A 60,948-nucleotide genomic window follows, 5' to 3' on the forward strand; every position below is an offset into this window, starting at 1 on the left:
AGGCATATAAAGAAGCAGCAAAGTAAGGGAAGAAGGTACAATTACTTGGAAAATACATGTCTAAGTGCTAGGGAATAAATTACAATAGCTGATTTCAATTGAGTTTTCTAAATTGTGAACAGCAACCAGCTGGAGCTTGTGTGTCTTGTCAAACTCTCTCTTCTACAGAAGCAACCTCAGGAAAACTAGCAGCTCAAATGTCTGAGCAGTAACTGCATTCAGGCTTTATAGTCCTTCCCACCAGCATAAATCAATCCTTTTACTGTTGTTTACTTATATCTGTTCATGCTAAAAATAAACTGGAGATATTAAAGCCCTGGTTAGAGCAGGCAGGAAAAGTATGTTAAAATCTATCCTTTAAAATATTATTTCACTGACAGGAAATGCTTTGCAGTGATGTGTTAGGAAAAAAAAATAACAACAGCAGCAACAACAACAACAAAAAACAAAACAAAACAAAAAGAAACCTCAAAACCCAACCATATAATGTTTCAAATGAAAGAAAAGTTGGAATGTAACTGAGAAACCAGGTCCCCTGGATTAACTGCACTTGGGATGACTGTCTCTGTGCTGCAGGTGCAGTAAGTGAGGATGTTGGAACTGTAGTGCACAAATTGCACAGCTGATGTATGCATGTGGATATTAAGCATCAGGATTTAATGCCTCCATGCAGATCACTGGCCCGGTGCTTACTCAGATGTGACATATCCAAGTCACATCAGATCTGCTGGGTATTCCAAGACAAGTGGACCACAAAATGCATGGAAACTGTTTAGGAATTCCCTGTTAAAACAGACTGCAGTCAGTAGTTCCATCATTCACAAACAGGGTGAGGCTGGCAGACCCTCATTCAGGTACCCAAGAGTTTATGCAAATGACCTGAGGATGATCCAGTGTTAAAACTAAATAAAAATCAAATGTGCTGTAACAGATGAACCATCCTGGAGTGTTTCACTTACCCTCAAACTAGACAGGACTCGTGGAGTGAATCAGAATATGTGGCTTGCAAAGTGATGGAGGTGAAAAAACTTTGGATTCTCTCACAGTAATGTAAACTGGGACCAACCTCAGTAGACCCATCTCTGTACAAAACTCGGCTAGGAGGAAAGTGAGGAGAAGATCTTAGAAGAAGAATGAAACACCAGCCTTGGGAAAATGTTGTCATTTTCAGACTTGCAAAAGCAGAATTTAACCCTGGAAAAAGGCCTGTCTGTTCCTCTGCAGCTTTGGTATGTCTGTATTTCTGTGGTCTGTCACTGCACAAAGCGCCCCTACACCTTTGTACTCCTGAAGAGTCTGGAGGTGTCTCCTTGCTGCTGCTGCCAGATGTGCCTAAAGCTGAAGGTACTGTAAATAATGTCCCTGTCTTGAGGTGCATGCACACTGATGCTCACACAAATAGGGAGTTTCAGCTTTCGAAATCCATCTGATGAACAAAGTTAAATCTGGCAATATTTTGCCTTACCTTTGTATTAAAACATTGTAGCAGCAACTTGCATCAAGGCTGGAGGGGCGTGTTCACAGAAAGATAAACTGCACAGGAAGACAAAAGCTAACTGCAATTCATCTTTAGACATGACATCTCATAAATGCTCCTGTAGGTATTACATGAAGCTGCTGCAGTGTTACCCTAATAACAGCACGTGATGTTGGATTAATGTGCCAGATTGGTGTTTGCAAAACGCTGCTGCCTGCTGGCCACTGGCATTTGTTCCGTGAGGAGACAAGAACTTTCAGGAATGTTTCTCACTGACTCACACCAAATGTGAGCCACAACCATGGCAGGTTTGAGCACATGATCCTAACACAGCGTTTAATTCTTCTGCTGTGAATGAGGCTGAGGATCGAGCTGTTAATCAGCACTCGCCAGCTTTTTTCTGTTTCTTGTACCTGTAACCAGGAATGAGGGCTCTGGTCTTATAACCAGGATGTTAAGGAATATGATCTCTTTTCTACTGGGATTTCTGTGTAACCTTAATTAACTCAGTCTCTCTTCACTTTAATTTCCACCTGTCAAAATGGTGCAAGGATTGCAATCCACCTCACAAGGCTGTCCAAAGATAAATCTCATGCCTCTCATTACCTAATCACAAGATACATCATCTTTCTAGGAGATGAGATTAATGCAAATCATGATTTCTTTGATGTGATCCTGATCAATGCAATTGGGGTGCAAGGGTTTGTATTTCTCTCTGAAATGTTCTTATCTTAGTACTGGACAGAGCCAGTTGCTGAACGTCCCAGGCTGTAGGAGACACTCAGTCTTACATTCAGGAGCAATGCAAATCACTTGGTGTGCCAGCTCTGAGGCAGGTCCTTACTAGAGAATATCTTTCACAAATTTACAGTGTTTATATAATTATACCCTAGGTAATTTCACATTCAGCAGACTTGGATTATGACTACATGTAGACATCATGTATCCCTTTATCCCTTTAGCACCACCCTTCTCAACAGGCCAGGCAGGAACTTCCAGACAAGATGAGTTTACCATACCACCGGCTTCAACAGAATTAAAAAACATGTGATCACTTTGCATCATATATATTGTGCAAGAAATGAGGGTGGGAACACAAAGAGATGAGTAATGAAAATACACAGCAAGTTGTGGTATGGTTTCAAGGGAAAAAAGCTGGGGATGCACTGATATTTTCAGTGCCTCAAAGGAAAGGTCATGTGAGAGGAAGATGAGCAGCAAATTAGTCAGCACTGCTTTGCTTTTCTGAAAGGTCAAAATGGCAGTCTCTGTAGACCCCCAGCACAAATTGTGCAATGGTAATTCCACTAGACAAAATGGTATGGGATACCTTTGATAGTTTAATATTGAATAGCTGTAAATGTCTCCCCAGTGGGCTTTAGCTACCTGAACACGTGTTTCTGCATTCTATACTCCCATGACATTGAATTTGTGGCTATTTTTAAGTGCAACTGTTATTCAATAAGCAGGTTAATTTTTAATTTGGGATAATTTTTGTAGCATAACTGTTTATGGCTGGGATTGAGCCACAAGGAAAGAAAACTTCTAACTTAATCTGCTCTAGGTTTGATTGGAAATATTCATAATGTGCATAATTGTTAGGATTCAGTGCACTAGGAAAGGCAGATGACTGAGTGACTTTTGAACATGCTAATTTCTTTCTTGCTGCCTAATAAAGGTTGTACAGCTAACTCATGTGGAGCTAGTTTATTTTTGAGGTACCTGATGTGACCAGTAACGATTCGGTACCACACAAAAACCAAACCCAAACCAGTTCTGTGAGAGTTTTGTGGTTGTTATGATTGCAGCACCACAGGAACTGATAGAAGGTGAACTGGATGTGGCTGCCTTACTGCTGTGGGCTGAGAGTTATTTTTCCTTCTGAATTTACCTCTCTCAAAGCAAGCTGCTTTAGAAGTAATGCAAATACAGTTGTCCCTGATGAGAAATAATGAGAAAACACTCATTTGTATTATGCTTCTAAAAGTATATTTTGTTTTAGGTTTGTTTTTAAGACTCATTCTCAAAGGCATTCCCAGGAAGTCTGGTATTGGGAGTTATATCACCTGGGCCTCAAAACACACACCTCGGGAAGTGTGATGGGAAACACTTTACCTAGGTTACTAAGCAAGTCACATGGTTCTTACACCTGCATCTTACTTTTGACTCCTGGAGCAACTCTAGGGTAAACAACTCTTCATTCTGCTTGAGACACGAAGTAGCAATAAGGCACCCTGTCTGTAAGAGAACTTTTACAGGTTACAACTAATGCAAAATCCTCTTTCCTTGTCCTAGGCCATCACCTTTGGAGCAGTTACCTGTGACCTTCAGCCCCCAAAGTGCAGCCATCCAGCACTGTCTTGGGCTGAGCATGTCTCACATTCTCAAGACAAAGCAGGTAGTACCATATATGATTTATCATACAGCTAGACAGCTGCTTTTCCATCTTCAGGAATAATTTTCGTTCTTTGTTGTCTGAGACTGAAAGTTGTCTGCTGAGCTGCTTTCTAGTCACCCATTTCTAGGTGTGTGGTGGAGAAAAAGGAAATATAAGGGACTATTTCCTCTTTTGTAATTGTAGGCAGTCCAGAGTGACAGCCTCTGTTGTGTAAATCTCCTGGATGCCTACCAATTGTTGCTGCTGCTGCAGCTACTCTGAGGAAAAGCAGCTGCAGGATTCTAGCAGGATGCTCAGCAGTGGGAAAGCACAGTGTCTGGAAAAAACTTGAAAAGGGGGAAGAAAGTGTGGTAACAGGTGCTTTGAGGAGGAGGATGGTTACTCAGACATCAAAATGTCATTCCTGCAGCTCACAGAGAGTACAGGTTGCAGTGTGGGCTGTGATATTGCTGCCTGGTGAGCACAGGGCTAAGCAAATCCACCTCACAATTATTGCAGGCACTGGTGCAGTAGCAGGCGTATGCACAATGGGAGGGAGATAATCTTTTGTACATGAGTTTGAGTAACATTTCTATTGGAGAATGGCTAGAGGAGCAGGGACATGGCTCATTGATAGAATTATTGGATCAATAATTCAACTGTACAAGTAAAAAGGCCTGTGTGAGAAAAATTCTACATGAGACAAATCCCTGTGTGAGAAACCCGCCTGGGAACCAGAAGGGAGTTTTTGAGAAGGTGCAGCTGTGCTGATAAGATGGACTATCCCTAAGAAGGGAGGAAGATCTTTGATCTCTCAAGACAAAACATAAATAATAAGAAGCTTGCCAAATGTAGTCTTTTATCTAACCCAATTATGTAGAGGTAAGAATGCACTTTTGTAAGTTTCAACTAATTAAAGAACTGATAAGCTTGTATTCAATACTCTATATAAGTGCCTTTGTATTGCTAATAAACGGAGCTTGCATATATCAATCGTATGGGTTGCCTGCAATGTCTCTCCTCACCGAAGTCATCGATCATTTGCAACACATTTCTTATTATGTGAGTGGATTGCAGACAGGATAGCTGTTAGCACTTGAGAAATTGCAGCCTAGACTTTTCCCTTGTTTTGCTAAGGCTTTTTGGTGGCAGCCACTGTAGTATTTTCAGGACATGTCTTCTTTCCAACCATGCCTGTTGCTCCTTGTGCAAAGTGCACTCCCTGGATGCTTGTGTGGCATGGGAAGGGAGAAGGCAGGCTCTTCCTCTCCTCTTACCTGTGCTTTGTTAGGCTGCAGTGGAGCTGGTTTCCTTCCCAGGGGCTGGAATGGGGCTGTGGTTTGGATCTGTGCTGCACACAGGGCTGATAACACGGAGATGTTGTTATTGCTGAGCAGGGGCTGCACAGAGCCATGGCCTTTCCTGCCCCTCAAGGGCCACGCTGGGGAAGGGCTGGGGGTGCCTGGCTGGTTGGGAGGAGACACAGCCGGGACAGGTGACCCCAACTGACCCAAGGGATGTTCCAGACCCTGTGACATCATGCTCAGTACATTAAGGGGGAGGAAGAAGGAGAAAGGGCGGGGACATTGGAGCGATGGTGTTTGTCTTCCCAAGTCACCCTTCCAGGGTATGGGGCACTGCTCTCCTGGAGGTGCTGAACATCTGCCTGCCCATGGAAAGCAGGGAATCAATTCCTTGTTTTGCTTTGCTTGTGTGGGCAGCCTTTGCTTTACCTATTAAGCTGTCTTTATCTCAACCCATGGATTTTCCAGCTTTACCCTTCTGATTCTCTCCACAATCCCACTGGTGGGGAAGTGAGCGAGCAGCTGCCAGGGGCTTGGGTCTGGCTGGGGTTAAGCCACAACATTACCACAAAAAGTCTGTTCAGTAGGGAGCAGGAAGAGATGTGAGCAATGCCTACAGCATCACCTGCATAAGGATTGCATAAGGCACGGAGGGAACAACAGTCACCCAGGTGTAGCAACAGAAAACCTCCCTGAACCCTCCCTGTGTGTAAGGCACCACAGCTGGTTCTGTGAGAGCAGCAGTGTTACTTCACAGTGGCCTCACTGTGCCCAGGTGTCTGTAAGAGGTTAACAAACCACATTCTACTGTACATTTCTACGTACCAGGCTTCAAGCCCACTCTGCCCTGCAAGTTCTGAAGTGATACACAATGGAAAAGAAGGCTTTTAAACTTGCACTTGCTGTGTTTGGAAATTAGGCAGTTCATCTTTTAGCTGCCAAACCTAAAATCTGACTATTGCAAAGTTAAGAGTTTCTTGGTTCCAGACCACCTCCAGCTCCACGCTGATCCTAATGCTTATAGCTAAGAATATAGTTCTTCAGACAATCAGTCACAAGGGCTGTGGTACAGTATCTGCTGACATGCAGTAGTGTCATGATTGTCCTGGATGCATCATCAGCTGAAAGCACCCAAAAATAGCTCAGTTGTAACATGTCTTCTGCTAAAGGCTGCAGTCATCTCCTGTGGGTGGACCTGGAATGAGGAGAGAGGTCACAGTCTTTCAAGAGTATGTCTTATGTTCAGGTGTCATACAACTTATCTTACCCAGACTCATTAATTAGGCTGACAAATTATGTATGTTTTTCTTTCACCATACATTATAACTTCAGTTTGCCAAATATAATTTGGAGCCTTTGAAATATAGATACTTGTGATTATTTCTAATTGCTTTTATAATCACAATTTAAGTACTGAGTGCTAAGAGAGCACAGGTGCTGGGTTAACAAAAGAAAGGCTACAAAACCATAAGACTGCAAATTAAATGTTCAGTCCTGAGTCTTTTCTCATTCATTTCCATGGGACTGATCATGGGAATTAGGGATGTAAGGTTAGTCTAAAAAGAGGACCAAGACAAATCAGATGTACTCCAGGAGAGCGAGTATTGTTCTCAAGTTTAAGCATGGAGATGGGAAATAGAAGTCTTAGCTTCTAATCCCAGTTTTGCTCTAATTCACTCGATGTTTCCACTCAAGTTCTTAAACCTTCTCTTTCTGTACTTATAAAATGTAGTGAATATCTTAGTGTCTTGGAGTCTTTTTTAAAAACATGTAGATGTGCTTATGGACATGGTTCAGTGGTGGGCTTGGGTGAGAGTGAAGGCCGCCCATGCTTCCTGTGGAAAAGTTTTGGGACCTGGAGTAGGGAAAATTCAGAAGTGCAGCCCAGGAGTATTTGGCTTCCTTGCCCTGGTGCTGGGCGGAGTGCTGGGGTCATTGGCTGGCTTAGTGATATGGTTGTGATCAGCCTGGGATTTAGTATCCAGCTCTAGGGCCCTACAGGTAATGCTTTTTTTATTAAATTTGTGGTCTTCATTCTTCTATTTGTTGTTAAAAAAAACACAGAAGAGTTTCTCAAACTGTCTTGAAATGCACTGAGTACTCATAACAAATACAGCTCAGGTTGTAACTGAAGGTCTGCTACACATAATTGACGATGTTCTTTTAAGCAAAATATCAAATAGCAGACAGAAATCAGGAGAGATTCAGTTCCCACTGAATCTTTGCCAATACTTTGAAATGGGTAGCAAAGGAGATTTCTTTGGATGCCTTTGAGAAATCAACATGAAGTAAGCCAGAAGCCAGTCCTAAAGGAGCTATGTGCAGATGAACATGAGACTTTCAGCTGCTGTTAATACAGAAAAAAGCCTCCTGGTCAGCTTAGCTCCAAGCCAGCAGTTAAATCAGTGCTGTGTGTTCTGAAAGGCTGTGGTAGGAGGGGTTTCTCCACTTTCCTTGTGGAGATACATCATCTGGACAGGGGTTTACTCCAATTGCAAAAGCAGCTCCACACATCTTACGCACTTCGGATCTGTCAGAACCAGAGACACAGAACAGAATTTCCCAATCCCAGTTATTCAAGCTAGCATGGTATGGAGAAATTTGTTCTATCAGTCTCTAAATGCCAAGACAGAGCACCTTAACTTTTCATACTGCTGCTGGGATGTTCATGCTGCTGTTACGTAGTGAGGTACAGCTGGCACTAATGTGCCAAGAGTCTTAGGCTTCACAACAGCTCTGTTGTCATTTTTGAAACAGCCACTAGGAAAAGGAAAATGCACAGGGGCACTCTCTAAACTTTAGCAACAGTGAAATTGTTCAAGTGACAAATGTTCAAGTGACTGACCTATTTTCTTGCTCAGCTATAGTCTTCCAAAGTACAGCTTGATCTTGGTTTTGCTCAAAAGCTCAAGCTGAGGCTGAGTATGAGCTGAGTGTGAGTATAAACTGCATGTTCTTCACTTGTATCAGTGTGAATTTAACTCATCTAATACACATTATTGTCCTTTATGCATTATTTAAGCATTAACTTCCTACCTGCTGTGTGCCCAGAAAGGTGGTGGATGCCCCATCCCTGGAAACATGGGGCTCTGAGCAGCCTGATGTAGTTAAGGTGTCCCTGCTCATTGCAGGGTCATTTGAAGATGACCTTTAAAAGATCCTTTCCAATCCAAGTGGCTCCATGATTCTGTGATGTTCTGGATTGCTGCTGAAAGCAAGGCTTTCCTTTGCCACAAGGGACTTAAAGACTTCAGCTGTGGGGTACCTTTGGGCAGGAAGCATGCTTTGGGTACATCTGATCTGCCTTTCACATGTGCACCCAAATCCATTATCCAGCTTTGCTTCTCATTCATAATGGAGGGCCTTCTGTTCAAAAAACAAGAATGTTTACTAAGCTGCTTAGGTATTTACAGTGTGAATGGCACTGAAACCATGAGGTTCTCCAAAGCACCGCTGTGTGCTCACTACAGGCTTTGCTGAACAAGTAGCCTGCATTATTCTTGTCTAATTTAGTTTTCAAATGGAGCACTATCTTTGGCTGGAGTCACTGCTTACTCCTTCCTGATGTGACCTTTACCTGAAGAAAGAACTATCATTTCCAAGTGATGGGTAAAGATCAGAAAATGGCTCCTGGCAATTAAAAAAAAAGTGTACAGTTTCTTACACTGCAATTTCACATGGTGAAATTTGCATCCACACACTGAAATTGCAGTGACTGATGCAACTTCAGATGCTTCTTTCTCTGTCAAGAGGGTGGTTTCCAATGGAGAGCTACAGCTGTGACTACCAGATGCCATCCCTCAATACTAGGGACATGTTGAGCATAAACTGCATTGCTTTCCGTCTGTCTGTCACAGGGATGAAGTAGGCTTGGGCTGAAATATGGATTTGAATGGATTTGGTTAAAAAGGATACCTCATAGCCTAAGTAAATAACATATGCAAGGAGAAAGCCAACAAACAGAAGAAAGAGTGGCATTTTGACGATAAAAAGGAGTCTGTTTTCCTCCCCAGTTCTAGGTGCTACATGATCGAGCCTTTGTAATTCTTGCTTAAACTATCCTATAATTAGCTAGCATTTATAAAAGCCAGGCACGTGTTGAATGGGGCTGTCAGAATTTAGCAAGAAATTCAGCCTGCCAGATTTTGAAAATTTGACCTGAAAGGGAGTGTTCCTTCTTGCCCAACAAATTAAGTCCATTCCCAGTTCTCTTACACCTGGCGTTGATTTCACTTGATTTATACCAGCATTACATTTCATGCTGTTACATGTAAATGAAGCTGGAAAAAGATTAATAAGCCGGGACAATTTGGCTTAATAAGCCTGGCTTTGCAATTGAGAAACCAGCACCCACATTGCCTGTGTATGTGCCTTCCAGCTACTGAGAATGTAAATTTTCTGTTGGAAATAGGACTGCATTAATCTGTTCCAAACCTGCTTTCCAGATTGCTGCTGCTGTTGGCATCACAAAGGAAAAACTGTAGGATAAAGCAAAACAATATTTACTGGACTACTTGTCACATTTTAATTGAAAATACTGTAACACCATCCACTTTCTGCTCTATGACAATTTATGTCAGCTAAATACTTGAGCAATGTGTTTTTCCTCCTGTAAATGTCTAGTGAGGTGTTGCCCATTAGACTATGACAAAACTTAGTTTTAAGTGCAAAGCCTCAAGCAAAAAAGATCTGTTTACGTAATTCCTTGTGTTTTGCACCAGCTGTTGGGTCTTAGTCTGCTTTTTGTCCCTTCTCTGTAAAGGAAGGCAAAAGAGAATGAGAAAAAGAGAAGCTATATTTTGATGTTGCACTAATAATAATGAACACAGAGGTAACATTCTGTGGTCCTTTGAATCTGCTGTTACATAGAAAAACCAAACTATGGAAATGCAGAAACTGGGCTGCAAGTCAAACAACATTTTGAGATTTTAACTGGATCTTATGAGCTGCAGCAAGGACTTTTTAATTAGTATGTAGATTGTACTTGCAGATTCAAATATGCTTGAGATACACGCCTCAAACAACTCATGAAAATTACATAATTGAATGCAATATTCTCCTCTATAACCTGTTTTCTGGTATTTTAAAGAGTTGTTTCAGGATTTAAAGGTCATCTTATACAGTCTTGCTCTATATTGTACCCTTTTCTAATTATGAAATGTACATTTGACAAGCTTGGTTGCACTGGTTGCTGCTTTGCAGCATTCCTTTGAAGATGTAGCTTACTTTGTCATTCCCGGAAACTACAAATTAATCAAACTTACTTGACATCAGGAATGCTTTTTTTAACAAAAGACAAAATTTTTCAACAGAATTAGGACTGCCTCATAATTTCAGTTAAAGCAGATCTTTTGTGTACATTAAACTTTACCATTTCTGTTCTGAAGCAGTGACAGCACATATCCCAGATCCCACAGAAAGCTAAAGAACATTTCAGATGGCTGTTCCACCATACTTTCTCTTGGTCAGTTATCTCCCCATCTCCTTCTTTGCCCCAACCTCAATTGTTCATTCTTGCTAATTTGCTTCTGTGCCAGCTTCTCAGTTGTGCTGTTTTAGCTGCTTCTGTGGCTCCTCATCCACGTCACAAAACAGACCACGATGAGAGAGGATAACCTGCAGTCTCCTGTAAACTCAGAGGTTTTATTGGAAGGAGGAAACAAAATGTGTTAACAGCAAGGGCTCAGATGAGAATGATTTTCTGTTAGGGAGTCAGGCTTCTGGCAGGCAGAATATCCATGGATGAAATACTGAATATATACAGAACAAGGTTTAAAAAAGCAGAAAAATATCTGTATTAGGAACATTCCCTCATAGAACTGGTCCCTGTTGAAACTGCAGGCACTGTTTCCTTGAGCTAGACTCTGTGCACTACTGATGGGCCACACTTCAGGGAAACCCACAGAAATCTGGTTTTCTTGAAGACAATTTCATGTCCATTCCATTCTGTGAAAATAAAAGGACTTTTAATATAATATTTAATTAGTAGCACATGGTGAGCAGGATGGGAATACTGAACAAATTTCCTAGGTTTAATAGGGAGCAGCCTATTGTGGATTCAGTCAAGAGATTTGGTAAATGTTAAGGACAGCTTTGGTCTGGTTTAATTTCTCAGGAAGGGAAAATGAATTATGTTGTAGGTTTAAGCAGATCAGAAGACTGAGACTGAAGTTCTGGATTCACTAAAGCTGTCAATACAAGAGACAGCAAGGAAGGGAATGGATTCATCCCCTCAGTAGGGGACATCACAGCCAATTACTAGGAATGGGAGTTGACGAGTGTTTTATCAGTGTTGGCTGCATTTTGAACGGTTTTTTGAGGTCTTGGGCTGTGAGAGGTGACTGAAGTGTCTGCAACTCAGGATGACTAAAGTGTTTGTGAGCTGTCTGGGATATGTGGTGGGAAGGGTTTGTGCAATAGGCCACTGTGGGCTATGCCCAGCTGTAATAGGCCACCATCTGACATTAGATCTCTTATACTTCTAGGATTCATCAGTGAGTGATTGTGCCAGTTTGACCAAATTTAGAAATATAGCCTCTGAGAGAAGGCAGGCTGCAACCACCCCTCCCCCAGCAGGTTTGGTAAAAAATGAATTTTCCTCGAAGGAAAGTGAAAGAGATAAAAACTATTTATTTAACAAAGACACGGGAAAAAGGATAATGATGCTAAACAATAAAATCTTTCACTGTGGAGAAAAAACCTGGGAAAGTGTCAGAGTCCTCCCTTTGGTCTCTTCGGAGCTGGGGCTTGGCCCAGGGCCAGGCCCTCTGTGCCCGGTGGAAAGTCCTCCCGATGTGTTCTGATATTGAAGCAGACCAGCAGAAAAGGGAGAAAATCCGAAATTCCAGGGAAGAAAAAAGTTCAACTCTCAATCTCTCTCTGGAGAAAAAGAAGCTGAAAAAAGCTGGCCAAAAGCTGACCAGGCAGCCGCAAGCTGGCTGCTTCCTCGCTCCCCTGCCGCAGCTGGAAAAAAGTCTCTATCTCTGTGTGACCTTGAACAAGCTGCAATCTGCTTTGAAGAAGTGTTGCTCAAGTTTTCCTCCCCCCTCTCAGGCTCAGTTTAAAGGCATAGAAAGGCACAAAAAAAATTCCTGGGCATAGGGCAGTGATATGTGATACACATCATAAAGTAACCCTAAGACAGTGATAAACAGCTGGACCTTTCCATAAAACTATGGGGAAAAATTCCCACATGCTCTTTCTGTGGGACACTGGATTTGAATGTAGATTATATGAAATTGTGTTTTACAAAGTGACTGTCTAAAGACTCTTTCAAACTAGTTACACCCCTACCCCACCAATTTAGAAACTGATCCAGGAGATTTGCCTCTACATAGTCCTTGAAAGAATTATAGAATTATAACTAATCTTTTTGACCCATCAATGGTTACCTACATGAAAATATTTTTAGCTGTAAACTCAATAAACCTCTTAATGTCTCTTTAAGAAGGCATTGATGTAAAGTATTTTTCTGGATTTTTAATTTTCCATGGGTCAGACAGCCCTTGGGGTATTACTGCTTTCACAACTTACCCATTGCTAACAGATATTTTCCATGAAGATAATAGATTGTTTGCCCCTGTCAAGAGGAGAAAGTCCAGTGCTTCTCAATGTACCACTTGGAAAAGCCTTTTGGCAAGATTAATGGGGTCAGAGCTGCAACATGTGCTGGAGGAAGGCTGGAGGGCTGCCTGGTGTTGAAGCAACAGGGCAAGGAGTCTGCTCCCTACAAAGGCTAAGAGCAAAGGAAAAGGGCAAAGTGTTCAAGGAAAAGCAAGGAAAAGGGGGGCATTCAAGGACTTCACAGCACACAGCTGTCAAGGACCTCCTTAAGAAATAACCTCTCCTCATGGCTAGTTAGCAAATAGAAAGGGGAAGCTTTAGTTCATTTGTTCCCTATTGTAACCTCAATTATGTTACTAAACCTCTATACCTCAATCTCTGTAACCATGAGATGTGAAGTGCAGCCATCAAGTGGACACCTGGAGAGCTCTGGATGAGGAAACACGTGCTTTAGGCTGCAGCATGCTCTCCTATCTACTTGTTTACAGCAAAGGTGGTGATCTGAGATTTGCCAGAACTGAGGGAACAGCCCACATGCATGGACTGAGACGAACTGTATTCACATTTGTGGCAGCTACTCGTGACTGAATCTTGGTATTTCCAGAGGCTGCACCTTGCTCTTTGGGGCCAGGATTACCACGGCTCCACACAGAACAGCATTCCACTGGTACTCAGGAAAAGGCTGAAAACTATAAGCAGACACCAAGGTTAGAAAGTGCAATGCATAAATTAAAGCATAAATGTGTCTATGCAGTTAAACCATTGATTCTAAGCTGTGACAAATTAACACCTCAGTTTATAAACACCTATGATTGCAGTAAAAGACCTAAAACTATTTTGGTGCTTATGCTGTTAGTTGTTCTGTGTATATATATATATTTATATATATGTGTGTGTGTGTATTATTTTTTGTGGTATAATGGAGGTAGGCAAAGCCACATGGATGTCTGTGAGTAGAGAAATATCAAAATATGTGCCTGTAATTATGCTAGAGAAACAGTTTATCCTGATGGTACACTCAAAGTTCCTGTCTATAAGGCATGATTATTTAGCTGAACTTTGAAATGCCCCCATGAAATCAAGCTTGTTCTGCTTGGCAAATTTAATGCAAAATAAAGATTAACACTACTAAGTGTGTTGCTTTTTTGTCTTCTGAATATGCAGAACTTGGGCTTATGCTGATCTTGGCAACAAATAAGATTAAAAGAGGTCATCTAAAGATAAGATTACTTATCTCAACTACCTGTATTCTTTCTTCCTCCTAGTCTCCTAGTTAATCTTCACTTATACTCTGCATGCCGAGCTTTGGAGGGGGGAGGGCAGTAAAGCAGTTGTGTTTCTTCGGAATTAGTGTAAATGATCTCCTCCCTTCCACAGAACCTCCAGAGATGATGGAACACTTCAGCTGTGGTAGGAAAATGCCTGTTTCTTGAGTTTGGAGAATAAAAAGTAAGAACTTGCTAAAGGATAGTGAATCCTCTGCCTGCATGTACTGCAGTCTTCATGAGCTTCCTGTGACGTTGCTGTGAATCCTGGGAATAATCAGTATTAGCTTCGTCTCTTGTGCAGCAGAATACATACCATCCCCTTTCTGAGATGGCAAAGAAGGGGTTGATCTGCTGGCAGTCAGAACATCATCTTTGGCTGAAACCAGGAGCACAGCTCAGCTAAATGCAACAGGAACTGCTCTTTGGGTGTGTGCACATTTAGGAGGGCTCAGTGGAAATCAGTGGGCAGCGGGCTGGCAAACAGTGACAGTGTTCTCTGGAAAGGGGTAAATTGAATTAGGGAGTTTTCTTGTTCAGATCTTGTTCAGTGAGATCAAACTTCATGCTTTGCTTTTGAAATGGACTGAAGCAAACAAACATTGTTTCTTGGGTTGACCAAAGTCAGTATTTAGTTAGGGAAAGGCCATGGTATTTACTCCTCTTTTTGGACTATTATTCATTTCACAGGACAAGTCAGGACAGATCTATCACTGTGGGTAAAGTTGAAGTTAAGAGTTTCTCTGAATTCACCAGCTAGGAATTAAGAACAGTCTGGCTGTTTCACAACATAACTGGCATCATGCCACAGCCAAATTCCCTACAGCAAGCCAACATTGAGCAGCTGGGAAAGAAGTGAGGGGAATGGTGAGTAAAGGGGTGGTGTGACATGGTGACCTAGATTCGTAAATTAGAATGGATTAGGGAAGGAGAGAAAATTATTTTTTGCCTTTCCAGTGCGTGGACAAGAACTTAAGGCCTGAGAAGATGTCAATTACTGTTTTGTACACAATTTAAGATGGTTAAAAATGTAACCAGCATGGTCCTCAGCAGCATTTCTCAGAAGGCACGTGTACAGACATCAGGAGCACATCAGGGACATCTGCCTGGGATATACAGAGAGCAGAATGGGTGGGGGAGAATGGACAGGCCAAAAAGCCCCCAGCCCTTGGTCACTCTGGTCACAGCACAGACAGAAACTGAAAAGGCTCTGGACTTCTGAAAGAACAAGCACAGCAGAACTCTGGTTCCCATGGCTTGTTTTTTGGGCAATGGCAGAGGGCAGAGGTGAAGGTCAGTCCCTTCCCATGCCAGAGCCAGCTCCCTGACCCACTAACCAGCTTTAGCTGGCACAGTGCTCTGCCCTCTCCCTTGCACACCTGGATGAGGGAAGCAGGGGCTGCCCACAAGTCACAAAATGTTTGGAAATGTGCCTCAGCACCCGCAGCCTGCACTGACCCCACTGTATGGCTGCAAACAGAACCAAGCCACCAGCTGGCTCATGCCAAGGAGGCAGAGCCTCCTCTGGTACCTGCTTACCTGCTCCAGTTCAGCTTTCTAACCCAGCAAACTTTCACTTTTGTCTTTCTGAAGTAAGATAATGGTATTGGCTAAGCCTAAAATCAGAGAAGTGGCAGGAGAAGGAAGGGAAGACAGGGAGCATACAGACATGGAAGCAGAGGAGGAAGGAGCAGAGCAATCGAGAATGGTACAAGAGATAAAAGGGATGAAATACGAAGTATCAGGAAGTGAAAAGTCCTTGGTCTTCCAGCAGAGCAGAGTGGGGAAAGATGTCAGGACTCCTGTACAATTTCTGGTACAAATTTTATACTGTTTTTCTTGCTGAAAAACATCATTGAAGTAAAGGGAAACACTAAAAATAAAAGTATTATCCAAGCAGAACAGTTTGCTGGTTTCTAAAACAAATTCACCAGCACATTTGAAAAGTGAATACAATGATTTGCAGCAATTGAAGATCTAGACCTGGCAATTATTTTAAAATCCTAATACCCATAGATAGGGACTTGTTGATTTGTAATGGCATTTCAACAACTGGTGACACTGGAGTCCACAGTAACTTTCTTGCTGATTGTAAATGACAGAATCACTGAAGTTGGAAAAGACCTCCAAGATCATCAAGTCCAGCCTGTGACCAATTCCCACCTTGTCACCCAGCCCAGAGCACTCAGTGGCATGTCCAGCTTTCCTTGGATGGGGATGGAGATTCCACTGCCTCCCTGGGCAGCCCCTTCCAGTGCCTGACCACCCTTTCCATGAAGAAATTCCTCCTGATGTCCAACCTGAACCTCCCCTGGCACAGCTTGAAGCTGTTTCTTCTTGTCCTGTCCCTTCTTCCCTGGGAGCAGAGCCCGACCCCCCCCTGGCTGCCCCCTCCTGTCAGGGAGTTGTGCAGAGCCAGAAGGTCCCCCCTGAGCCTCCTTTGCTCCAGGCTGAGCCCCTTTCCCAGCTCCCTCAGCCCCTCCTGCTGCTCCAGCCCCTTCCCCAGCTCCGTTCCCTTCTCTGGACACGCTCCAGCCCCTCAATGCCTTTCTTGTCCTGAGGGGCCCAGAGCTGCCCCAGGATCTGAGGTGTGGCCCCAGCAGTGCCCAGCACAGGGGACAGTCACTGCCCCGGCCCTGCTGCCACCCCATGGCTGGCACAGCCCAGGGGCCATTGGCCTCTTGGCCCCCTGGGCACACCTGGGCTCATGTCCAGCCGCTGTCCCCAGCACCCCCAGGGCCTTTCCCAGCTTTCCAGCCCCTCTGCCCCAGCCTGGAGCTGCAGGGGGTTGGTGTGACCCAAGGCAGGACCGGGCCCTTGGCCTTGTGGAATCTCAGACCGCTGCTCTCAGTCCATGGATCCAGCCTGTCCAGATCCCTCTCCAGAGCCCTCATATCCTCCTTAAACTTGTTAGGATTCCTGGTTAAGTGGGGAGCTTAACAGGTTCTTGGTTTCTGCTGTACTGATCATTTGCCTACTAAACAATTGGATCACATCTACATGAAAATGAAACCAATCAATCTAGCTGAAAATTAGACCAACCAAAGGAGTTAGGTATTGTTTGCCTTCACCATTTCATCAGCTCTCTGGAAACACTTGATCCCTTGGGATAAAATTTACCTAGTGTTAAGGCTGTGTCTAAATTTCCTGGGCAACATTTGGGAAGAATGGTGAACTCTTCAAAATGAGATTCACAGCAGTCAGGGCCTTGCACAGGTGGCTGCCTAACACAACTGACAGGAGGATGAGGAGAACAGATGTTTACTTTGAACCAATGAGATATGCACAGCTTACATATGTTCCTCACTGGCCTTAAATAACATCCTTCCCCCAGAAAGAAAGAGAAAAACTCTCTATTCCTCTTAAGGCAGAGCTACAGGACAAAGAGCCTTTCCCAAATCCTCCTTCTTGTGCTACAATTCAATGATTAAAACAGGTGCTGCCTGAGAAAGGTCACTTAGGACAAGTCCTGGAACACAGTGGTGAAACTGTGGCCAGCTCTAAGGACTTTAGCCACTCTCCTCAAGCTGTGTTCTGGAATAGCTGCTCCAAACTTCCAGCTCCACAAACAGGAACTTTGGAGACTTTTAGGGGAAAGGCAGGCTTCCTAAATTGTCTCTTCTTTCCTTCCTCCCAATTTTTAGGAAGCCTGGTGGCTACAGAATGAATTTCGTGTGACCACAATGGGCAGTGGCCGGTTGTCCAACACCTTCACAACACAAGGGTACCTTTCACTAAGTCCCTCAAACCTGCAGGACAGCTGAGTGAGCAGAAAGGTCCCTAAATGCTGTGCAGCACACAGGGAACATCACCCCTGCAAAGGCTGCTTCCCTTCCTACCTCAGCTCCCCTCTGCTCCGTGCCAGGGAATGACTTCCCCCAGGTCACCTGGCTTACATAAGCCCTAAGGAAGCTTTTCCATGGTGAGGCCACAGGTGGTTCACTGTTCAGCAGCAGGATGTTTTAAGTAGACAAACACAGAGGGAAACAGAGGGGGAAAAAGTTATTTCCTGGCAGTGCAGCTCCTCCACCCAGTCCACTGTGCACTGATGCTCGTATGAGCAGCCAAAGGTGGCAGAGGGCTGGCAATGACTGCCCAAGTTGGCATTGCTGCCCTAAAGCTCACTAGAATTTTTTGCTTTCCAAGGCAAACTGCATTAAGTCCTTTGGGCAACTTTCTGTGGCACTTGTGAAGTCACTGTCCCTTTTGTGCTGGCATTGCAGGGTTCTGTCACCCAGCCTGTGGCTTGGTTTAGCCACCTGCAAGATGCAACTGGGTTTGTATAACTTCCTTCCCTTCTCCAACTGGAAGGAAAAAAATCCAGGAATTTCAAATCCCTGGTATTTAAAGAATCAAGAGAACCAGGACTACTCTAACAAAGGCCCATATTTATGCACAGCCAGTATGTTTACATCCCACCCACACACTCTGTTGACAACATCTTCACCTATACTCAGCTCCATAATCTCCTCTCTAGAATTTCTTAACACATTTTCAAATGTTAAGAAGGTGCTAATGCATGCTAAGCAGCTTACTGGTCTCTGTTTACACAAACAATCATTTTCTTTTATGACAAATGTTAGTTTCACACTGTTCTCATGAGCTTCCGCCTCTCAGGGGTGCTGAATGAAGGACCAGTTGTTTCTCTGCAGAACAGAAACCTCTGAAAGGAGGTGACTATAAAATAATCATGTGTATTTCTTGGCTAATGGATCACTGTGTGCAAGACAAGGTTGAAATACATCTCTGCCAGAGAAAGTGTTCCTTACATACGTATCTGTATCTAGAATAATTCCCTAAATATTGCTGGTCTTAGAGTTGGGAAGACAAACACCTAGTCTTTAGAGCTATTACAGGATTGAAATATTTTCTTAGGCCAAGACCAAGGAAGAGACTTTGCTGAGAATCTGTCTCAGCAGCTGTTAAAAGGAGCTTATTACTAGACCTTGTTATGAAAAGATATTAGATCTCAGAGATGCAACACTGTTTTCCACCTAGAAGTTATTAGGTACAGTAACATCTATAACTGTAATTAAAAATAATAATATAGCTAAGGTAGAAGTGACATAGCTTCAGAGAGAAAGTGGTTGTCTTAGTACAACAGAAAAGGTGCTTGTGCTCTGCAGGAGTTGAAAATCTAACTCTGGAGGTTATCCAAACTTCCCCCCAGTTTGTTAGCCATACTCTTTTCTCTTAGTTTTCTGCCATAAAAACAACGTATCCTCCAAAAGTAATTAATAAGAAACAAGCCAAGGTTGCAAGTTAGCACTGGGCATGGTCATTGCTGTATCTCATTAGCAGGATGTCTAAAGCTGCACAGGATCTTTTTGCAATAAACTGTTGCAATATACATACCAGGCCACAAAGTTAGGAAACAAAAATAAAGTGAAAGTATAAAAAAAACGTGGACCATGTTCACGTGAAACAGTATTTGGACCATGTTCATGTGAAATAGTTCTAGGCTTCTTGTTCCATGCAATAGTTTTGAAATTATGAAGAGTAAAGGCAATGGCTTTTGATATCAGACCTGAGAAGGAAATTTTAACTCTCAGGATTTTTCTGTTTGACTTTGAGAAGGAAAAACACAGCTCACACCAAGGAATTCAAGATATGAAAAGTCTTTGCTTCTCCTACCTGAACCAGTTACACTGGTTTCCAGCCACCCTCAGATATGAAAATGTGCTGAGTGCTGGAGGCTTTTTCCAATAAGTTGACAAAGCAGGCCTCTGGTGCCAGCACTCAGTCACTGTTTTCAGTCCTTTAGCACGAGGTGGAAGCTCTTGATGATCAGTGTGTTACATGCACTGCAATTAAGCAGACCCTGGCCAGCAGCACAGTGATGTCCAGCATGGGCCCCTTGTTTGGTGCTTGTCCCTGCCTGCTGTCACAGCATGTTCTTGAGAGAGACCTGTTTGCAAACAAGTTGGCCAAAGGCAAATGTGCTCAGTATGGCTTTTTTAGTTAACACATCCTTTGTATTATCTTTTCTAAATTGGCATTACCACATTTCTCCCTCCCACATCACCCAAAGGAAGAAAGGGCTGGCAGTGGAATTTGCATTTCAACAGCCAGAATCTTTAGGGCATGGTATGCACCTAGATCTGAGAACCTCCCCTATATTTTAGGGCTCAGCAATAGTCACAAAATGGTTTCCACAAGTAAACCACAAGCCAGGTAGTAGTACACTAAGTACTAAAGACAAAGCAACCAGAGAAAGTACTTCCCATACAGCTTCCACAATGAAGATCCAAGTTTTGTGGAGCACACAGCTTGAAACAGGACCTGTAAAGAGACTTTTTCAAAAGCTAGACCTACAACCCCCATGCTTCAGCCACAGAGAGCACAGAGCTCTGCCTCTACAGAATGACTTAGTGTTGGATCCTAGCAAAAGGTATGTGAAATAGATGCTTCATTTTTTATTTTATTTTCCTTTGGAAAAGATCATGGCAGAAGCCTATGGGAAATAACAGAGGTTGCTTTATTTACCTGGTTTTGGATTTTTTATTACCCTTTTCATACAGATCTTCATAGCTGATAACAGACTGGAGTCTGTTAGTCCATGGTCACAACTGAAAGTCAGAGAAAAGACCTCTTAGCTTAGTTCAAAGGGTTATGCTGTGAAGTTTGGTAGCTGCACTAAAATTGCTCCAATTGTCATCATCTATGGTATGAGATATGCACAAACCAATTTTTGAGCTCATACTCTCAAGTTTCTACAGCTTTACTATGCACAACAATAGTGACTTAGAATCAGTCCCCAGAAGCTTAACCCAAACCCACAAATCCTTACTCAAATGTTAGAAGATCAGGCCCAAGGGAAAAACAGGTCAGCAGCTTTCACTAAAACAACCTCTTGCCAAAGTAACCTGAGAGTAGTTAACCTGAGACCTTTGCAAGCTTAATGGGCCATATGACAGGCAAAGAGAAAAAAAATCCCCACCAAGTGGCTGAGTCTTTGCTGGTCCACATGGTTTGAACAGAACTGGAAGCCAATGGAACAGGAAGGATGCTTGTGCCAAGAGTAGTTTCTCTGTGAAGTTTACAATAGAGTGTAGTGAAGGGATTTCAGTTGATGTTGAAAACAGACTAAAAACGATTAAAACTTATCTTGGCAGGACAATATCAATGTCCTTTCTTTGTCCTTGCTCCCCAGTGTACAGCTCTGCCAGTGGTGAGTGTGCATGTGAGGCCTTGGCACCAGGAATGTAACAAATCCCTTGTCCAGGTTATGGTCTGTATTTATCCTCAGCTTACCTCCATCTGTAACTCAACACTTCTCCATTCCTGCCCTGTAGTTCTTCATGCATTTTAAAGAGGAAAGGCTGTTTAACAGTCTCCTGGCCATTGATCCAGTAGAATTTCCCTTCTTGTATCCAGCCCTGATAGGATGATCACACAAAAGAAATAGAATTATATCTGTTATTGATTATAATTTCTGTGACAAAAATAAACATAATATAGGAACATAAACAGAAGTTACTTGAATAACAAAGACAGCAGAGCTCATATTCTTTCTCACCTGCATGCACTGAAACAAGAGGAGTAAACTTGCAGCATCCCACATAAGAGATCTCAAAGGGAGTATAAAGCAATCCCTTGGTTTTGCTCTTTGGATCCTTTTAGGCAGAGGAGAGCAAGGCTTTCTATTTTGGGCCAAGGCTGCATTACTCACCAAAGGCACCTAAACTTTGCCAACAAATGCTTTGTGTTTCTGCAGAAAATTTTCACAGCAGAGCATTCCCAGAAAGGTGATAGGCAGAGATGAGGCTTTGATAATTTTGGATTAGGTAAATGATCACTTGCCAAGGTCACTTGACAAGGACACACACACACATGACAGACTGCACTGGCAGGTGTCCTGGGCTCCAAAAATTCTAGCAGCTACTTTCTTATCCTTCTGGCGAAGTTCTAGGCTGTAGATCTGGCTTAGCACTCAGTAAGTCAGACTTCCCCTCCAACTTTGGAACTAGCTTTGCTGAGTGATAATCGGGCCAATTTCACTACTGTATCCCTCTCCACCTCCCCCATGGAAAAGGCTATTGTGATACATCAATCTCTTTTAAAATGCTTTATTAATGAATCCCTGAAAGTAAAAAAAAAAAATATCATAGAAAACATTTGCTGTTTCCAAGCACAGCTTAGCAATAACTTCTTGGACCTCCTTCTCTTTCTGATGACAGAAATTGTTGTCAGATTTACACAGCTGGCCAAGACCTCAGACCTGATAATTTGTCACCTGCCCAGTACTGCTTGTCACATCCTGCTGGTGCTCCATCCTATGTGGTGCCTTTTCCTATAAATTATATGCCTTCAGCTACCTGCAGGTACTTAAATGGTACCTTTCTTCTAAGCAGTTAAAGGCACCTTACGAGTGCACTTTCAGTTTCTGTCTTTTTGTACAAAAGACTTTATTTAGTCCACATCTTAGGAAAATGGCATGGCTGTATCATGATTAACATAGCTGCTAAATGGAAAGGATGGAGGGTGGTTAAATGACAGACAGAAGGTGTGCCTGATGAGTTTACATGCCAGACATCAGGCTGGGTCAGTGTCTCCTTACAGAAGTTTGCAAGCTGCGTGCAAGTTTCCTGGTAGATTAGAACCCCACTGAAATAGATTTGATTTTCCTCATGACTGCTTTCAGTCATTACTTCATATTCCCAGAATTATGGGGAAATTATTATGGACTTGTTTCAGTAAAACATTTAAGATGTGTCTGCAACACAGATTGCAGCATATAGTACATGATACTTGATAAAAACAGGACTTGATACTTGTCAACAATACTTGATATAAACTATAAACTTGATCAAAAACTTGATATCAACTTGATATAAATCTCGAAACTGCATCTTGTACAATTGCAGTATGGTTGGTAGTACTTGTGACAAGGCTGCATCAGCTTTCTTGGATGGGATCCATGTTGTCTTTATGCATCTCAGCTTAAATTTTTTTGTTTGTTGGGATTTTTTTTTTTTGCAAGAGATGATTTTTGCTAAACAAGAGGTGATGTAATGGAGAAATTGTACTATCTGTTAGAAGCAGCCCAAGAAGACACAGATACTGGAAAAGGCTGGGTGTATGTGGGGAGGGGAGTCCAGTGTTGGGAACAAATTTGGTACTGTGTACTGGGAGAATTGCAATACATTTAAAAACATTGATGTAAGTTGAGATAGGGAAGGACTTACCCCTGGATTTACCAGTTCATCACAGTACAAGCAATCAGAATCTGTGATTCAGCTTCCCTAGCAAGGGCTGTGTAGAGCTCTAGAGAAGCCCCATCTGAAGGACCAGTTGCAGTACTGGTTGGGGAGCATTTGTAGCACCTGTGTCATGAGAGGAAGCTAGAGGAGCTCAGCTCCCCGAGGGCCAGAGAATGGGGGATAAAGGGAATAAAGCTCAGCACTCTTAATATTGTCAGTGTTATATAGGAGGTACTAATGTCAAAGGACACAAAGCAGAGGAGCAGATGGTTATGAACTGGCCATTTTACAGGAGAAATAAGACTCCTCCTGACTATTCAAGAAATGTGGTTCAGGAACAGCCTTCTAGAGACAGTTTAGGGATAAAATAACATTTTTAAACAGAGCTGATGTCTACCAGAAAAATTGAGCTTAGCCCTGAAAAACCTATTGATCTGATAATGTTCTGAAAATCCCCTGCTTGCCTGCCATTAAACTGGCTCTGTCAAGCTTCTGTAGATGTCCAGAAATGTCCCTCTCTGAACACCTTGGTGTCCATTTTCTAAAACATGGATTAAGAAATGGTACTCTCCCACATTTAAGGTCTGAGTAAATAGCATAAGAGCACACATGAAGAGATTACAAAATACAGCAGAGCTGGGCCGGTCCTTTAGAAGAGAATGGAAAAATTCCAGGAGTCACAATCACATTTTTATGTTACGATGCAATGCTGCATGCAGGTAGCTAAAGAGGATTTCTGCAGTACTGAGTGAGGCAATTAAATCCTGGAGGATTTCAGACATGCTGTTCTCTGTTTTATTTTCATAGTCCAGCTCTGGGGAGCTCCCTGCTGGGCAAGGAAATTGTTGGGAACTCCCTTCTGAGCTACTTAATCTCTACTAGCACTGCAGGGTGAGCCTAATGGAAACTCTGGGGTTTGTGGTGACTGGAGTCACATACAGATGCCAGTTCCTCTCACAAATTTTAGAGGAAACCTGCCCCTTTTACAGGGAGCTAAACCCTACCTGGATGTGTTCAGATGTATTTAAGAGGACTTGAACAGAAAATCATTTAGAGCATATCTCTGGCCTGCAATGCAGCACTACACAGAAATATCTGAACTATTATTTAGGAAACTAAGCCTGCAGAGCTGAAAGCATGAGGTCTTCAGACTCTTAAAGGTTATGAGACCTCCAGAAGTCCACCAGTACCTGACACTTGGTTTTGATGCAACAGTCAGCTGGTACTACTGGAACTCTGCCAGATGATGCTGTTCTAGACTTCAGATGGCATTTCGCTGCTTTGCTTGAACTTCTGTCTGTAAAATGTAGAATTGTTTGCAGATTGAAATTGCAAATTATTCTATAATCTTCCCATTAGAAGCCTCGTGTTATTATCCTCATGAACTTTCTTCTCTTTAAATTTCAGGAGTATTAAACAGAGAAGATCATGTAATACGAGCGCTTGCATTCGCTGGCACAGTGGATTCCTTTGAGCCGTGGATAATCGGGGTAATTGCTAAGCCCGCACCTCCCACGGCCCGCATGGGCTGGGGGAGCGGTACCGCCTCTCGCTGCCCCGCCGTGCCTGGCAGATCCCAAATCCTTTCCTACCTGCGGATCACAGGGCGCGTTCCGCCCGCCCGGCTGCCGGCACCCCAGCTCACCGACCCCAGACCCACTGTGCCCCACCGACCCCGGATCCCACTGTGCCTCACTGGCCCCAGACCCCACTGTGCCCCACCGACCCTGGACCCCACTGTGCCTTACTGACCCCGGACCCCACTGTGCCTCACTGGCCCCAGACCCCACTGTGCCTCACCGACCCCGGACCCCACTGTGCCTCACTGACCCCGGACCCCACTGTGCCTCACTGGCCCCGGACCCCACTGTGCCTCACGAACTCCGGACCCCACCACCGCGCGCCGTGCGGCTTTGGAAGCGCAGTGGGCGGGCCGCGCCCCTCTGGACCGCTTCGCTCGGGGCGGGGACTCGAAGACAGACGGGGCTGGGGGACCGGCGGAGGCCGCCCGAGGCAAGGGGACCGAAGGGTCTGAGCGGACCGGCAGCTCTGAGGGGAACGAGCGACACAGGACTCGGGGCGCGGATCGCACTCGCCGGGCGCGCGCCCTGCGCCGGGCGGGGACGAGAGGAGGCGGGACCTCATTTGCATGTGCCCTCTGGTTGGCTGGAGCGCCTTGAGCCACCGAGCGGCGGCGCGGGATTGGCTGCGGCGCGGCCGGCGGCGGGGGCGCGGCCGCCGTGTAACGCGCAGGGCGGCCCCGCTCAGCCCGCTCAGTCGCCGGGCAGCCGCCGCCGGAGCGTCTGTGTCCCCGTCGGCCTCAGCACGCGTCCCGCCGGCCACTATGCTGGACCGCGAGGGCGGCTGGAGCGTGTCCTTCGCCGGCTGCGGCTTCCTGGGCGTCTACCACATCGGCGCCGCTACCTGCCTGCAGGAGCGCGCCCCGCACGTCATCCGCGACGCGCGGCACATCTACGGCGCCTCCGCCGGAGCGCTCGCCGGCGCCGTCCTCGTCGGGGGCGGCTCTCTGGGTCAGCGGCGGGGCCCGGGGGAGCGGGGCGAGGCGAGCGGCGGGGCGAGCCCCGGGGAGGGGGCAGGTGCGGTGGGCAGGGCCCGGTGCGGCGGGGGAGGGCAGGCGCGGCCCCGGAGCGCTCTCGGGCCGCGGGTCCCTCTGGCCGGGCTGGCTCCGCTTCTCTGCTTCTCTTTGCCCCTAAAACATGTGCCCATGGGCGGCATAAAATCCGTGGCGCAGGGAATGGTCTTGGCGATGCCCGATGCGATTCCCACCCCTGCGTAGCCGAAAGGTCGGAGTTACTCCCATGTGTGTCCTTCTGAGGGGCTGCTCTCGCTGCCCCTGTCCAAAGTCCGGGAATTAACTGGGAGAGCGGGAGGCAGCTGAGCCCTAGCACCCATCAAAGGAAGTGGGCCAGCCCGGTCATCAGCTGTAAACAAAGTGTTTGCGCTTCGTTGGGAAATAGAGCATCTCCCTGCACGTGAAGTGCTGGATAGCTTTATCTTGCTTCCTCTAAAGCTGCTCCTTTCTGGGGTAAGGCTAGGAGAGTTAAGGTCAGGGCTTAGTTTAGCTTTAATGTGCTTTTCCTCTTTAATCTGGGCACGGTGTATGTTGCAAAGGTCTCTTAGGTGTATGATTAGAAACGGTGGATTGATTAAAATCACTGATTTTAATTGCCATTTAAATAATAGAGGTAATCTTGTGTATTTATACTGGATAAAATATAATAGTTTGCAACTAAATATAGTGTGCTTTGTGAAATACACACTTATTTTCTAGCAGTGGGGAAAATGCACCTTTACCTATTTAGGGCTCATGAATATACATTTTTCTAATGAATTAAACTTGATAAAAGCTATCAAAATATCAAGGTATTTAGGATAGCGACTAGATTGCAATTTAAAAAACTGTATGAAATATCTGGAAAGCTGAAAGTGGTTTTCTCTTTATACTAAAGAAATCCACTGAGTAAAGCAAAAAATCTCATTTATGACTACACACTGATTGTTTTTGCTAGCAGTACCCTTGCCTGGTTTAGAACTAGAGGAGTTCGTAAATTCAGATTTCTTCTTAGAAGAGGAGGAGAACAATGAGTACCTCTTTTGAATTTGGAGAGGTTTGTGGGTTTTGCTTTTAAATTTCTGAGGAAAAACATCCACAGACTAAAACAAGCAGAAATTTTCTGTAAGTACAGGAGAGCAGTGCTGTGAAATGCTCACCCCTGCTGCTTTAGCCACTGAGCTCTAGCACATAAGCTTAATTTCTTCAAAGCTTTAGCAGTAAACTTGTGCTACTTAATTTAATGTTGCTGTAATGTCCAAATATGACACACTTGAGTTAATGTGACCCCGGTATCAGCTTTTAAAACAAATCATATTTTTCCCCAGTAGCTGGTATTTTTAGAACATACCCAGTTTTAAGTCTTAAGTCATTGTAAATTATTTGAGAAGGAAGCTGTCTTAAATATTTGAAGAACTCTTAAGCCCAGAAAATGTATATTGTTTATTTGGCAGCATGAGTTAATAAAAGCTTTTAAATCTTTCAGCACTTTAGTAATTAAGAGTTGTAGATTTCAAATTATAACCTTTCCCAATTAATACCAATCTCATATGCCAACTGAGATTTTTGATTTTCTCTCTCTAATAGAATATGTGTGTGGTCACTGTCCAAGGTAGCAGATTCTATGGGCAAGTGTGTTTCTACTGGGGAAAAAAAAAAAAAGTATCACTTGTGAACGTTGGAAGACAATTCCAGCCACCCACGTTCTAAAATCTGTGAATTGCTGTAAATTGAAAAAACTAATAAGGTATTCCCATGCTAATTCTGGGAGTTTCTAGCTGTGGGATTTTGTGAGCTTGTGTGAAAGCAGAGAATGGTAAACAAGCTCTAAAGAATCACTGTTTTGTAATAATAGGATGTATTTTGTGACTTTGTATCATATGCCTCTCTTATTCTGATACACTTTTCTGTGCAGTATTTGTTGTTCCTGCAGTTGGAGGTGTTAAGTCCTGTGGGGTTTTTTTCACAGTTGCATTTTACTGTGAGTAGACAGAGCCAGCTCTTCCCAGAGATGAGCAGAAGGATGAGAGGCAGCAGGCACAAGCTGCAACCTGGTGAATTCAGATGAGGTGTAAGGAAAAGACAGTTGCCATGAGGGTGGTAAAATAATGGAACAGGTTCCCAGAGAGGTTGTGGGATTTCCATCCTTGGAGATGTTTGGGGCTTGGCAGGACCCAGCCCTGACCTGTCTATGTGCTGCTGCACACAAAACTGGGTGTGCACATCTGTGAGCAGGGGTTGTGGCTGGAATTGAAGAGCATATTTCATTTTTCACAGCCTTGTAGCCAGATGTTTTAAGTGATGGGTTTTATCTGTGATCCAGGTTAGCTGCTAGATAGAGAGTCTGTGGAACTTCAAATGTAGATAAATATAATCATTAACCATTGAATGGGGGAGAAGAAGTGTACTTTTACAGACTGACAAAGAGGTTTCTCTCACTAAATTTGAGGGAGGTTGGGAAGCTTAGCCATGAGTGTTGTTTTGAGGATGAAGTGCATTCCAGGCTGTTCCAAAATGGAATGTTAAAATTGCACTCCTTGGATGTCCTGGAGATCTGGTATTTTGAAGGTGCTGTGATCATCCATTGCAGTGGGGCACTTAAAGAGAGCAGGTTTAGTGGAGGCTGCAAATACAATGTCAGGTTTTACTCTGTGGAGTGAACATCTCAGGTTTTACTCTGTGAACCAAATTAATAATGAACAATTAAAAATAATAATACAGAACTATAACAAGAAACAGTTCACATTTATTAGGAAGATTAATTTCTTCAGCTCTCCTGTGTTTCAAAAATAAAACAGATGGACCAAGGTCTGCCTAAAATGCCAGTTTGGCTTGAGCTCTAGCCCTTTTGGAGAAGTTCCTATTTTGGTGCCTTTTGGAGAAGTTACTATTTTGGAATACACCAGCCTAAGAGGTAACTGTATTTTAGTCCTGTTGGAAGAGGAAGGGAGAAAGAAAAAAAGTTGGACTATTTTGAAGTCTGTTGAATTAATAACAAAAAGCTTTTTAAATTTTCAGTGTTTTAATAATCACATACTCCTAGATAGAACTTTTCTTTTTTTTTCCTTTTTTTTTTCTTTTTTTTCCCCTTGATTTGGAGCCATTCTCCTGTTTAAAATAGGTTACAATAAACAAAATATGTCTGCTTTTTTTTTTTTTTTTCCCCTGTGAATTTCAAGCATAGAAATTCTTGTACGTGGAGACAATGGGTAAACTGCCAAATCAAATTGCAGGTATTTGTTTGCTGTTAGGTTGTATTGTAGAACAAGCAAGTGACTTGCTTGGTGCATAAGCTTTCAAAACTATACTTGTTTTGGAAAAGGTAGTTATTGTGTATGCTTGAAGGCTTCCTGGCCAGAGTTCTGGTAGTTCAGTATTTTGGACTCCTGCAACATGGCTATCTTTAGAAAGCTTAGAAGATTGAGCATTGCTAAATAAAAAAAGGGAGGTGGTAATGAATATCTGGATGCATGAAAAATTAGAACTGCTAGAACTGCCTCATTCTGCTTTTGGAAATAACTTTGTCACTCGTCAGAATGTGACTTGAGCAATTTTTTAATTTGTGTGTAAAATGTGTTTTACTAAGTTAAACATATATTTGACCATGAACAGTGAGCTGTGTCTAAATTGTTTGCTGTCTTCTAGGGTGGGAGGTGGGGTCAGGCTACTGGTGTCAGTGGATTTGTGGCCCAAGATTTCCCTCTGTGAGGATGGAATGAAAGAATTGAAGTGGTAAAAATGGAGTGTGTCTGATACCTCAGATTTTTTAGAAATGCTTTTTTGGACATAGACTCTTGGTTGAGAATGATAAATGTTTAGTTATTGCTATTTTAGGGGGGGAATAACATTGTAGAAGGGTAGTATTTTTGGAAATTAATCTGAGCTCAAAGGCTTAAGCAGAGTTGTTGCCAGTGCAGTGCTCACATTTAACTTGATAAATTGAATTTTATCTGTTCTAGTAAGCTCAAGTATGTAAGTTCTGAAAATATTTTTAGAAGACCTTGTAGCCTATCACTCGGCTTGATAAGGTGTTACTTTGACCTTCCCCCCTTTCCTTTACCAAGCTGACAAGCAATTTCCTCAAAGTGTGCCCTGGAAAAATGTGACATTCTCAGTTCAAACAAAACATTGCAGGTGGATGAGCTGCTGTTCCTCCTGTGACTAAATGTTGAAAGGATTTTAGTGTTCTTCAGAACTGTCCTGTCTTCTGTAGTGGTTTGAAGTTCCCAGACGTAGATTTAACTGGAGGAAAAATTATTAATGTGTCTGTTACTGTAAAACTGCACCTATTTAGGTGGAGACCTGTGTGATGTATCATGGATCTCCTCCACATTCCTTTCCCATTGCTCTAAAAACTTCCCTCTTGGCATTCCTACCACATCACACTTCAAGCTCCCTTTAGTGTGTTTTTGTATCAATGAGGAGAAACGGTGCCCTGAAGCCTTAAGTTTGGTTCATCTTTTTATTTTTGCCCCTCAAAGATTGTGTTTCTGGGATGAATAATTCCTAATGCAAGCATCTCATACGGGTGTTTTAGGCTTAGAATCTACATCTTTATGTCATATAAATAGCTTAATCTTCACCAGGAGTTCTTTATGAAAGTCTAAAATGATTTCTTTGTCTCTCAGAAAACTCCTAAACTCCTTAAACTTGTTGGACAGTTACTTAGTCTGTTGAAAAGCTCTTGATTTTTCACTCTAGCAATAAGAGAGTTGGAGCTCTAGATCTGCTTTATTAGTCCAAGTGTGGGTTGTGTTTTTTGAGATATCTTCTGCTGTTAAATGCAATGCATCTTCTTTTCAGCTCAGGCTTGTGCAGATGTTCTGGCATTAGCCAAAGAAGCTAGAAAGAGAAATCTTGGTCCTCTTCATCCTTCCTTTAATGTGATAAAGATAATAAGAGATGGGCTGATGAGAAATCTTCCAGAAAACACGCACCAGTTGTCATCGGGCAGACTGTGTATTTCACTAACCAGAGTATCAGATGGCAAAAATGCCTTGATATCTAATTTTAACTCAAAAGAAGAAGTTATACAGGTATGTTTCTTCTTGGCAACTTTTAAAAGTTTCTGTGATCCTAGGTCCCTTTAACATCTTCTGTTGGATTTCTACTTAAGCATTTCAGGTATTGTGACTCTGACAGTGTTTTAAAGAGGAGTTCAGGCTTTTTTACACCAGATTCACGTACTGGTTTTCCCAGTCAATGTGTCTGTGAACTGTTTTAGGGAGGAGGTGCAAGGGATCAGTCATAAAAAGGGATAAATGCCTTTAAAGTGCTGTGGATCTAATGAAACTATATCCTTAGTGAATAAGAATTTAAGGTCATTCTTATAAAAGCAATGATCAAGAAACAGCCAAAAATAGCTTTTAAAAACTCGTAATGTTCATTACAAAGCTAATTTCATATGATCCCAGGATGCTGACATTTGTGTCCTCGGTCATTATTACTTTGATTACTCAGAAAATGTAGAGCTTGAATGAATGATCATAATCTTTTCCTTGCTGATCACCATTTCTAGAAATGGTCTTTTAGTGAGTCTTAGAATTTTTTTTAGATGGAGTATGATTAAAAAAAGATGCTGAATATACTCATCCTGTTTAAAACAATGCTTGATCATACCCTCTTTTTTCCCCCCATTTTTTGTTCAAGTGTTCTCACTTGGGATTTTTTTCATTGCTTGCTGTTTTTTGCTAATATCTTAAAAAAAAATAAAGATAAATATTAATGTCAGTAATGGAACAATTAACATTTAATTTATATGGTCTCCTTTTCTTACAGGCTTTAATCTGTAGTTCATTTGTCCCTATTTATTGTGGCCTCATTCCACCATCATTTAGAGGTGTGGTAAGTCTCTATTGTTAAGATCTAAAAATAATTCTAGCTATTCTGAAAATATTAAGAGAGAATGTATGTGGGGTTTTTTGTTATCCTGCTGTAAAACTAATACATTTATCATAGCTTCTACTACTGTAGCTGTAACAACTTTCCAAAAAAAGAAACTCTGAATGTGTGGAAGATATTATGTGTATCTTAACACACACATATTGTCTCTCTCTCCCACCTCTCCCCCCTAAGATGTGTTAATAAAAGAAGAAGGTATGATAAAATAACGAGTATTTTAACTTATTGATAAATATTTATTGAAGGAAGTGATGCTCTTTCATCTGCACAAATTTACAGGAAGAATCACCTATAATTGTTCCAAAAAACAATCTTGTAGTATAGTTTATTGTGCATCTTTGTGTTCTGGCTGTGGGTAGATCTGCCTTACAACTGGAATAAAGCTCTGTGTTCAGTTAGGTGTAAACAAAGCTTTTTAATGCCTTCTGCCATTTGTATTCAGTGTAAGAAAGCTTACTTTTTAGAGGTAAAATACCAGTATATTAGTATGTTCTATTGCTTCCCAGGAACTGCTGGTTACAAAACCTCTTAATACTTCATGGCTCTACTGAGCTCTCTAAAATCCTCCATTAAAGAGACAAAAGCTGCAGGAAAGTTGGCACGGTTTGTTGTGTAGGTGTTTTAATTACACCTCTGGAAGCAGATCTGCATTTCAAATCAAGGCAGTGACATTGGTGGCTTTTTGTTACCCTGTTCTATTCACTTGCATTTGCTTTCCTTCCAACTGTGGTGCTCCTTGCACAAGGAGAAGGGAAGGAAGGAAGAAAACTCTAAACATCTTTAACCTGTTCTTAAGGCAATTTGCAAGTATTAAAAGGTCAAGAATAGATGTGAAATGTATTTTTTTCCCTTCATGCTGAAATTTAAGCAAAAGTGATTAGAACTGTGTAGGGATTTTCTTTATCTGTACTTCTAAACCTTGTATGTCTCCTTAAACTCTTCCAGATTAAAGGTGTTATGAAAACAGGATGTTGGACTGAATCCAAGGTTGAGGTGGATCCAGGCTAATCTGGCTGTTCAGTTCTTGTTACCAGACAACAATGTTATTTTAAAAGGCTTAGTTCAGAGTACAAAAACATACAAGTGATGCCTAATTTGGTCATATTTTGAGGAAAGGAAGGAATCCTTCTATCCTTTTAATCTTTGCAATTATTTTGATAACGATTTTAATGCTTAGGAGGCATTTTTGGATGTAACTTGGTAAGAATACCACAGTTGCATGTGCTTGGCATAACTCCTGTAGGCTTAAGCACAATAGAATGTAAAGTATGTAAATTTTGTGGCATCTTGCCTGCTTGGCATTGCTGCATGTATACTGTAAAACAAAGGCTTAAGGATGACATTTAATAGGTGTATCTAACTGCCAATTCAAAAGCTTTTGGGTGTGGTGGCTTTTGTTTGGGTTTTTTACTCCTTTCAAACACAGCAGTGCTTTTAGATTTAAAAAATGACTTGGAGGCACAGCTGAGCAGATACTCCAAATCATGAAAATCATTTAGAGCAGTAGAACAGTGATTCAGATACGTACTTCCACCTTTTAATAATTTCTTGGGAAGGGTCCTCCTTTGCCAGACCTGTTCTATTGTACTCGATACTTCCACAAAGGACTTGGGGATTTCACTTGTACTTCAGTGACTGCATTACACACCTAAAGTTTGGCAGGAGCTACATGGGCCAGAGAGTGTCCTGGGAGGCTGACAGGCCATGAGCTGTCCTCTTCCTAATTCCTAATGTGTTTCTCAGAATGAGTATCAGGGCAACTGAAATTGATAATCTAGGTTGCTCCTGCTCAAATCACTGCTCTGTTACATTTATGTTTGACAAGGACCTACAGTTTAGGTCTGCTGAGCTGTTAGAAGGGAGGAAAATGCAGCCTCTGAGCCAGCAAAGCTGGTGGTGTGGGAACAAACCAGTTCCCTATAGCCTGGCTGGAAAGCTGACTGCTGTGAGCAAGGGGAGGGGCTGTCTGTAGCCACTGCAGCTGCTGCACTAGACAGCAGTTACCCCAAAACAGAGCACTTAGAGCTTGGATCTTCAAATATGTGAGGTGATGATGCACTAAAAGTACAGAAATTGGCCATTCAATGTGAAGGAGACAAAAGCATAACCTGGAACTTGCACACAAAGCACAATAGATGCCTGTGACTGTTGGCAAAGTTTCTGAAGTGCTGTCCATTTTTGCTCACACTTTCCTTATGTCCGAATCTTTTGTGGTGCTTTTCTATCAGATTCTAATTATGAAGAGTACTTTCAAGTTAGAATGGTTTAGTATCTCAGAACTTAAACTTTGAAGTGTAGAGCTGCTTTTCTCTGAGTGTTTTTCTGAGTAGGATTTTCATCTTTAAAATGCCATAAAGATACAGAAAAAACATAGAGAAAAATCCCAAACGAAATATGCTTGGGCTGTCTTATGGAACTATAGGTAGGAATGTTTATTGGCATTAGAGAACAGATCATACCACTCAAAATGTTTAGCCTGGGAGCACAAGCACAGGCTGTTCTGTTACAGCTTTAGGTGCTGTTTCATTCTTGCATGGGGACTCTGCTGGTCAGTTTTCTGCCTTTCAGATGTGTTGTTTCTGTTGTTTTTGTAGCGCTACGTGGATGGAGGAATCAGTGACAACTTGCCTCACTATGAGTGTAAGAACACAATCACAGTGTCCCCTTTTGCTGGGGAGTGTGACATCTGTCCCAAGGGGAAGTCAGCCAACTTCCATGAGATGAACGTGACCAACACCAGCATTCAGTTCAGCCTGGGGAACCTTTACCGCTTAACACAAGCACTCTTTCCACCAGAACCCAAGGTCAGCCCCTGCCTTCCTTTGGTTCAGCTGTCCATGTGAAAGCTTTTGCAGAAAGTTACAGTGTCTTAACATTTCATCCAGTCACATAAACTTCTCTGGTGACGTATCTTCTTTCTATTTTTTCATGTTTTGTCTACGTCCTCCTTGGTTTTAGTCTCTCTCAGACCAAAAAATGCATATCCTGCTATTGGCTTTCAGTGTTTATTTGGGAATTATCACAGGATTCTATCATAAAATCAACACTGGGAAATTAACGACTGTCAGTTTGTGGTCCTTTCATGTTTACCTGCTAAGAAATTATAAGAAGTTCTACAGCTTCATGGTTTTGTAAAAGTCTTAATTAATACTTGGCACAGGCAAGTTGCCTTTAAACTTTGCTCAGTGCTGTTAGTTGCAGGTCTGAAGGAGGAAATGCTCTTGAATTGCTGTTGTGGAAGTTGGAAAAATAAAAAAATAAAAGCAGACCTTTTCAATTGGCTTGGAATATACTACAGCAAAGAAGCAATTTTTCTGACTGCTACAGATACATTTTAATAACTGAGGGCTTTTTGACCACTTCAAGACAAATTTTAAATTCTACTTATGTGGGTTTTTGGTTTTTTGTTTTTTTTTTTTTTCTTTTTACTTTTTTACAAATACCCCTGCATAGGTGAGCTGGTATTGCATCTGGCAAAAGGTACTTTCATAGGCAAGATAAGTCTGAGCATGAGCATCAGAATTGCACATCTGATCTTTCAAAGCTTTGGGAAGTGAGAAGCACTGTGAGGGAAGGAGGGGAATTTGCATACTCCAAACACCCTGTTTCGTTGCTGCTAGCAGCTTCTGAAGGGCTAATCAAGGAAACAAGAGGGGAGGGAAGTCTGGCAAACTGTTTGCATGTGGTCCTTTTAGGTGAATAATTCAGTGCATCTGTAACAGCTGAAAGATAAGTTAATGTACATGATCATGTATGCATCATCACAGTAGCCATATTAACCTGAATCTGTTGAATTCCAGCAATTGTTGAGGTGATTTTTTTCTTACAAGAGTGGAAGGTGGATGAAAGTGGCTTTTCATTCTACAAAACTGTTGATCTCAAGTTGAAACTCTTTTTACTTGTCTGATTCATTTACTCTATATTTGCAGGTACTTGGAGAGATCTGTGAGCAGGGATATTTGGATGCTCTTAAATTCTTGAAGAAGAATGGTATGTTAAACTTTTAGATAGTTATTGGTGATATGGTCTTAAACTGGATTTAAAAAAACAAACAAAAAAAACCCAGATCAAAACAAACAAAAAGGGGAAGGGGGTTGTGTGTAGCTAAGAAGGGGGTTGGTCTTTGAGGCTTTTGGAGGGATCATGATAGTTTAGTTCTTGTAGAAATGCCATAGGTATGGTCACTGTTCACCTGAGGTAAGTTGTGCTACTGTACAAAAATTGAACTTTTGGAGTTTTGTTAAACATGTGTGAAGTAAATGTGAAGTGAAATTTCCAAAGAATCGCAGTTCCAGGCAAATCATATTATTACTTGGCTTTGTGTTAATTGTGAAGGATGGGAATAGACTACTGCTTCCCACTGCTCTGAAACCTGTATCTTCTGTTGCCTCCTCTCTGCTGTCATCCAAGTGACTTTCTGGTGTTCCAGAAGTGGGAGCTGGCTAACAACAATAGAAACTCAGTCACAGACAAACCTTGGTCTATATGAGGAAAGACTTTAGAAGATGACAACTTATAATGGAGCAGATGTTAACACCCAGATAAGTTCAGGAAGCAGCATTATGAGTTCTGCTATTCTACTCCTAGAATTCTAATAACATGTTTTATACTGATAATATTATTGCTCTGCAAGCTTTGAGACAAACAAGTTGAAGACAGTAACTTGATATTAGGATGGAGTTAACCATGTGTTAAATATGCCTAGGCTCTGTAGTCTTTGGCTGCAGAAACAAATTGGTACTGGGTCAGGTCAGAGGAATGGAAATGGAAATGGGACTTTTGCACTATTAGATAGTACCAGCTGCAGGATGTAATGCAGCCATTGATGTACTCTGCTGATGCCTGGTTACTGAATATTCAAGTTTTCTTGAAACAGTTCTCTTCATTGAAGAACATCACAGTTCTGTTTAAGAGCTTGATTTTCTATAATATTATTATTGTTATTATTATTTAATGAGAGTGTCCTGCTTTATAGCTTTTACCAGGTGATTAAAGCACAAGCTCTGCAAAGAGCCCCTGGTTTGTGGGTGTCTGTGCTAAGTTGGGTTTTGTTGCTGTCCTGCACCCACAGGTTTCCTGTGTGCTTGTTTCCATCTGCCACTAATGTCTGACATTCCTTGCAGTTCTTCTTTGGTCTCTCTGCCCCATGTCCTCTCTGTATTGCACTACTGTCCTCCTTTTCACACTGCTAATCCTGTGACCAACTTTGTTTTTATTCTCTCACAGGATTGTTTTGAGTCAAGCTTAATCAATGATAATTACAGCCTTTCCAAGGTCATTCATTAAGCATCACCTTTCTTATTAAGCTATTTCAATTGTAGGAATTAATCTCCTCCCCCCCCAACCTGTGACACTTCAAATATTTTCCTTTGCTAAATTCGCTGTATATTCTTTTGACATTTGTCTTTTACTAGTACTTGCAAGTAGGGTGTAGGTTCTATTGTATGTAGATATAGATCCTAGTCAAATTTGGTAGTCTTTTTTCATATATAATTTTATAATGGTTTTCTGGAAACCAAGTATGAATACACTTCTTGTATTTTTCTCTTTGTACTCATGATCTAGTGCTTGTTTCTAAGGTAGTTATCAGTGCTATTTCTTAATTGGCACTGGTTTTGCAATGCAACCCACGTTGATTTAGATCTGTACTTTGGATACAACTGAAAAAATACTGTAACCTAGTTGCTTTCCTTTTCAACCCTGTTGTAGCAATGCCTCAAAGTACTCATGTAATACCTGCCATGTCAAATTTCCCAAATATCTGATGTGTTTTAGGTGTTTGCTTTCAAATGCATATTAAATCAGTTTTCCTCTTCTCCTTTAAATTCTTTGCTTTCTTGCAGGAAAACAACTTTGGTAAATGACTGTATGTTTCCAGGGCAGTTTCACTTAATTGTTCACTTTTTTCCTTTTCTTTAGAACCGGTTTTAAAGTAAGACCTAAACCTTGAGGAGAGTCGTCACTGTGCTTAAACGTTTGTGGGATCCTAGGAGCAGGTGCATTTGACATTGGGTAGATGATGATGCTCCCTCAGGACAGGTCTTTGTACAGACACACAGCACCTCAGGTGCTGTACAGGTACTCAGGAGACCTGTGGATCAAACCTAAGTGAAAGCTCTTGACTCTTTCAGGTATTCTGAATGACTCAATTTATATCCACTTGTCCTTCACAAAAAGAAATCCTCATGAGGCTGCACAATACCACATTGACCATGGTAACAGAAGAAAATTGACAGAAAATAACAGAGTAGAAACTTTGAAAATGACCACCCTAAATGACCAGCTAAAGCAAAACCCATGGCCTTTGGAGAAGAGCATATTTGAGAGTCTACCTCCCCGACTTCGTAAAGGTGCATGCTTCAGGCTGTCTCCTGTAACTCTTGAGTGACAAATTTTTATTATTTTTTTCCCCATTAATTCTTAGATCTATTGCTCAGAAGTTTTGTATAATGTGTTTTGTCCCTGTGGCATGAGTCTGTGTTCCCATATTTTAAAATAGGATAGAGAAGGTTTATGGCAAGAGTGCCCTGAGATTAATTCTTTCATTTTCTAACTGAGCCTTATTCAGTAACACTTGATAGTGTTAACAGGGTATTACAAAACTCTAAAAAAATTATTGAAACTGCTTTCAAATAGTGTAACATCTTTTCCCAAATAACTATTCTTAAGCACTGCAGGAAGCTTGTAAAGAACAGAATGGATTCTATGCTCAGTTCTCTAAACTCTTCCCAATGAGGGTGATATCCTACCTGATGCTGCCATACACACTCCCAGTGGAGTCTGCTTACTCGGTTGCTTTACGGTAAGGAACTTGTAATGAACTCTGCTGGAATTATCATCATTTTGGAAATGTACTCATTGAGAGCTTTTTCAGTGTTGTAGGCATTCTGGGACTCTGGAATTCAACGGGTAACTGTCAAAAGACCTATTATTTCTGCCTCTGTGATGCATCCTTCTAAAGCCTGTATAGTCTAAGGCTAGATAAATAAACATTTTAAGAAGATTCCTAAATAATATACTCACATTACTAATAGCTATCTTGTAATTGCTCAAAAGGAGCACCCTTACTGTATTCTGCAAGGGTATCTGAACTCTCTCCACATCCTTCTAGTGCTTCTTTCTGAACTCAGGAGTGAAATCCACTGTTTACTTACCATATGAATTCTTTTTTTTTTTTTTTGTTTAAGATGACTGGAAGTTGTGGTCTTGAAGCAGGGCTTAATTTGATACGTTTCAATTCTTGTAGAGGAGAAGTTATGCTCAATGAATCCACCATGAATCCTAAGCTTTGTGCTTGCTTAAGGGAATTCCAGTCCTTGAGCTGCAGATATCATGACTATCTTTAGAAAATCCTGAAAAAGCAATTCTGTTAATCAAACCATATAGAACTCCAGTGAAGTATTTTGTTTCTGTGCCACTGAATGTGGCACTTGTGTACCTTTTTTGGTGGATGGGGAGGAAGCAAGTTTCCCCAGATTTCTCTGTGGGATTTTCCTCCCTGTCCCACTCTGATGTAGCTGACTTCTGATAAGGGTATCATAAGGAAAAAAAAGTACATTTGTGACATTGTTCTTGTTTTGCCTTCTCTTTGTTCTTCCAATTGTGCTTTTCTTTTGTTCTTCCTTCCTCTTCCACCTTGCTTTAAACTGACCAGAAAATTCCTACCACAAAGGTCTTGGAGACAGGAATATTTTGCAGGATTCCTGTGTTGGTCACAGGGTGTGGAATGCACACACTGATCAGCCACTCAGAGATGCAGTGATTTGTGCTGCCCCTTTTCTTAGCTTGTAGAAAAGAGATGAGTGGGCTAGAGGGGAACTCAGGGGGTTGGGAAGAAATGGGCATCTTGGTAGGGGAGTTGATTTGGGGAGAAAAAAACTGTTTTGGATGCGGGACAGGGTGTATGAAAATAAAATGCTGATTAAATCTACTGCAAAATACAAAAAGTATCTTTTGGTTTTGTGTGCAGGTTGGTAAACTGGTTTCCTGACATGCCTGCTGATGTTCGATGGATGCAGGAGCAGCTCTTTCGGATTGCTGCCACAGTTTATTCCCAGGCTAAAAGCAAGCTGTTCTGTACAGCCAGGTAAAGTGGAGTGCTGCTGCATGCAAATGATGCAGTTGTAGAAATTCTGTCTGTTTGAAAGCAGTTAAAGCCTTTTCTTGTATAACACTAGTTGGCTTTTGAGGCCATCTCTCTGAGCAGAAATGTAGTTCTTGTTATATATTTGCTATCATCCTACTGTCCTCTCTTCAGTTACTTGATAGCACATGTAATCCAGTGTCTTTGTCTTCCTTCTTTTTTTAATGATATTTCTGACTCCTGTCCACAACAAAATTGTCACCTTCCTGCTTTTACCCTTATTTAGCAGTCTCTCATATTCCAGTCTTACCAATCCTGAGTCTCTTAATCTGAAACAGGCTTTGGGAAGACACACAATCACCAGTTTGTCTCTGAAACAACTTCTAAGAGGGGTTCTTTGGTCATTGCATCATGTTTAAACACAAACACTGTTTTTCCTCTTGAGGAAAAGCAGCTCAAGCAGTGTTGAAATGTGTGTGTATGGCAAGCTGAGGTATTGTTTGTGAGAGGGCTAGTGGCGTGTTTTGTTGGGTTTCTGTAGTTTGGGTTTGTTTTTTTCTTTTTCCAAAAGCACTGCAAGAGGGGAGAGAAAAATTTAAAGAAAAAAAAAATTGGGTGTTCTTGGATAAAACTTCAGCTTCCTGTTCCTCGACTTGGAAAAGACTAACCTGGTGATCAGGTGCTTGTTTAGAGTGTAGACAAGTTCTGTTCCAGTTGTTCAGGTTGGTGATAATGAGCTGATTGTAAAGTGGAATGCAGAGATGGCCCTTGGGATGTTGAACAACTGTATTGGCTACTTGTAAACACTAAAAAAATGCCATTGAAACACTAACAATCTCCTTTTTCTTCCTCCTTTTTAAACAGGAAAGACAATTATGCATCACTGAGAAAATGTCAAACTGTCCCATCTACCATGGAATTTCATTCTTCATACTGCCACCTTAAAATGCCTCACTCTTCTGCACACATCCAGAGCTGGCTCTGGGAATCTTCATGCTTCATGCACTCAACTATGGAAGATGCTCCTGCTGATATCCAGGAGCAGTCAGACTTAAAGTCCTATCCTAATTTTCTCCCAAATCTTGATGAGTCTGTGTTGGAAATGGATGTCGACTCTTCCTCAGAGACAAGTTTCCAAACTGCTCTAGAGGATTAATTGGGAAGTAGATTCCACAGTTTCCAAAATTGAAATTTGGCAGAGAAACTTAAAAGCTGGACTAGGGATCACTTTGTTTATTGCCAATAAGTCTTGGAAAATTCCTTGTTTACAGCTTCCTGACAAATCTGCCTTGGGAATCTTACTGTTTTAAGGATTATGAAAACAGTGGCTGCTATACTAAGTAACAGAATATAACTCTGTCAAAGCACCAGCTCAATGAACTGTACTGAGACTTGTAGTTAAACTGTGTCTCTCTGGAAATAATTTTATTTTAAAAATTACTTTCAGCATAAAAATGTAAATTCTGTAAACAGATTGTTAGACAAACAAGCATAGATAACAGAACATTTTAAAAAATGTAATTCTTAACAATATTATGTGTTAGGATTACTTTTATAGCACTTAAATGAAAATTGGACTTCTACTCCCTTAAGAGGAATACACAAGTGAGTTTCTTAGTGGCCTCCAGTGTCCATTTGCCTTATATTTAAACATAGTGTTGTGTTTTTGGAAAGTTGTCTGCACAAGATACTGTAGGAACAGTATTATTCTAGGTTCTTGTATGTATTCTGCAGTTCATATTACCTTTCCTCTGTGGCTTTTTCCCTCTTGAAATACTTCAAGTGAAAAAGAGATGAGAAATGGGGAGCATTCCCCTGAAGTGTAAACAAGTTGCAGTGATTTCAGAGGATTTTTTTTTTTTTGGAACTTTATATTAAGTCTTAATACTTGATCAAGTATTGGAAAGTAGGTAAAATAGTGACTGTGGTTAGTAGCAAACTACTGTGTGGATGTGGAGAAGGTGTTAAACTTCAGATAAGATACTAACAAAAATCAGTGTATAGCAAGTGGTGAATGATGTTTAGGTTGTCTCTCTAATTGTTGCCCAATAATTTTTTATTTTTTTCTCCTCCAATTTGAGAGATTTGTCTTTCCTTCTTTCACTTCCCTCTTGTTAAAGGAAGAAAAAGAATGGTGTCCCTCCTGTTTCAGAGGTAGGATAACCCAAAGGGAGTTTCCCAAGATTGTCAGGAGCAGCAAATGTGTAAGACTTGGTGGAAGTATCAATATCCAGGGAGCTCTGCAAAGGTCTCAATAAGTTGAAAACTTAGCCAAATCATACCTCTGTTGAGAGATGGCAGCTTAAACCATTTCCACTACAAAGGTTCTGCATGCTTTTAACAAAGACGATGTGTTAGCTTATGAGTACATCTGGGAAGGAAAGAGATCTTAGGATTAACTGCTGTTCTGATGGCTTATCAGGTCTTGTGCAATCTTTAAGTAGAAGGAAGCAATCATGGCTTTAAGGTTGATTTGCACATATATTTAGGGGGGGGAGTGTGTGGCCTTGGGAAGCCTCTCCTTCAAGAGAGGGAATTCTGTGTAACCCAGGGAAGAGCTGCTTGAGGGCCTCTTGTCCAGGGAAAGGGGTTGGGTTGTGATGCTCAGGATCTGGGACGTGGGAGTGTGAGCTTTGGGCAAAATGTAGCACTTGAATTGGGCCTGCCTTTAAAACAGTCTCTCAGTTTGGATTTCCCTAAGCTTGAAGTGATGCATTTTAGAACATTCAAATGAATTTTAAGTTGGGGAGGACATGCTGAGCTCTCCATTTCTGTACTCGACAAGGCTGGTGCTACTTTACTTCAACTCTTCTGTTCATTTCTGGGATGTATATATCATCAGGCTTGCAAAAAAAAGTTGGAAATGTTACTCTAACTACAATTAAAATCTACAAGAACTGTTTTAAATTGTCTTAATTCACTAATTTACGAGTTTGTGTTAGAATTGAAGCAGGATGCCAAGTTTTGCTTCTGGTCGGTGTTGGAATACTTCTATTAACTACATTTAAATCAACTTGAACCACTTTTTCTGTTGGGCACAGCTCCAATTTTGTGTCCTTTTTCTAAAATAAAAACACAGTCTCTCTGTTGCCATGCTTTCTGAGCTTTCTTGAGTGTAATTCACCCTAGTGCAAGTTAAATCAGAATGTGTTGATGTTATTGATGGTTTGATGGTTCTGAGGTGGTTTTTTTTAAGAGTACTACTCTGAAGTTTGAGAGATGCTTGTTCATGCTCCAGCTGGACTTGAATGTCACCTGAATTTAAAGTTTTGTGGGGTTTTTGTCTTTTTGGGGTTTTTTGGTGGGGGATTTTTTTGTTTGGTTGGTTTTTTGCAATCAGTTATTTTACAAATATCTTGTTGCATTTAAACAAACAATTAAAAACCGGAGAAAGTCGGGTCTGAAGGGAGAAAACAAAGGGTGCATTTTTTCTGAGCTAAAACTTAGCAGATAACTAAATATAAATAATATAAAATATAATATTATAATAATGTATGAAACAATTTGTTCTATGTAGAATAGAAAATACACTAAAATAATTTCTATTAAGAGATGTATTTAAAACCAAATATTAAATACATCAGTAATGTACAGTGTAACTAATATATAATATCGATATTTTCTATGAATATATACCAACATATATAGAGATAACAAAGTAATGTAAAATAGTAATAATGATTGTAAAAATAATCATAGCACCAACAATTTTGAGTAATTTACAACACCAGCTTTCACTTTAAGGTGCCCAGTATGATTCTGTGGGATTAGGATGAATCCCGCAGGTTTGGGAGGAATCCTGAGGGGTTGGGGTGAATCCCGAGGGGTTGGGGTGATTCCCCTGGGCTTGGGGTGATTCCCCTGGGCTTGGGGTGAATCCCCTGGGTTTGGGTAAGTCCCCAGGGTTTGGGTGAATCCCGAGGCTTTGGGGGGAATCCCCTGGGCTTTGGGTGAATGCCCTGGTTTGGGGTGAATCCCCTGACTTGGGGTGAATCCCCTGGGCTTTGGGTGAATCCCCTGGTTTGGGGTGAATCCCGAGGCTTTAGGTGAATCCCCTGGGCTTTGGGTGAATCCCGAGACTTTGGGGTGAATCCCCTGGGCTTTGGGTGAATCCCCTGGGCGTTGGGTGAATCCCGAGGCTTTGGGTGAATCCCGAGGTTTGGGGTGAATCCCCTGGGCTTTGGGGTGGATCCCGAGGCTTTGGGGTGAATCCCCTGGGCTTTGGGTGAATCCCCTGGTTTGGGGTGAATCCCGAGGCTTTAGGTGAATCCCCTGGGCTTTGGGTGAATCCCGAGACTTTGGGGTGAATCCCCTGGGCTTTGGGTGAATCCCCTGGGCGTTGGGTGAATCCCGAGGCTTTGGGTGAATCCCGAGGTTTGGGGTGAATCCCCTGGGCTTTGGGGTGGATCCCGAGGCTTTGGGGTGAATCCCGAGGCTTTGGGTGAATGCCCTGGTTTGGGGTGAATCCCGAGACTTTGGGGTGAACCCCGAGACTTTGGGTGAACCCCGAGGCTTTGGGGTGAATCCCCTGGGCTTTGGGGTGAATCCCGAGGCTTTGGGGTGAATCCCAAGGCTTTGGGGTGAATCCCGAGGCTTTGGGTGAATCCCCGGGGTTTGAGGTGAATCCCCGGGGTTTGGGTGTGAATCCCCTGGGCTTTGGGTGAATCCCGAGGGTTTGGGAGGAATCCCTTGGTTTGGGGTGAATCCCTTGGTTTGGGGTGAATCCCGAGGCTTTGGTGAATCCCGAGGCTCTGGGTGAATCCCGAGGGTTTGGGGTGAATCCCGAGGGTTTGGGGTGAATCCCGAGGCTCTGGGTGAATCCCGAGGCTCTGGGTGAATCCCGAGGCTCTGGGTGACCTCCGGCCGCAGGAAGCGCCCCCTGGCGCCGCCCCTTCCGCCGGCCCGGCCAATGGGCGCCGGCGGGGCCGCCTGTCATGGCCGCCCCCGTGCCGCGGCCCTGAGCGCCCCGAGCCCGCCGGAGCCACCGAGGCCGCGCCCGCGCCGCCGCCGCCGCCATGGGCACTGTGCACGCTCGGGTGAGCGCTGGGGCCCTGGGGATCCGCCGGGGCGGGGCCCGCCGGGGGTGGGACCCGGGCACCCGCCCCGGGGCCGCCCGAAGGTCGCACGGCCGAGCGCTCCCCGCCGCGACCTTCGGGCCGGACACAGCGCGGCCGGGGCCGTGGTCGGGGGCCGTGGTCGGGGGCCGTGATCGGCGGCCGTGATCGGGGGCCGTGATCGGGGGCCGTGCCCCGCCTCAGCAGCTCCGGGTTCTCGGAGCTTCCGGCACAGCCGGGCCGGCGCAGGGAGAATGGGTCGGAGCCCGTCCCGGTTCTCGGAGGCGCCTTCCCTTCCCAGCTCACTTCTGGGTCTTGTATGGAATCACAGATACTGGCGGCTTGGAAGGGACATTTAAGATCATCTGGTCACTCGTCCCCCCTGCCATCAGCAGGGGCACCTTCCACTATCCCACGCTGCTCCAAGCCCCATCCAGCCTGGCCTTGACGCTTCCAGGGATGGGGCAGCCACAGCTGCTCTGGGCAGCCTGTGCCAGGGCCTCAGCACCCTCACAACAGAGAAAAAATTCCTGCTCAGTAAAAAACTTCTTCGTATTAGAAAACCTAGGTCTTTTTCAGGTCTTTCCCGTGGCATTTCCAGAGCTGACTTCCCCAGGGGGGTGGGCTGGCAAGAATGAGACTGTGGAAATGAAAACAGAAAAATAAAAACCCCACTCAAACAAAACCCAAACCCAAGCAGCTGAAAAAGCACAATGCAAAGGGAAGCTGCCCCTGGTGAGAAGTGGAGGCTGGAGAGTTGCATTGCTTGGAGAGGGCTGTGAGGCCTCACATGTCTGAAATCAGGGTGAACAGATACACAAACCAGTGCTTGAAGAAGAAACTTAAAGGTCTAAGTGTTCCATTTTAAGGCTGAAGAACAGCTGCTGAAGGGAGCTGGTTCCAGAGTGTATAAATATTGTGACTAATGATGCAAAATTTTTAGTGGTTTGTGTCCATCTGTAGTGTGAACTGCTAGACAGCATTGTGTGGATACAGAGTGTTTCACACTTGTCTGAACTTTGTGAAGCTTCTGGATTTTGATATGCAACAGCAATTTACTATTCAGGAAAGCAGCTATTCTGATATGTCTTATTTTAAGACTCTTCCAGGTACAATAAATAAAGCTATGTTGTGTTTGATTGAAGTGTTTGGCTCTGATAGTCAGAGCCTGAGGTTCTTGAGCCTTATTTGAAAAGTTACCTCTAAAAGAAATATTGAAATATAAAGACAAATAAACACATGCAAAGCAAACTAATGTTCTGAGAAAACCCTTTTTATTTTATTGCTCGACATTCATACTCTTCTGCCTCCTCAAACCCAAACCAGAGAAGCGACAGCCTGATTTTTTTAGATTTTTTTTTAAGAACGTGGAATTCATCTTTTGCACAGGAAGCTTGTCTTGAAAGTTAAGGCTGTTTTTTGGAAGAATGCAGAGTATTTTTCAGAAATCATTCCGTGTGGAAGCTATTTAGCTTTCATTAAAAATTTCAGCAAGCAGGTAGGTGTCAAGTGTTCTGGTAATTTCTTTCATTTTAGTTCTCTTTTGCTTTTTTCCCTTAGGATTTGGTGAGAACACTGGGGTTTTTTTCATTGACAAAAGGCACAAATCACAGATCCATGTACCCTATTCAATGCAGTTTTCTTTTATGCTTTCAGAGTTTGGAGCCTCTTCCAATGGCTGGGCCAGACTTTGGTGCCTTGGGAGAGGAAGCTGAACTGGTTGAAGTTGAACCTGAGACCAAGCAGGAAATACTTGAAAACAAAGATGTAAGTGCCTGAACAACATCCTGATTTTTTTTTGTGGAGAGAAATAAATGCCTTGGCACCCTTTCTTTCTTGTTTTTCCTAGGGCAACTTTCTAAGCTATGATTTGAGATGTGAAAGAATTATACTTAGTACTGTGAGATTCATCTGCTGCTATCTGGTTCCTGTTCTTTTATCCATTTCTTCTATCCCTACCACAGGAGTTGTCACTGAAATTCAGCTTTGAGCTAATAAACCTGTTTGCAGATGCTGCTGCTCTCCCTCTCATAGGAGATTTCCACTCCTGCTTAGGAGTAGAGCAAGCACCTGCCCTTCACCTGCTCAAGTGCAGCATTAGCCAGGTTAGGGGAAAATGCCACTACATCAGTTATGTCACTGAGGGAAATACTGACTCCAGCAGAGGATGGTCACTTTTTAAATATGTAATTTACATGCAAGAGCATGTGTGGCTTGGCCCATAGTGTATTTAGTCATACTAGAGGGGTGAGTTACCATGTTATCTTATTTTTTAATTAAAATTTTCCTTGGTGTTGTTCATCCTCACTTAAAGGTTGGTGAATAAGAGTTGGGTTTTGTCTAGTTCATTATGTACATGTGCTGATAGGCTTTTTTTTACACAATGGGTAGTAATAGGTTGCTGTTATTTTGCTGTTTTATTGTACATGAATACATAGAGTCATGCAGGTATTTATGACAGAGGTAGTATAATCTGTATAGTCTCTTTTACAAACTCTGGTATAGAATCATAGAATTGTTTAGATTGGAAAAGACCTCTGAGATCACTGAGTCTTAACTGTTAACCCAGGACTGCCAAGTCCAGCATTAAACCATGTCCCAAGTGCCACATCCACATGGTTTTTAATCCCCCCAGGGGTCTTCACTGGCCTGGGCAGCCTGGTAAATCCTTGACAACACTTTGAAGCAGATATTTTTTGACATTTACCCCTAAAATTAAAATTCACTGAAAAGGTTGGAAAAATAAGGGAAATGCAATCGCTGTAGTCCATTTGTACCAGGTAGCATAGAGTGTGCTGTGGTTTTTACAATAAAATTGTGTCAGTTGATTATGTATCAAGATGAAAGCATAAAACCTCATAATGGGAGTGTTCTTCATCTGCATTTGAAACTGCACTGCTTCTGTGGTAGTGATGATGTTAATAGAGTTTAAATATTTGTGGCTTGTACACTGGTTTGGTGTTTGATTTTCTTCTTTTAATTCTTTGTTTCTGTATAGCTGATAAAAGAAGTAGCAAACAACTACAACTAACTACGTATTTTATCTTATGTACTTAATACTTATGTGATTTCTGCAGTTGCTTCTTTGTCTATACAACATTTACAACTAAAATCCCAGCAGCTGCAATCTGTCAGGATTTCTTCTGCTACAACCAGTGTTAGCTTTGGTGTTAGAGTTCTCTTTTCATTCATTTTTGTGTTATGGGAGCAACATCCCAGAATCATAGATAGCACTGATTTCTGATAATGTAGGTTGGCAGGAATTGGCCCTAGGAATCATCAGGGTTTCTCATGATAATTTTTGTGCATTGGTGACCTTGATCCTCATTATTAGCTGCAAATTCAATACTTGTGTGTACACATTTGTTGTGTTTAGGTGGTGGTTCAGCATGTGCACTTCGATGGACTTGGAAGGACCAAAGATGACATCATCATGTATGAAATCTCTGATGTTTTCAAGGCTAAAAATCTCATTGATGTAAGTGTTGTGAATATCAGACCTGCTGTTTGAAAATTGATTAAAATTTTTTCTCTATTCTTTTGCTGCTTTGGGCCACTCCATTCAGACCTGGGGCAACTGTCAAGTTTTGCCAAGAACAGGGGCCCCCTAAATAAGTTGTAATTACTGGAACCTATTTGAATAAGTGCTTCCACTATTAAAGTAATTAGGAAGCAAACTAACGAAAGATATGAAGGTATTGAGCCAGATGCTCTGGGTTTAATTTATTTCTGCAGATGCAAGTGCTAAAGTGGTTGTGTTCTGTTTTGAAGGTGCACATATGTATCTTTATATACAAAATCTGTGAATATTTTACAACTTACCTGCATTTTAACTAATTTATCCTCGTTATTTTTTGTTAACCTGAAAGACTCAAAGGGACTAGATGACCTTGAAAGTCCCTTCCAACCCAAACATCCTCTGATTCTATGACTGAGCTACTTTTCTCATCCTCTAGGTGATGAGAAAATCACATGAAGCTCGTGAGAAGTTGCTTCGTCTCGGAATCTTTAGACAGGTGGATGTTCTGATTGATACCTGTCAAGGTGTGTATTCCCTCATTAATCCTCACCTCTTTTCTCATATATTACCTGTAATATATATATATTTCCCTGTGTAAGAGGCTGGACATTTTTTTGTGTATGTAACTTAGTCTTGTATATACCTTTATATAGTTTAGATAAACACATGGGTGTGCTGTGGATACAAATGTGTTTATGTCAGTTGTCCTTATGAAGAAGATCTATTTGCCTGTGTTTGCATATATGTGTACCTGTATTTGAAGATTGCTTGTCCATGAGTGAATTTTCAGCACTAAAATAATTACAGTAAGCATTCCTTAATCCACAGTTCAAAGGACCATGTGAGGGAAAGCTTGAAGATGTGTCCTGTACTTGTATTGCACATCACATTGCCATGAAATGATTAAAGCCAGTCATCCTATGATTAAACCAAATTCTGCACTCATATCCAAGAAACCTCCTTTTCTCAAGCCATGCCACTTTGTAATGTGGACTTTTATTATGCCTTAACTCAAACAGTTTTCAAATAATTCAAGTAATCTTCTGTCTGCAGTTTTTCAAATAACTCTTTAGAGATAACATGCATTTTGTTTGTTTCTCTAGGAGATGATGCCCTTCCGAATGGTTTAGATGTGACCTTTGAGGTAACAGAATTGAGAAGGTTAACTGGGAGCTATAACACCATGGTTGGCAACAATGAAGGCAGCATGGTATGGATTATTTCAAATTATTAGTAATGCCTTTTGATATTCCTCTTACTTTCAGTTTCAAACCTAGCAAGGGATTTGGTGATCCAGTCTTGATCCAGCCTTACTAAGACTTTGTGAGGCCTTTGTGTCAGGCTTTCATTCAGCAAAAGCCTATTTTGAGCTAGGGGAGAATGCTGTAGCTTCCAACTCAGCATGGTAAGTTTTTAAGATATTTTATCTACTGGAGAGATTAGTAAGGAATTGGGCATTTCATTTCTATGAGATGTACTTTTCTTCTCAGTCAAAATGCTTTATATTTGACTTAGAAATTGTTCTTATTTTTCTCTTTTAGCCCAGTATCAGTTATTCTGTGCTGTAGAACACAAGGTTTTCATGAATTATACAAACTTTGAAACTTCCTTTCGTATAACTTAATTAAGGATGCATCAGATTAAAATCTTGTGTGAACAGTATTGACCAATTGCCACAGGAAGTACCAGCTGTACTGCTGCTCTGTGAATGTGCTTTTACCAGAAGTGCTGCTGTGAGCAGATTGTGCTTTCAGGTGCTCATGCTGCACCCTTTCTGCCTTCTCACTTGCACAGGGCAGCTGTGCCTGGGACTGGTTGATAAGCCAGATCAAGGGACTCATCCTTTTCCTCTTAGGGGTATTTTTAACCTGGATAAGATCCTGCCTGACTCAGGTGACGGTGTTTTGCATGTGCAAGGAGAATTGGAAATAAGTGAGTTGAGAGCTGCTTATGCAGCTCCACTGCCTGGAGCCAGGTCCAGGGTATTGTGGCCTGAATGAAGCCAGCAGGGAATCCTACCTGTTGCCTCCAGTGCTGCTCAAAACTGACTGAAAGCTACTTGGGTTTCTCTTTTTGTGCTCAGCTGCTTAATTTATCACAGAGAAGTAAAACTTGTGAATGCTATAAAAACATGACTTGTATACACTGGTATTGCAACACAGATTATGTTTCCTTAAGGGTTGAATAGATTTATTTATTCTAATCCTTTACATTCATCTGAAGCTTATACATCTAGTACTTCACACTAAAAGCCTTTTCTGTTTATGGTGTAATAACCATCATGACAAAGCTCAGGTTACTGATTTGCTTCCAACACCTGTCAGACAAAGGCAGTCAGGATTTGGGAGCTTTTTAATATTCTTTTCCAATAGAATAATACACAACAATAGTACAGTGCTAGTGTCTGTGTTTGGAGGAAACCTGCTCTTTTCTGCCAGAGGGCTGAGAACTGCCTGGAAGATGCAAGGGATTTGTGTCAGAATAGGCAAAAGTGTTTCAGTAGTTTCTGGAGAATTGTAGAGGTGTGTTGCATCACCATCAGGTCTGGTTTCAGAAGGATTTTGTTACTCAAAACAAAACTACAGGGAGTGTCTCCATAGTGATAGTTTTCCCTTGTTCTGGTTCTGATGAGCCCTCCCTGACAGGAGTTTTTGCTGAGGATCAGTGTGAGAGTCTGCAGTTGCAGAGCAGCTGCTTGTTGTGCCAAAGATTTGTTCCCCAGGGCTTTGAGACAGGCTTGGAGATTTTGCTTGAAGTAATGTCAGTACTGATGGCCCAGTAGAGTGCAGATTAAGTCAGCAGCTACTAAACAGCAATAAAAGTTGGATGTTTGACTGTAACTTGCACTGTTGGCTTTTGCTGCCAGTGCAAAGAGAAATCTAACTGAGAAAAAAACATATTCAGTTACAAGTATTTTTAAATGCCTTAATTTCTAATTCTCATAATGTTCTTGTTTTCAGCATATGATTAAGATGCAAGACAGCAAACTATATAAAATGTTACCATGTGGGGAGTTTTTTGTTTGTTTGTCTAGTGTTTTGGTTTTTTGTTGGGTTTTTTTTTTAATTTTCTGTAGGTGCTGGGGCTCAAGCTCCCAAATCTCTTTGGACGTGCAGAAAAGGTGACCTTCCAGTTCTCCTATGGAACAAAGGAAACTTCATATGGCCTGTCCTTCTTCAAACCACAGCCTGGAAACTTTGAAAGAAAGTAGGGGATGCATTTTTCACTACTTTTTTTAGTGGAGGAATATAAAACAATTAATAAGATCTTTCATTGAGTAATAATTACATTTATTCTTTCCTGAGGATCTGATAATGATGTAGCAGAGATGGTTTCTTAAGTTTTTGTGATTATTCAAAGCTCTACCTTAAATATTTCCCCTTCAAACCTGCCAGTAATGTTGTGTTTCAGTTTTTCAGTTAATGTGTACAAAGTAACTGGACAGTTCCCTTGGAGCTCTCTTCGAGAAACAGACAGAGGAGTATCAACAGAATTTAATGTGAGTGTAGCGCAAGTGTAACACATGCTTCATACACATTTCAGTTGAGCTCTTGCACATACTTGGTTTACTTTTTGAGTGATGGAATCACTCATGCACAGAGCTGACTTCTCTTTATTTGAAAGAGGTCAGTGATTTGAAAATGACAGAGGTTGTGCATCTTAGACTTTTTGTTACAATTCAATCTCATTTTGGCCATATAAAAATGCCAGCATGTTTTTCTTCTTCTTTTTTTTTTTTAATTATCATTTCAGAGAGGCAGCTGGTGGCTTAGCTTACTGTATCAGCCCAATTCAAGTTATTTTTCATTTGGAATGGATTAATTAGTGTGCATCTAACTCTCTTGGCTGGAGCAGAATTAGCATCACTCTGAAATGGAAAAGGGTTTCTCTTTGTTTCAAGAAGTTTGGGAAGAAAGCCATAGACTCAAATATAAAAAAATACTTGTTTTAATTTTGTAGCAATTGTTTTCATGACTTACTCAATTCTTTATTGTAGTTTCCCATCTGGAAGACCACCCACACACTGAAGTGGGAGGGTGTATGGAGAGAGCTTGGCTGCCTTGCTAGAACAGCATCCTTTTCTGTTCGAGAGGAAAGTGGACACTCTCTGAAATCTTCTCTCTCTGTAAGGCTTTCTCATAATAATTTTTTAAAAACTCATGGCTTTGAGTCATCTCATACTTAGGAGTGATACCAAAGGAGCTTTTTGTCTTTGGAGGGAATGTGTTTTCCTTCAAACATCTTTTGCTGTGTTTGGTGATTGCCACTGAGTAATCCAGGAGGCCCCTAGGGAGAACAGGGAATCATAGTTGACTGTTGGGCTTTGGCTTGTTCTCCCTCTGTCTCACCTGCCATCTCTTTTTGCAGAATTGCCTTGTTTTGTAGTAGACAGGAAGAGTAAACTTCCTCATCCTAAGCCTTTTGTAAACATTCTCCCCTCTCCCAGTTTCTGGTCACTTGCCATCTTTCACTTGTAGCTTACAAATTGTCGGAGATCAGCTCTTTGCAGATGGGTGGTTTGCAGCTGGGCTGCTGCTCTGTTTCTGGTGCATGCCATGGGCAGAAGATACAAACATATGCATTTCATGTGGCCCATAAATGTCAAAGCCAGCCTGTAGGGATATTGTTCCCAAATCCATGAAGCTCCACCAATCTTAGCTGGAGCTGTTGTTTTCCACTGTTTGCACATTTTTTGAAGGAAAATGGTAATGTCACTCTGAGGTATTCAACAGATACAAGAAGCTAAACCCAGTTTTTTTGTTCTCCTCAGCATGCCATGGTAATTGATTCTCGGAACTCCTCAATCTTGCCAAAACGAGGTGCTTTGCTGAAAATTAATCAGGTAGCTTTAAATCACTTGTGCTATTACTGGGTTTTATCTGTGTGTTTGAGTCTTAATTTATCTAATTGCTGCTCATGTTAAAAATGTCTAAAGTTAGAAGTTAGTCTAAAATTGACTAGGAGACAATGAGGAGCGGTAATTACATTTTCTATTTACCGAGTGTGCCTTTCAAAATCATGAAACTTTTCTTATGGTGGCAAATTTTCATTTGTGTGCCATTGGTCAAAGAGCACAACCTCTCCACCAGCATTAAATTATTTATTACCTGAGAGACACTATCCCTGGCAGTATTTGCACTACACTTTCAGTGGGTATTAATTAGCCCTTCTTTTTTAACACTGTCATGCACAGATTGCCAGGCTGTAGTCCTGTTGCTACTTACAAAATTTGTAAGTCTGAGAACTAAAAATGAAAGACTGGTAAAAATAACTCTCCAAGATATATGCATGTATTATTTTGGCACAGAAAATGCCTGTTACAGTCAGTGCCTTTGTAAAAGCTGGCTTTTCTGCTGTATGGGTAATACTTCAGAAGCATTAATTTCTCTAGTGCTTTAGAGGCAGATTTGAAATGCCACTGGAAGTAAAAGTGCTACTGTAAGCAACAGTGAACTGTTGTGAGTGAGAAAAGTGGTTGTAATTCAGGGTTTAGGTAATGTGTCATTTGTTAGATCCTGCCTCTAACACTGAGTTAGTTCAATCACTTCATGGGAGCTGAAAATAACACATTGTGTCATGCAGCTGTCTGGTTCTTCAGCCCTTCTTCACCACATGAAACCTTCTCAGGTCTAGAGAAATACAGTCTTGATTTTGGATGCTGAATTTTCCAGCTCCATTCTATCTTGCCTTCATTTACAAAATGGCTTGGAAAGCAATAGTTTGGTTTAATATTTGGAAAAGAAAAAAATGCAGCTCATTATTCTGAGGTTCATACATGCCTTGGTTCAAAATTCATCTGCCTCCTCACGCCAGTATTCCTGTATTTCTTGTAAAAAAAACCACTGCCTGTGGTGATGCAGACATGCTGAACTTTTAAAGGGAAGAACCATGTAATATCTGTTGCAACTTTCATAAATGTATGTCTTTGCAGGAGTTGGCTGGCTATACAGGTGGAGATGTGAGCTTTCTGAAAGAGGATTTTGAATTTCAGTTCAATAAGCAACTTCTCTGGGATTCGGTAATTTTTTTAAGATATTTTAGTAATTGACCTGAAGTTTATCTGAAGCTATTAAACCTATCTCTTAGGTTTAATATAAGGATTATTTTTCACTCTGGATTAGGAAAAGATCATGAAAAGTGGCTGGAGTAGATAACTTGATTTTGTTTTTTTGGAATATGGACTACATTTATTTTTATCTTTATGTTCCTGCTGTGCAAAGTCACTTGAAAAGTGGGAATTTTGGAGAGAACTTGTTGCACAGTTAACCACAAGAATGATTTTCCTTCCAGAAGTGATGTTGGCCATGTCTGTTCTTTGTGGTCTTTCTTAGAAGGGATTTTTCAAAAACTTTGGAAGTTTTTTAAAAACTTAAAAGTTTTGAAACCTTCATGAATATTCAGAATAATCTTCATTTAGTTTTCATTTTAATTGGAATTATAAATATACAACTATTCATCTTACATGCTCTTGTTTTCATAGCATGTAATTACGTCTTGTGTGTAAAGTTACTGGGAAAAAATAGGAAGACTGATTTCAACAGCATAGACTTAGGTGGAAATAGGGTTTTGAATTGAAATATTGAAAACTGAAATAATAATTTCAGAATATCCCAGCAATATTTCTAACTGTATTTAGAAGTTTTTTATCACATGGAGATAGTGCAATAAATTCCTCTCAGAGCTGAATGGGGAATTAAACAGCGACTTCCATCATGAAGATTTAAAAATCGGGTTACAATAATTTGCATCCCAAAGTTATTGACAATAGATCTCACTGTCTGGCAGTAGTACTTCTACACAGGCAGCAAGCAAATGATTAAATCTATTTTTTTACAGTGATTTGAGTAGCAAGAATTACTTTTTATAGATAAAGAGTAACTCTATGTTTATTTGATGTCAGTATAGTGAGTTGCAGAAGGTGGTTTCATTTAATTATAAGGCTAATTTACAGACAGGTCATCATTGTACATTTTTGGCAGCTGCTTGTTGGACTTAGTCTCCTGTGGGTTTCAAATTGCCAGGAATAATTGGTGGCAGCAGTGTTGTCTTACTTTGAGAGATGAAATTTCTCAAGAAAAGAGGTGCTGGATGAGGTTGAGTGCTCCCTTAAGCTATTGTGGAAGTAACATCTGGTTCAAATGTGCTGTATTGACTTTTTCAAGGCACAGCACTGCATGAAAGAAAGAGGGCAGCAACCATCAAGAGTTTCCTGAAAATCTGTTGAAAATCCAACATACAGGCTGTGATATCCACGGGGTGTGAGCAGCTGTAACTCTGGGAGGCTGATGGGAGCTCTGTCTGTTACTGGGTGATGGAATCTAGCTCATACTGTCAGGGAAATTAAGGAATGAGTACTAATAACTTCTTTTTCTCTCCAAAGGTTGTTTCAGCATCACTCTGGGGCGGAATGCTGGTACCTATTGGAGACAAGCCATCCAGTATAGCTGACAGGCAAGTTTTTTAAATGGCTGGGTGTTTTTTTCCAGTCAGCACGGGTAATGTATACAGAACACTCTGCACAAGAGAGAAACAGTAGTAGTTCTGAGGAGAATAAAATGTTTCTAGTTAGCTATACTTGCATGTTCATACTCAAGCCATTTTCATATTGGGCTGGTAAAAATTTATAATTTGCTGTGTAGTTGCTCTGCCTGCCCATATTTATGGTTGCAAAATGGTATCTACCTCCTGCAAAATTCTGTAGCAGGCATAGGTTTATTCAGACACAAAGCCATATTGTCATTCTGCTCACTCTGTACCCAATTTTGCCTTCTAATGCTGGTGTTTAAAGATCACATTACTAAACCTGTTACAAAGTTACCTTTGAGTGAAGCATTACATTAAATTTATCTGTATTCACTAGGTTTTACCTTGGTGGACCAACAAGTGTGCGTGGATTCAGTATGTACAGCATTGGACCCCAGAGTGAAGGTCTGACACTTTTAAACCCCACTCCTCTGACAATACTGTAAATATTAGTGGGTGACAGAGAGCCACAGAGAGTCCTTAAACTCCCTATAACCTGAAAATAATTACACTCATTCTGTACTCGGAGAAGTGTTATGGCTTTGATCTGTTGTTACAGATTGGTTCACAAAGGGATAAAGCCAGGTACTTCTTAGTTAAACCATAATTAATTACTAATTTTGTAAACTATGTGTGTGTTCAGACTTGCACACTTCCAGTGCGTCATTTTAATTAGTAATCAACCTCCAAGCTGGAAAAATTCCCAAAACGTGGTTATAGCAAGTCTCTGTTTGATACAGCCTGTGTTCAGGTACCTTAGGGGAAAGATAATCTGCTCAACAGAGGTGTTTGGAGAGCCAGGAGCTTCCTCAGTTCTATTCCTTACTCTGCTGTTGTCAGTGGATTCAATATCCATTATATTTTGAAGTGAATTGTTCAATTGTATCAATTTCTCAGTTTTAAAACCAAGGAAAGTATTGCAGAGGTGTTCAGGAGGTCCTTCTGTTGAACTACCATGAGTAGGTGCATGCCTCAGGCTGTTCTAGTGAGGGAATGAAGAAAAATGCACTTCCCTTGGAAGGTTTATAGAAATGTGTAAGTGCTAATTTTTTTAACTAATAGTAGTAAGTTTGGAGAGAGTTAGAAGCCCATGGGAAGAGTTGTAAAGGGTAAAAGTGGAATGTAAAACAACTTACAGATGTGTTTTTGTACCTTTAACAAGTGATTCTTATAATATGTTCCACAGTAAATGCCTTTTTTCCAACATTTTGCCTGAACAGGTGATTATTTGGGAGGAGAAGCCTACTGGGCTGGAGGGGTGCATCTCTACACCCCTCTCCCTTTCCGGCCTGGCCGCGGAGGCTTTGGGGATCTTTTCCGAACACATTTCTTCCTTAATGCTGGAAATCTCTGCAATCTCAACTATGGTAAGACTGAACAGAATAAAAACCCCTCTTGCCTTCATATAAAAGCACAAAGGAGAGCTGTTCTGTGTCTGTTCACTCAGAAGCACTTGGTTTACTGCATGTATTTTGGTGCCTGTCAAAAACCTGCTGTGTTTAACTTATATATTTGACAGATTAGCAGTAGTTTATTTAGCTCACTCCATAAATTCTAGCACAACTTGTAGGAAAGAGAACATGGTAGTGTCTGTGAACTGGTGATGTTTGCAGACCAATGTGTAATTAACACTTGCTATCTAACACCATTCTGAAGGGAGAATGAAAGATGATGTTTTAGTGAGGTTCTGGTGTTTACTGGGATGAACTAAAGAAAAAGTGGTGGCATTAGATGAGGCTGTGGTAGCTGATGGGACTCTTTTTTTCCTCCCATCCCTAACTTTATCCAGTATATATTTCAGGGTATTAATGTATGACTTTTCAGTATGATTTCAGTCAATTTTAGAATATAGTGATATTTGATGTCTGCCTCACTTGATGTAAGAAAGGTGACATCCATATGGGAGGGAGATACTTCAATCAACTTTAAAATAGTAGAGACCCACTAAATGATAGAATAGAGTCCCAGAATGGTTTGGGTTGGAAGGGACCTTAAAGCTCATCTTGTTCTCCCCCCTGCCATGGGCAGGGACACCTTCCACTATCCCAGGTTGTTCAGAGCCTTCGACACTGACAGGGATGGGGCAGCCACAGCTTCTCTGGGCAACCTGTGCCAGGGCCTCACCGCCCTCACAGGGAAGAATTTCTTCCTAATGCACAATCTAAACTTCCTCTCTTGTCAGCCTGAAGCCATTCCCCCTTGTCCTGTCACTCCAGGCCCTTGCCCACGGTCTCTCTCCATCATTCCTGCAAGTTCCCTTCAAGTACTGGAAGGGAGCAGTAAAGACATCGAAATCTTTAATACTCATTTCCTCCTTCTTGCTAGTAGGTACCCTGCAGCGGGACATACAGACCAGCCAGCAGTCCAGCTAAAATCCCAGCAGTTTGGTTCTGGTTCTGCTCTCTTGCTTTGCTTCTCATGCCTTGGTGTTTGCCTGCAGGTGACGGTCCCAGGGCGCACCTGCAGAGGCTGGCAGAGTACATCCGCTGGTCCTACGGCGCCGGAATCGTGCTGCGCCTGGGAAACATCGCCAGGCTGGAGCTCAACTACTGCTTCCCCATGGGAGTACAGGCTGGAGACAGGTTGGTGTTGGGAAATAGAATTATTGGGATCAATAAAAGAACTGTGCAAGCAATAGGCCTGGAAGTTTTAGGCTTGTGTCTTGAGAGACACTTTCCATGGGAAAGTCCCTGTGTGAAGAAAACAAGCAGGCCTGAGAAAGAGAGAGGGAGTGAAAAACTTGCAGCTGTGCCATCCGGGAGTGAACAAGGGAGATGGGCACAGAATTCCTTTGATCATAACAAGACTGTGGAGACTTGCCAATGTAAGTCCAATTATGTAGAAATAGAAATGTGTCTTGGTAAGTTAAGCCACTTAGGAGCTAACACGCTGGTATACTATATAAGTGCCTTTGGACTGCTAATAAATGGAGTTTGCTCTTATCAACCATATTGGTTTGGACTGCTCCTCTCTCCCCCCACCGGGGGCCCGAGCTCCTCGTCCCGCGGAGCTTCCAACAGGTTGGTTTGGTACACTGACTTCTTTAGAGGTTCTGCTTTCTTAGAGAGAACTCTGCTTTGTGGTTTTGTTTATTCCATACCAACAAAGACATCTCAGTGCTGCTTTTCCAGCCTGCTTTACCCACCTTGGTTTCACAGCTGGGTTAAGACTTTGCTTCTCAAGTGTCAGAGTTCATTAAACTTGAGAGCAGCTGTTGAAATGTATGAACAGCTGTGCAGCAGCTTAATTTCTTGTGGGGAAACAGCTTGTGGGGTTTTCCTAAGCCTTCTAAACCCAAATGATTGGATAAATACCTCGTTTGATGTCTTTGATAAATACATAGTTTAATGTCTTTGCTTGAAAAATGAAAACAAGTTTACAGATAAAGAGAAGAGAAGAACAAATTCATTTGTTAGCAAGCAATTCTCCTGCATCAAGCAAATATTACAGTATGCAATAAAAAAAGCTTCAGGAGCCCTGTTCTTGTCTGTGAGTATTGTGTGAGATTCTTTCATACAGGAGCAGGATTATGGTTCTGTGGGCAGTGTGAATGTATAATAGCAATTTCAAAATTAGGGCTTTATTTGGAAATACAAAGGCTCCATACGGATGACAGATTGTCAGAACATTTATTTAAAAAAGCCTTTGTCTGCTAAAACGTTGGGAATTTGGGGATAGGGAGAGCTGATTTTAATTTCATCAGTACCTTTTGTATCACTTACACTGTTTATTATTTGTTTCTTTTCAGGATATGTGATGGTGTTCAGTTTGGAGCAGGAATAAGATTTCTATAATACAGAAATATTTTACATCAGTAAATGAAATTGTGCTCTGGAGATGAAATCAAGACTATAACATACTTCAAAATGGTCTTTTTTCCTTGAAATGCAGACACACAGCTGAGTGATTTACCTCTTGGACTCCACAAGAAGCTACATTAAATAATTATGCTCTAAAGGTTCATTGTACCTCTGATTCTTATCAAAGATGGGAGAGTGTTCGTAGGAGTCTGTCTTACAGCTTTTACTTGAAATATTAGAGTTGTGTCAGATATTGGCTCTTGAATATTGCTCATATCATCAGAGTTTTGGCCTGCACAGCCTTCCTTCTTCCAACCACAAGTCCCCAGAAAAGCTGTTACGAGTCAAAAATGATATCTTTTAATGGTTCTAAATGAATTAAAATGTTTTGATTTGAATATATTTCACTACTGTAAAACACCTCTGTTTAAATGCCTCCTACAATCTGAATTGCATACTGTAAAAGTTCAGGTCATCTGTCTAGCATAGTAAATACTAAAATCATAATTTTGAAGTGTTCAGGGCTCTGAGTGTCTTAATGCTCTCAGCAAAGCTGTTGATTTATTTCTTGAAAAAACAGCTTTTTGTAGCAGTTGCAAAAAGGGACTCCACACAGGTGAATGTGTGGAACTAACTGGTTTCCCTTTTTGTCTCTCTACTGACTTGCTGAGATGTTAATTTCACTTCCAAGTCACCCCTGGCTTTATCACTTGGAGTATATTCCAGTTTATAAGGATGGACTTATTCACTATTTTGGTCCCAACATCTTTGGAGGTAGTCGCATACTGATAATTTTTATATGTGTCAATCCTGTGTGGTCATGCTGAATCTGAACTTGGAGTGCACTTTCCCTGCATCTACATTCAACTTTTTTTGTTATTAAGTGTTGGTAGGTTTAAAATCACAATACAATGAAGATTCTGGGACAGCAGAACAAAAATACAGAAGCTGTTAAACTCCTGGTTTTTTCTTCTCAGCTAAAGACACAGCTTTGGACATGCTGGTGCTCGACTTGACTTTGCTGAATGTGTCAGGACTGCCATGAAAGCCCGTTCCCAGTCAAGTCAGCACTCAGACTCCACTCTTCTTAAAGAGAACACAATTTTATACATTGCTTTAGCATTGGTCTGTATTGCCGTTGGTGTAATACAGTAACTAAATCTGGTTTAGTTGATAATTCTCTAAAATATGAAGGCTAAAAACTGGACTGCCTGGATTTACAGAGCTCTGCTTGATTAAACATCCTTCCCTCCTCATAAAGTAGCAGCAGTAGGCTTACAGATGTTCAAAATTGTGTGAATGACA

General features: G+C 41.8%; 3 protein-coding genes across 4 annotated transcripts; 2 read left to right on the forward strand and 1 right to left on the reverse strand.

Moving 5' to 3' along the window:
• Positions 1–11,015: 11,015 nt before the first annotated feature.
• On the reverse strand, positions 11,016–25,340 carry LOC138104480 (uncharacterized). The gene is made up of 6 exons (XM_069003778.1): positions 25,139–25,340; positions 24,942–25,004; positions 24,380–24,486; positions 21,241–21,365; positions 20,473–20,555; positions 11,016–11,104 (listed from the first exon to the last, which is right to left on the reverse strand). Exons 1-6 carry the CDS (start codon positions 25,338–25,340, stop codon positions 11,016–11,018), a joined length of 669 nt encoding a protein of 222 aa, XP_068859879.1.
• A 125-nt stretch (positions 25,341–25,465) lies between these two features.
• On the forward strand, positions 25,466–41,172 carry LOC138104289 (1-acylglycerol-3-phosphate O-acyltransferase Pnpla3-like). The gene is made up of 9 exons (XM_069003379.1): positions 25,466–25,720; positions 30,565–30,797; positions 31,540–31,605; positions 34,257–34,466; positions 35,592–35,652; positions 37,794–38,012; positions 38,332–38,464; positions 39,632–39,748; positions 40,610–41,172. Exons 1-9 carry the CDS (start codon positions 25,534–25,536, stop codon positions 40,899–40,901), a joined length of 1,518 nt encoding a protein of 505 aa, XP_068859480.1. The 5' UTR covers positions 25,466–25,533; the 3' UTR covers positions 40,902–41,172.
• Positions 41,173–44,664: 3,492 nt separating this feature from the next.
• Positions 44,665–60,045, forward strand: SAMM50 (SAMM50 sorting and assembly machinery component). 2 transcript variants are annotated; one of them, XM_069003381.1, is made up of 15 exons: positions 44,665–44,781; positions 46,456–46,566; positions 48,176–48,277; positions 48,756–48,843; positions 49,423–49,529; positions 51,396–51,526; positions 51,731–51,818; positions 52,317–52,445; positions 53,091–53,162; positions 54,252–54,338; positions 55,701–55,771; positions 56,181–56,248; positions 57,064–57,210; positions 58,284–58,425; positions 59,592–60,045. In XM_069003381.1, the coding sequence occupies exons 1-15, from the start codon at positions 44,761–44,763 to the stop codon at positions 59,635–59,637; spliced, it is 1,410 nt and encodes a 469-aa protein (XP_068859482.1). In that variant the 5' UTR covers positions 44,665–44,760; the 3' UTR covers positions 59,638–60,045. The 2 variants fall into 2 exon arrangements, with proteins under 2 accessions (XP_068859482.1, XP_068859481.1); XM_069003380.1 differs by lacking the exon at positions 44,665–44,781 and having other exon boundaries at positions 46,417–46,566.
• Positions 60,046–60,948: the final 903 nt, after the last annotated feature.

The sequence above is a fragment of the Aphelocoma coerulescens genome, chromosome 1A (assembly GCF_041296385.1).
Source record: "Aphelocoma coerulescens isolate FSJ_1873_10779 chromosome 1A, UR_Acoe_1.0, whole genome shotgun sequence".
Taxonomy (NCBI): Eukaryota; Metazoa; Chordata; class Aves; order Passeriformes; family Corvidae; genus Aphelocoma; species Aphelocoma coerulescens.

Bases quoted from the DNA above. Each gene is read 5' to 3' on its own strand.
- LOC138104289 (XM_069003379.1), top strand. From the start codon at position 25,534: ATGCTGGACCGCGAGGGCGGCTGGAGCGTGTCCTTCGCCGGCTGCGGC. The intron at 31,606-34,256 runs GTAAGTCTCTAT...TTGTTTTTGTAG, and splicing joins CACCATCATTTAGAGGTGTG to CGCTACGTGGATGGAGGAAT. The intron at 34,467-35,591 runs GTCAGCCCCTGC...CTATATTTGCAG, and splicing joins TCTTTCCACCAGAACCCAAG to GTACTTGGAGAGATCTGTGA.
- SAMM50 (XM_069003380.1), top strand. From the start codon at position 46,417: ATGTACCCTATTCAATGCAGTTTTCTTTTATGCTTTCAGAGTTTGGAG. The intron at 46,567-48,175 runs GTAAGTGCCTGA...TGTTGTGTTTAG, and splicing joins AAATACTTGAAAACAAAGAT to GTGGTGGTTCAGCATGTGCA. The intron at 57,211-58,283 runs GTAAGACTGAAC...GTTTGCCTGCAG, and splicing joins TCTCTGCAATCTCAACTATG to GTGACGGTCCCAGGGCGCAC.
- LOC138104480 (XM_069003778.1), bottom strand. From the start codon at position 25,340: ATGCAAATGAGGTCCCGCCTCCTCTCGTCCCCGCCCGGCGCAGGGCGC. The intron at 20,556-21,240 runs GTAAGCTGAGGA...TCTGACTTTCAG, and splicing joins GTGTTGAGTTACAGATGGAG to TTGTGACCATGGACTAACAG. The intron at 11,105-20,472 runs GTAAATAAAGCA...TTATTTTCACAG, and splicing joins AATAAAAAATCCAAAACCAG to AATGGAATGGACATGAAATT.